The sequence below is a fragment of the Apostichopus japonicus genome, chromosome 5 (assembly GCF_037975245.1).
Source record: "Apostichopus japonicus isolate 1M-3 chromosome 5, ASM3797524v1, whole genome shotgun sequence".
Lineage (NCBI taxonomy): Eukaryota > Metazoa > Echinodermata > Holothuroidea > Aspidochirotida > Stichopodidae > Apostichopus > Apostichopus japonicus.
Window position 1 is genome coordinate 23595378 of NC_092565.1, and position 72089 is coordinate 23667466.

The 72089-nt window shown below is 37.8% G+C and overlaps 1 long non-coding RNA gene and 1 pseudogene across 1 annotated transcript; one reads left to right on the forward strand and one right to left on the reverse strand.

The window, feature by feature from the left end:
• Positions 1–11471: 11471 nt before the first annotated feature.
• LOC139968252 (U2 spliceosomal RNA) lies at positions 11472–11688 on the reverse strand (annotated as a pseudogene).
• Positions 11689–22490: 10802 nt separating this feature from the next.
• Positions 22491–53871, forward strand: LOC139968132 (uncharacterized). The gene is made up of 3 exons (XR_011793226.1): positions 22491–23270; positions 47000–47104; positions 52951–53871. It is a non-coding gene; the product is annotated as an uncharacterized lncRNA (long non-coding RNA).
• The last annotated feature ends 18218 nt before the right edge of the window (positions 53872–72089 follow it).

A 72089-nucleotide genomic window follows, 5' to 3' on the forward strand; every position in this document is an offset into this window, starting at 1 on the left:
GTTGTTGAATTTTGTGATACGCAGAATTTTTATGCATAGGATCAAACGGTAGAATAAATCGATATTTATGAGTATTCAAACTACTGTAACCACTCATATGTCTAAGTTATAATGAGGGAATAGTAGGGAAAAGAGGGTGCGTGGGGTGGGGATGAGCAAATCATAAATTCCTTCGACATTAGGTAATGGCATGAACCTTTGTGAATGGGCGTCCTGGGTCCGGACGGAGAGGTTCTAATTCTTTCATGACTGACTGAATATTTTCTCGAGTTAACGTGTTACCCCTGACTTACGATATAGATGGATGGCCAACATCCTCATGCAGTTCCCCTTTATACGTACGGCTACTGACGAAGTGACGAGAGAAATCCTCTTATGCATGGACATGATACTGCCTGGCAAAAAGTTACAACCTAACGCAGAGCTATAAAAGCTGCATTTATCCTACTATAGTCATTTTAAAGCATAACTATACAATTTATGATGACATCAGGCTTTGAACGATAAAAAGTTGTCCAATTTGAAGTTTATTTTTACAAGATCACGATGATGCAGATTTATTATTTTCATATCACTTGACTATCATTAAAAACTTCACAAATTTTCTTGTTCTCTTTATTTTTACACCGATTTCTATATCAAATCGACACATTAAAAGAAGTTCCTTACGGTTTATTGTTTTGCTATGGTTTGTACCTCGTAAATTACAAGAAGCGGTCTCTATCAACCTTTGAGTGAACGGAAAACCACCAATAACCGTTGGAGATCTTAAGTACAAATATACAGATCTTCGTAAGACCGTAATTATTAGCTTAAGGTTTTTTTTTTTCTCAGTTTGTAACAACTAGAACATCCATTGTAATCCGTCTGGTCGATGAACTTAAAATGAGCACGTACGTTTTTACTCAAATTTATCTTTCTTCTTCTTCTTCTCTATACCTGTGTTCAAACATAGGTAGACGTCGATTGTTTCATATAGGGTTTCTGGCTTGGAACTGGTGTGCCACAGTGTTAGAGTCGCCAGAGGCGGCGCCGCCAAGTTCCAAAGCTATCGATTTTCTCTCTTGTTCGTGCGTGAACGATGTTATACTTTCATCCGAAGCGTCCAAAATGCGCCGATTCCCACTCACCCCGTGCACATTTCCTCTGGTATTATCACTGAATCCAAGGGCGGCGGAAGCACTTTTAATCTGGGGGGGGGGGCACCGACATCAAAGGGCACTTTGCAGAAATTCGATTGGACTGATGCAGCCTTATATTTAGTACCCTTTATAACTCTTATTGTATTATCTTATTTGCGTATACACATCACTCCATCAACGCCCCCCCCCCCACCCTCAAGGAAAATATGCATACTAGCACTGCAATATCCAATGTGCAAATTGGGAAACAAGAAACAAGTTTTCTTTTGAGACAAAATGAGGTGAAATCATGCTAGTTGCTAATGTAGGAATCTTCCGAATTAGAGTTTATTTCTTGTCAATATCTTAACAAATTTTTTCCATTCGAAGTAGCTTTGAGTTTGACCCACAGAAATTCATTAAAAGTCAGGGGCGTCGCCAGGATTTGCAAAGTTGTATGCACGACTATCTGAGCGGAGCGCCACCATCGGTTGGCGCGGAGCGTACAAGAAAATTTTTTGGTTTTACAAACCCTTCAGATGGCTGGAAACGGCCCTTCCCGAGTGTTCATTCTGGTTTTCTGGCCTCTTGCTAACTTGAGACACCTCAATTTTTATGTAGAAAAAGGGCACATTTTTAACCTGAGGAAAAGTGGGGGGGGGGGAACGTGCCCCCTGTGCCCCCCCGGTTCCGCCGCCCTTGACTGAATCGGTAGTAAATTTGTGCACATATAGATATATATGTATATAGTTATCCAAATACAGGTACTTGCTGTTACTTTCGATTGGTCAATTTCACCAAACTTCACTAAAGAGTAAGTAAATACAGATTCCAACTGGAACTTCATTTGCCCGCAAATACGCAGTATTGTAGTGTGCGTGGAGTGCTTGCAGTATTAGGGACAGCTTTTTCGGCTGTTCATGATGATATTTTTGGGCGGACAACACACCAGTCAGATTGTAGGTACCTACAAAGTGACAGGCTCAGAATAAGTTGGCTACGCAGCTAGTCTTTGAAACTGCATATCTACAGAGACTAAATGAAACTTTAAATTTCAACGTACAGTCATTGAGGTATCGTGCACTTGTCCAGTAATGCCAATAATTGTAGCGCTCACGCACGAGCACTACAATAATTCGAATCGGAAAACTCAAAAATAATTTTTCTTGCGCAACAGTATCAGATGAAGTCTAAAGGCCTGTTGCGTAGACTTCTGCCCCAGACATCGCTGTGTAGTGTTCCCGATATATGAGGCAAGCTATTCTTATTAAAGAGCTATTAGAATTGAAAAAAAAAAGTTGAAAGAAGAAGATGTAACTGAATTCATAAAAAATGAAAAAAATGAAAAAAAAAAAATAAAGATGGAGGTGCATAAAGATATTATTCGCGCAAGTCATAACTTTCTGTTAAAAGGTTTAATGATCACATAAATCAAACTAGTCTAACGTATTCATCCACTATACGCGTAACGTTATTGTGCCCGCAAACCCATGCAAGTATACTACCCTACATGCACTATACAACAAATGGACTTATTCATTCTCGTTTATCATTTAAAGTATTATTATTATCATTATGTTTATTTTCTTATATCCAAACCAACGATAGAACACGTATAGGCAACGAACTATTAATATCAACTTCTTCAACGTATCAAGTAACTTTCATTCTTAATTTGTTTTCTAACTGAACGTTTTGTTTTGTATTTTTTGTACGGTGCCAATGAATTATTTTGCTCATGTGTTCATCTGTGATATTTCCCCCTATTTCAAGGTCTTGACACGTTATCATACGTCACGATAGAGTGATCCAGTGTTTAAAGGTCATTCTATATTAATTATTCTAATAAAACATACTTTACACAAGCTACGGGAGCTAACAAAATATGGTCGTAATACAATTTCATTTTACAAAAGTTTGCTGCATTGGGGTCAGGTATCTGATGCTGAAGCGATTAATATCTCTAAGGGTATGCAAAACAGTGGCGTGCGCAACGGAGGGGGGGGGGGGGAGAGGTGGTGAGCGGTCTAACCCCCATTTCGGTCACACGGGTATTCTTTTTACGTGATCCAACACCGGACCCCATATATTTATATATATTTATAAATATATATATATATGTATGTGTATATTTATAAATATATATATATATATATGTATGTATGTATATATATATATATATATATATATATATATATATATTGTGTGTGTGTGTGGGTGTGTGTGTATGTGTAAAGGCCTTTTAGGCTCACTATTTTTTCAAACTTATAGACTGTCCCGTCTACTCCGAGGCGTCATACAAGTCTGATTCCAATTTCGAAGTCGAAATCAGCGTGGTTTTACACCCATGGAGAGTAGTTGAACAAGAATGAATGATTAAACGCCGTGTGAGGACAAGAAATATCTGTACAGGTGCAGCTTCCGGCGGCTTAATCCGCTGTACCCCCAGCAGGAATGAGTCTGAGGTACATTCCAAAGCAACTTCAGTGCAGTTTTTCTTTCTGACCGATATATATATATATTTATATTTTGCATGAAATCCTCTGCGAGAGAATATATACGAAATATCTAAAAATGGCACAGACACAAGCACAGATTCCACAAGAGACCCCCAGCAGGGCTTTGATCTACATTCCAAGGCAATTGTAGAATATCTCTCTGACTTTGTAGTGTTGTGCTTGGTTATATCTACAAACCTGCAAGTTTTATCTGCCAAAGCTGCACCATTGGGAGAGGGGGGGGGGGCTTTGTCTGGGCTTTAAGCACTCTCAATACACCCTCCCTGTGTATATAACCTAGTATTACAGTTGTAAGAATAAAACAATCGCTGTGTGTTCAGTAGATAGAACATTCTTTATTAATCATCGATTTCATGGTCCTTCCTTCTCATAACATTGCTCGATCAGTCCCTGCAGTTGTTTTCTACTGACAAAGCTATATAGTCGGTCTCAAAATCGATCTAGCCCGGCCCCACCATCCTCCGATGATCGCAGGCCCAACTTTGATTTGCATAGTTTAGTATACGGGTATTATACGATGCCATTTTCGGGCGCTCTGTGCACAACGTTGTGAAGATAAAAGGGCATTCTTTGCACTGAGTCATGAGAATTTAATTTGAAAAAGAAGAAGAAGAAGCGATTAACAAGGCCATTAAAACAAAATAAAAGATCGGTTTCATTATATATAGACATTTCTTCACTGCGCAAGTAATGGAAGATTCCAGATGTATATGTTTTAAATAGTTGAGAAATACTTGACAAAATCTTCAATAAATATTCTACCTATATAGAGTTAACCTTAAAGGAATGTACTTCAATGGAATAGCTGCAATGGCATCGCTCAGACAACATATAGTTTACGGTAAAAGTTGATGAAAATATGAGCAGACGAACATAATTAAATTGAAGGTCCTCATGTTTTAACTTTACATAAATCCCATCTCGGAATGGATCATTCCCAAAGGGGATGTGCAAGAAACATTCATTAAACTATAAACAGCATCAGAGAACATCAAACCCTGCAGCTTGCATGCATGTTATGAAGAGAAAACAAGGGAAATTCTTTCCTTCATCTTACATTATTATACACCTTACCACCCCCCCCCCTTCTTCTGATTAAATCAGAAAGTTAACCTTCTATATTTATCATATTTGTTTATAAAACTTTGTAGCTTCGGGGAAGTTATGACATCACGTGATTGAAACGTTTCAAACCAAAGCACCAAATAAAATCGCGATAATTTGATCCTACCCTTGCAGTCACATAAATTGTTTAATTAATGCAGACGTGAAATAGCAAGGTTTCTATCTATAACACTTAAAAAAGAAGACATAATCACCCCAGCTATTATTAACTTATTCTTTTATGACAGGTATCTTTGTATATAAAGAACAACTCCTAAAAAACAGTCAAGGAAAATCTTGTTCCGTTTGGGAGAGTTTAGTTTAGGAGTTGTGTCTGGGAGCTGTCATTTTGTAATCAGTGATGTCATAGAGACAGTATGGATCTGAAACCCTTTTACTAGCTCTTTGTTTTTCTTTTTATATTTTCAATGTAAAATGTTAACTGTTTTGACACTGAAATCACTGTCATCATTTTGAGGTCGTGTTAAGAACTTCAATATTTTATATTCAGCAGTTGCAAAATCCATCTCCATTACAGACAATCAACAAATTTATAAATAAAGATAAACATAAGAAAAATCAGACTTGTGGCTCGATGACGTCACATTTGGACTTGATCAAGTCTTCAGTCATATGGATTTAGATTTTGTTAAGCTGTTTTGGGTTAGCTGTTTATTTTGTACATGACTTTAATCTTTATAACATAAACCAAATTAATGATGGTATAAGGTTTGTGTCTCCTGTGAGGCAGCTTATGTTTCATTAGTTTGTGCAACAATTTTAACCGAACTATACTAAATGTTACTGAACATTAGATTACAATTTATCAAACTAAGACACCTTCCTAGGATTTTTTTAAAGCAATCGACAGTTAACCAGCAAGTAACCGGTTATCCCAAGTGGTAAACAGCTTTTCATATCAAATGATGCATAGTTTATCCCTATAGTAACAAGTACAACGATCTATTGCATTAAATAAGTTCGTGACAGTATTTCCAGTTTGAAGGAATACAACTTTTTCCCCGTCTGCCAAGAGGACGCATATGGCACTGGAATAAGGAGATTGGAGGAAAGGAAACGACACCGTTATCCCGTCTATGTCTTATAGTTTCGCACAAAATAAATGAATAAACTGCTCAGAAATATTAGCAATCAAAACAAATTTATAAATAGAAGCTAAGTTGAGCATCTGCAGCGTTGCTGCTGTTTTTTCTCGCTCTTTTTTAAATTGACTTTTACCTCTTGAATCAAACTAGACTACTGTAGATCTGGTTATAGTTTATACTTTTTATATTCTTATTATTATACTTATTATAATACTTCTAATATACTGAGTATCATGATTAACATGTTAAACTCGTAATTATGAACGAATTGCGAGACGTGTACTTCATATATATATATAACTTTATATATATAACTTTATATATATATATATATATATATATATATATATATATATATATATATATAAATATATATATTATATATAAATATTATATATTTATATATATATATATATATATATATATATATATATATATATATATATATATATATATATATATATACACATATATAGCGATCGTTTGCAAACACGATATATGAACACAATTCAGTAAAATCATCGAGGAAACATGATCTCGTATGATTTTAAATAGTGGAAGGTTAGTAACCTTCCTTCAGAATTGTTGGTAAAGATTATGTTATTGGAAAAAATGTACTTTCTGAGAAGTAACAGAATGAAGGCGAAAATATGGAAGTTATATGATCAAGACATAAAAGACTATCAGTAAGGACGAGAGAGAGAAAGAGGGGGGGGGGTGGGGTGGGGGAGATGATAAGAATATTAGAGGGAGTCAATTAACACAAACCTGCCACGGTCACAAAGTCTTGACTAGCTGGCCGGTTAGAATATTTCCATCTTCGGTGCATAAGTGTCACGTTGGGGGAGGGGGTGGGGTGGGTTGTTGTGTTTATCAATTTCTCTTAAAAGAAATCTGTATATGTTGATTTATTAAAGCACATTATAAAAAAAGGATATCAGTCTGTCAGTGCAATCTTCTAGGTTTTGAGAAATTAGCTTTTATTAAGCATGAAAGGTTCATCGATCATGCCAGGAGGATGGAATGCTTATATTTAAGAACGAAAGGCCACCAAGTCAGTTATCCTTAAGCAACACAAAAAGAAAACAAGATTTTTGTTATCTCGAAATAAAATGTAAATATTTTTCTATAAATAAGATGATAAAGTTGGTCCGGAAGCAAATATCTGTTACGTTAGTTTGCAAATCATGGCTCAAGGAACGCCGTGACATTGGGCAAAACTGTCAAAGGTTTGCTGATGATAGAGATTAAAAGCATTAAATGAATTCGTGGGACACAAAAATTATCTTATTTATTCAATGGTTGATAACTCGATGTTTTTGGAAAGCGGAATGGCTGTAACGGTATGAACTCTTTTAGTTAAGACTCAGTAGACTACTGCATGTACTATATTGCTTAATATTAGATGATTTGGTCAGAATTATGCAAAGTTAACACAAAATGTAGTTTTTTAAAGGATTAGTCCACATAATTAGAATACCCTCAAAAATCAAACTACAAATGATCAAATATTGATATAGACGGTTGATCTGTATATTAAATTGCTATATTGTGTTACCTATATACATGCATAACCAACAATCGGTTTTGATTCATTGCCGGATGCAGAATTAATCTATGCGATGGTGATGGAATGTGTGTGTATGTATGTGACACTTGCTTGTAAACGCCGTAAATCAAAATGTTAATGGTGGATTAACTTCATATTTGATAGGTGGATCCATCATTACAAGAACCCTTTTGTCGTCTGCGAAGTTCAATGGTCGATTCGGGTCAACGGCGTTCAAAGTCTGAAAACATTGTAAACACGGTAACTCAAAAAGTACATGTTTGTTGAACTTCATATACATGGTATACAGATCCAGCTTGATGAGTACAAGATCCTTATTGAAATTGGTGGAGGTCAAAGGTCATTTACAGTCAACATGCACGTTAAAGTCTGAAAATCTTGTGAACCTGATAACTCAAGAAGTGACCGTAGGCCTACATCTTTCTTGAATTTCATACTTAGTATGTAGATCCAGCTTGGCGAGTGCAAGACTCTTATTGAAATTGGTAGGGGTCAAATGTTACATGAGGTCAACAGGTGTCAAAGTCTGAAAACCTTTTAATCATATCTCCAAAATTAAAACTACAATAAATCTGCGAATTCTCCAATGCTATGATTATCGTTTGGTGAACATAGGTTGGTCAAATTCAGGTCAGTTTATGTTTTGTGAATGGGCCTCTATTGGTCTTCAACAAAACATAAAGCCATCCAGGAAATGAAATCTGCACCAAAGAATTCATTTGATTTAAACACGCTCAATCGGGCCCTTATCAGTTTTCGCCCTCTGAGCTACAATGTGACAATATTTCACAGTGTATAAACAATGTCATGTAGAGGTCTCATTCATTAATATAACAATTATTAAATGGATGGTTGGTGGCAGAGCTGATTTGCTAGCTCAAAATTAGTAAAAGAATATGTCTATGTGTCTATCTTTCACATAGGAAGACTGTTCTTTCTGGATATTGAAACATTTGAATAAACATTCTATACTGCAAAATCCTTACCAGTGGATTAAATGGTTCATGCCCACAAGTGAGTGCTACAAATAAGAGCTGAAAATCTCTGATGTTTTCTGGTTCTCACTTTATTCTCGGACAATTTTAACCCTCTTGCTCTACATTAGTCAGGTTGTTATTTGGACTTTTGAGCAAATTGTGTGGCAAGGAATCACAAAGCCAACTGGCTTTCTGATTTTACTGCCCAGTAAAGTGTCGTGTGGTGATCCTGGTCAAATAAGTAACATGCATTGCTTAACTTTGTTATTAACACATATTTTATCCTTACGTCATTCAAGCAACTCCCTCCGGCAAAAATCGTCAAAGTCATTATTGCAGCCAATTAGCCATTTGTTACGAGTATAAATATATATCTTTTAACGTAGGTATATTGCTTGTGCGATAGATGATAAATGATATAGCACATTAACACGAAACCCCGTTAAAGTCTTTATCATTTCACACATATTCCTACTATTGTATTTAAACAGATTATTTGCATGAAGTTATTATGTTTGCAGAACTCACAAGACTTTTGACTCTGGGAGGGCAAGGTCGCAAGTTCGAGAGAGTTACTTTAGTTTTAACATGATTTTCAGAGGTTTACGTCACCAGGACGCATGCGCGTCTTGACCATTTAAGGAGCATACATGAGAAACGAACAAACCATACTCATTGACATGGAAATGGTATAAATAGGCCTATTATGTTGCGAACAAACTTCTACAAAACAGCTTAAAAAAGTTTTTTATTTTTTGTTTATATTATTATTTCGAAGGTCGTTCATATAGGCCTAGCCTACATGTCTACAAGACTGACGAATCTGAAAATTACATTTTTGATACAAACTGTGCTTGATTAATGTTCACTTTGTTTTCTCTATTAGTTAAACTGCTTCTTTGAAAGAAGTATTATTTGCAAATGTTGATGTTATTCCACTCAGCGACAACCCTGTTTACTAATTTCACCATGAACATATGAAAGATCTGAAAATAAAAACAAGTTGTACCTCCTGTTAGCCTCATGAACTAACACATTAATAACAGTAATAATGATTTCTAAACGTTGCCTTAACCAGTGGGGGCGGGGGGGGGGGTGCTAGTCCCACTAAATATCTGTTCGCCCAGCCCCCTCAACGACATTTTTAATACATTTTCTGGCTAACGTATGAAGTTAACCACACCTCACAACACACGTTTTTGCCTTTATATGGTAAAATTAATCCCGATAACCGATACCGATAACCTGACGATTTATATTAACATCGCCAATGGCAGTCAAGTAGAAATAGAACGTGTATAGGTGTTAGTATCATATAGTGACTATGAACCGATAAGGGTTAATGGTGAAATTAAATCACTAAACGATAATATTGCATACTAGATACAGTACGTTTACAAATTTGATATCATGTAAAAGTAAAGTGCTTTTCAGAGTCTTTAACTCCCTTGATAAGCATTAAAAAATGATCTCAAGGGACCGCAGAGTTCGTTTTTTTCTTTAAGAACTTGTGTTTTATGAGGAAGGTAGTTGGTAAATGCCACAAAGTATGCAGGAAAACAGCTGCTTTGGTCGACAATTTTATCAAATGTTCTGCGAATATTACAATAATTTAGTTTTAGGTTGTAACTGCGTGATGCACGCTCTCTCGCCATATGTTAATTTTTTTTTCTATCGAAGTAGATGCTAATTAGCTCGTGGTTACAAAAAGAAGAAGAAAACGGTTATATCTGTTCAAGGTGGTACAGCAGCAGCACAAGTCAGCAAATCCAGCAGGTAACGAGGGCGTCTATAGGCAATGGTGGGCTTGTCCAGAACGGAGAATGGATCATTGATCTGAGATGTGCAGGATGTGATAATGGTTGTTAGTAGTTGGCGAAGAGGAGGCAGATTGGGATGGAAATGTGACAACAAGAGGACTCTGCACGCTGTTTTCAGTTCTCTTGGGCTTCTCTTCAAGGAGGGTGGGTCTAGGCAGGGAGAGAGATCTTTGAATGGTTTGCTGAACTCTCATGACACTGTACCACCCCCCCCCACCCTGGTAATCCGACTCTGCTACAGGTTATATGCATGCTGAAGAACAGTAGAATTATTCGAGCTAATTTGGCGAACGCGAGGAGTTTGACTGAAGTCAATACCATTCTGACAGTGGTGTGGATGGCAGAATTGTCGCATGTTGGCAACGTCCTACTAAACAGTAAACACCACCAAGTAAATGTCCCACCCCCCTTATCGTTCACCCTTTCCTCCACCCGGCCCCGTAGTGCATCCCCCCACCCTGACACACTCTCTTATATCACATTGCATCAGAGTGAGTGAGAAAGTACCAATATCAAACAAAGCAATACATAAATTGTTCTGGTAATTTCATCATACAAGAGGATCTCTGATAGTGTTCTCTCACGGTTGGGAATTCGCCGACTAAATTGCGCAATCTCACGTGCCCATGACATGCTAGAACCCCGGAAGCTGTATACTTCCACCTTTCGGAATCAGAATTGAGGTTATCATTCAATATATCCAGGTCCCTTGTAATACCTGCCCTGGAATGACTCGTCAACTAGCAGTGATCTATGTCATGTTTCGTTTAGCTCTATTAAAATCAGTCTTTCTGCAAGGGTGTCGTGAAAATAAATTGTCTTGAAATAATAAATTATACTGATGCAGACCACAAAAGTAAATGTTCCCATCGCCGGTGCACCTGTAACATAAAGGGGGGTTTTGAATTGTGATTTACGGGAAGACTTTAATCCTAGAATAAGGTCAGCCCTTTGTGGTTTCGCCTCTGAGAAACATCGATGCTTGATTCCAGTTTGATAGTGATTTTCAGCCTCTTACAAAACGATAAGAACAGTTAAATAAGCTATCATGCGTAGTTCGATATAGAATCAACCGTTGATTTCCCTTTGGTTGCGCAAATAGTTCCCACTAACCTCTCCCCCCCCCCTCCCTGGATACAGGATACCAATGTATTTTTTATGAGCATTTAGGCCTACAATATTATACCTTACAACGTAACTAGGGTCGACCCAGGTAGGGGGGCTACAATGGGACTAATCTTCTGAGAGTATTTGTAAAAATTCCCTCAAAACAAGGTACTTTTCAAGAAAAAGTCGCCCAGGAAAGAACCTGGGCACGAAAACCAAACTACCGAACGACTGATCCGCTCTCGACCCCAGTCCCCTTGCATCGGGACTGTGACTGTGTGATCATCGTCGGGTGTGCATCACCATTCCCCTCGAAAGGGAACAGATACTACACATGATCTTAGCCAAAAGGCCGAGAAGCGAGATACACTTTTGGAACAGCGAGCACGCTTCGGCAGACCGGGCATTCTTCAGTATCTGCTTAATGTTGTCTTGTGAACAACTCTATTCCGTAGTGATGTTGGTCTTTACTTATATAGTTATCTCAAGGGCCCTCTCTTTCGAGAAATCCTGGCATCCGCCAAAGTAAACGCCTTTTAAATTGAATTGCTACAAATCAGATTCGATCTGGACCTATAACGATGTATATTATATATGCACTGAAACAAGGCAAAGAAACGGTATGCTTTGGTACACAATAATGACGTCATCATGTAAAATCATGGCAAGTTATCCCTGCAGGAAGATATAGCATATAGCATCTTTAACTTGTGTACAACTTACCGTACTTTATTACTGTTGTCAGCTTCTTGGTATATTACTAGGGTTGCATAAATCTTGATTATGTTTGATTCATATAATTCCTGGTCTGATTAAACATTTTGAACAGCAACTGGAGTGACGTCATGCGTCGTTCGCCGAACAGCTGGAAGAATTGCGAAATTAGTCACTGAACTGCCCCCCCCCCAATACATTTTCAGCATGTAATGCTAAACAGAAGCATATTGCGACAAACTGCGTATGCGACACATGCAGGCTGCAGGTATGCAAGCAAGGACGAGGGGTATTTTAACCCCCTCCCTCCCTCCCCAATGATGAAACACTGATTTCATCATTTGTGACAAGGAATTCTGTTGTGTAAATTTAGCACACGTTTTACTAGTTTTAGCATCTTTCTCAATGTAATTTTGTCTATTTTCTCTTGAAAAAAAATACAAAACATTATTACGAGAAGGAATTTCTGTTCGCCGTGGGCATGAAATTAATACAAATGCACTTTAACTCACAGGATGCATCCGTTGCCTTGTGTCAGAACGTGACAAATACATTTTGCTGAATAGTATATGCTAACTTTCACTTTTAACAATTCCGAAATATTTCAGGTATGCGATAAAATAATCTTATCATAGAACAAGTTTCAGTCCCTAATCACATATTAAAGGTGGAAGAAGGCCAGGTAAATGGGATATGGTATTAGAACCTCCTCATTGTATACCAGGTATATATGTTAAATAATTCCATTGGGCCCAAATTCGATCCCAAACTATAGTAACAAAGGTTTTCATGAAATGGTAAACTTTTTGACAGGTGAAGATCGTGGATAAGTTGTTTACTTGGTCGCTACTTTGCGTCATCCAGACCGAGCCTTCTGTATTATACACCGTGTAAATGTTCGCACTAGCTAAACGCTTCGCCTTATTAGGATAGTTAACACATAGCTGACACGTTGACCATTTACGACTCTGGCCAGCCATATGGGGAAAACACTGCATAATATATCCGCGGATTAATACGAATATATACGAGTATATATTCATATTAATACGCGGATATATTATGTGGTGTTTGTCCCACATGGCTTGCCATACACGACCCCTTCAATGTTGTGTATCATGACCATGGTAGATGTTTAGCTATGAGAGCTCATAAGTTTTCGTTACTTGTAAACTAGCATCATTATATACTCACCAGTGGTCTATATTTGCCTCGATTTCCCGATTCTTTGCGCCTCTTTTACTTCCATCCATGTCTGCCCTTCAACATCCAAGCCACCCCACCGCACCCGCCTCTTGACCCCCCCCCCCAAAAAAAAAGAAAGTTTGATAACAATTTCGAAGGAGATGTTGTTCTGACGCTTTCCGGCACTTTTCCTGCAAGAGAACACTTAGACGGGGATTCACATAGTCTATTGTTTATACCACCATCCATTATATTCTCACACATAATAAGGATACTAATTATTCTACGTCGTTACAAATTTATTTCTCCAAATTATCGATATTATTATTATTGTTTAATATATACACAGAAGAATCGATATGAAACAAAACTGTGATGTAATGCCTTCTTTTTTCCAAGGCCTTTGTAAGACTTCTATATAAGACATTATTTCAGGGTTCCCGACACGAGGGGACGGCGGGGGGAGGGGGATAAAATATCCATTTTTTCACAGCAATGATTTTCGTACAGCCATATACGCAGCAATTTCAATGCCACTGAACATTGATCTTATACCTGCCCCCTCCGCTCCCTCCCCCTCTCCTCGCCTTTCCTCCCCCTCCCTTCCCCAATTTGAAGTCTGTATTGTGGTCCTGGTTGATTGATTGGTTCAAAGTGGTGGGCATAGGGAATAGAGGGGCGAGATGGGAACAGAAGGGAACAGTGCATAGTAACAATGAAGTGTGTGACTACTGCAAAACCAGACGTCTATCTATACTATATACGTCTTTGTAAACCTCCATGAATGCGTATACGGTTAGTAATTAGATTCACCTAAAAAATAGTGTCTGTTGGCACAGGGAGGGGGGGGGGGTATATGTAGGTCACTAAGTGTCCAGTTTCGATCTCAAGCAACTCGGAAGCATTTCGGAAAATAAGACATAAAATGTCCACTTGGGTTACAAATTAATTGACCTAAAACCACTTGAAAGTAGACAGAAAGGAGATGTTATCACTCAGGACTAATTTTTGGTTAATTTATTACGATTTGCGGAATTTACTGGTCAAACTTGAGGTCAAGAAAGTTGGCAATGGTGTCCTTCTTTGTTGACATTTTCTTGTAATGTTTATGATCATCTTATATTCTGTATAATATTGCCGAGCAGTTTCATAAACCATGATGATGATGCTAAACATAAAACGATATCCGCCAAAGTGGATTATAGGAACACGATTTGGTCGAGGAGGGGGAGTGGGGGAGTGAGGAGGGGGAGTGAGGGGAAGGGTTTGATCAGGCATTATTTCTGAGGTAGCAGAGTGCAACGTTAAAGTTCATTATCATATGATGTAACGTTCCATATACGAGGTTACATTGCCTCTCTCGGCGAACGTGTAGCACGTGCAGAACGTGTAATTCGTGTTACACATGTCATAAGAAAAGACATAATGTTCGAAGCATGCTGCACTAGTTAAAATCATAATCGTCATGTTACAAGCAATGAATTTAAAGTTTATATATCAGCATGTCAGGTTTTGAAGGGTCTTATACTTTCCTATTATAACCTTGTTTATTTGTCCGTCCAGTATATGATACGTTGCTTAGCTGTCAATCTACTCTGAATCCACCTCGAAGAGACAAATTGTCAGTATTGCAAAACGTCTTCCGTATTCGCCTCATCTTCAAAATTTTGTCTCTGAATGATAAATGATGCTATAAACCCAGTGCTGTTAACATTTATCTAAATTCATCATGTGACGTACCTATAAGCCGTACTGCTTTACATTCAATAGTGACTGAAAGTTTATCACAAAATCGAGCGATACCTTTGGCACAAATACAACGATTTTTGGGGGGTGGGGTGTCACGTGACTGGGACTGTAACAAACAACGTATAAAGGTACTCTCAGTGATCTCGACCGGCCATGCCGGAGACTTCAAACAAGCGTCGCACCAGTAATTCGCGAAACTTGCACCCGGCCTTTCGCCAGCAAGAGAAAACCGCCGCCTTCGGCACCTCGCTAAACTGGGGGCGCATTCAGCGCCTCGGACCCAACGGCGAACCGGTTCTGAGCCAGCTATATAAGCCGGTTGGAGAATCCGTCCCAAGTCATCATGACTTAAAGGTTATCAGCTTTTGGACATTTTGAGTTTTTACCAGACATTAAGGTAGTTCAGTAAGATGGTTTCACATCACAATAAGGTATTAATACTTTCAAGGTGGTAAAATGTTTGTAGGAGGTTACTGAACCTGAACATTACTTGACTTTCTAGCATACTTGGGGACAATAATTTAAGCCATCGTGGCATCACTTCTTCTTGCGACAACACCGGTACATTTCATTTAAAAGATACATCTGCGACGTAACGGTGTCCTAAGGTTTGTCACATTATCACAGCGTATTTACTTGGACTACTAGTTAGAGGGGTTACTTGGGGACTCAGAACGCTAAAGGATTAAACTTTTGTCCGTCCCCTCCTCCTTATGATCTGAAACTAATAGCATGCTAAAACTAAATTGGTTATCCCTTCCCTTGACGAAACGTGACTCCCACCCCTCCCCTCTATTATCCACTCTAACCACTTCGCGCCAGTACCTGGTAAACGTATTGGTTGTAGATTTTTAAAACATCACATTGTCTGAGTTATGATAACGGGAAAAGATAAGCATCCGGGATTTTATGCAAATAATGTAAAACGGTCAATCCCACTGGGTGCCTCACTCGAAAAGTCAGCGGTTTTTCGCGACACAAAATGCGGGTTTTACTCGTAAAATAAACCCATTATATCGACCTATATTGATATGTTATAATAATAAGACAACGATACAGTGACCTTCCTATCCGGGAAATACCCCGTGTCGTGACCACTTGTCAACATGGCTTTTAAACTTGATTTAGGGGGCAGTCGACAAGATGTCTGCAACCATGTTGCCTTAACCAACAGTAAAACACTAACTTACTTATTGAATTCTGAGGCAACAAGAAACTCATTACCTCGTCCCAGCGGATAGTAACGGCGTCGGGCTCGAGGTATGGTCGTGGTCTGTGGCTTTCACATAAGTCTCCTAACATTGTGGCCGAAATAGCACGTTCTCACAACAAACTGTTGCCTTGTGGCGTACGAAGAGACCAGTCTTCCTTTTTACGCCAAACGTATACATGCATGTGAAGAAAAAAAATGATAAAACTAGGCCACAAAAGAAAACCCATGGAAAGTTGCTTCAAAGTTTCATAATACACAAAAGGATTGAAAACATTTTATAATTCTGTACATTTTAGGCGATACTTGGGCATGAAAGATAATTGGGGTGCATGCGTTACCATCATGTGAAACCTATTGCAACGTTATAGATCCATCATAACTCCAGTGACGTTTGTTCGAAGTCTGGTGTAATGGACATTGGCAGACTGAACGCGCAAAGCAATGAAAGAGACATTTAAAATCGTGTGATTTTGCAAGTTTGTATAATAAAAATATTCTAATTGGAAACGGTTAGACTGTTGTAAAAGGTTGCACATGGGGAGAAAGGAGGGGTAAAGGAAGAAGGTGCCGCAAATGTCCCCTTTCAAGTCTAGATTTACCGGTAATTGTTTAGAACGTACATGCCCCATTGCTGTCAAAGTTACATTCAATATAGGTCATGGCTTACATTCAGGCACGTGCAGAAAATCACCTTTTTGCACTTTTTGGTGCAAAATACTTCTTTCCCCCCTTCAAAACGTGAATACCTGAAACAGACGTCCTTCTTACGTCATAAGGTGCGTGATATGTGACATAACTGATGATATGGTTACACTTTGAAAGCAATTGCAAAAAATTAATGGATTATGATATGAAATATTGTAATTCTGTTCCCGTCCAAATCGCATGAAGTATATCCCAGACTTTCCCCTTACCTCATTACATTGTAATATAGAAGGATGCAAGTATTATCACTTCCTGACTTCTTCGAAAAAGAACCTCTTTTCTTAATAAAAATACGGGCTTATCCACAATAACGCGATACCTACGGCGGAAATTGTTGTTTATGTCGTGTGGATTATATATACACTTGACGTTGGAATGTTAATCTTGTTCGAATGACTTAATCAAGACATACACTATTGGAATTACGAAATTGGGGGCGCTTTGCCTGGCAAAAGTATACTAGTGCGAGGGGTATTGGTACTACGTAACCCTCTGAAATTGTGAAAGGGAAAGGGATAGTACGGGTACAACAAGCTAAATATATACAAGTATATGAGTGCGAGAAAGGGGACAAGTCTCAGAGCCACGATTGCGGAGTTGATAACGTTGCACTATAGTAACCGAGTACGCCGAGTGCGTTGTGTACAAGATGGCGAGTAGATTACTAGTACACGGACTCACTACAGATCTGGTAAATGGTACCAAATCGAGAAGATAAAATATGAGAGTAAAAAACAAACAAACAAACAAACAAGGTTATATAATGATTCCAAATAAGGGTTCTAAATACTATAATCATATAATACGAATCACAGACTAAAAGAAAGGGTAAAAATGTCAAAATTTAAGGTAAATAGCTGATTTCGTTTACTATCTACAATGCATGCAGTCATCTGCAACCGAATGTTATCTCTGTAGGCGTATATCTTTCGTATATTCATGTTGAATTGTGATTTTGTGCGGTACGTGTGTGTCAGGGAACCCAAATATGCTCTGAATGAGGATTGTATAGTTACTTCATCTGATCATATACTGTAATATGACTCCTAATGTGGGTGTACCTCACGCTTGATGGCAGAGCCCTATAACTATACGGCGGCTCTGATTAGTGGTAAGTTCGAGTACCACATGAATGATATAACGTTCAGTGCGGGTTAGGTATAGGAGCGGCGTTGGGGAGTGGGGAAGTGACGGATATCATGGGAATAATGATTTATTAAACTTATAGCATGATGTTCAATGAATAGTATATCCTTAGCCGGTAAAGCGTCAATTTACTATAACTTATACAACATTTACCCTAATTTATTTCGCGGATGAATATACATGTGAATTTGCTAACAATCGTGTACTGTAGGCAGTCTTTGTTTGGGATTGTCAATTCTTATTCGATGTTTTTTTACTTGAAGGATAGCAGTGTCTTGGAAGTTCCACGGATGCGGTTAAGGCTTTCGTGTGTACCGCTGTGACGAAACGCGTGAGTATAGAAAGACAAATTTCGAAACCCATTTACGTCATCTTTTGGAGAGAAATGTCCACAATAATATAAATATTGATTAAATTAAACTGATTGACACTCTGGGACAAAAATGAAACGCAAGAAAGAAATGATACGGTACCGTTTCCAGCTATTCCTTCCAATGAAATTTCCTGTTTTTAGACCACCCGTTAGACAAAGTGTTTTTTTTTTACCTGTTGGTGTAAAGAGAAATGTTTGTTCGCGGTTAAGTATTGCCAAATTTATTTGTGCTTTTTTTCCGCATCTGGAAAAGAGACGGAAATTAAACGTCCGGAGAGCAATCATTCTTATACCAGGGAGCTGTCATTGAGAATAAAGCACTAACCTTACCGCTGGTGCATATCGACTTAAAACCAACATTTATTACCAAAATTCATTAACTTAATTTCTTAAGCTTGAAGAAACAAGCCTGCACAATGAATGTGAACTTTTATGACTTGCGTTTTTTTTTTATGTTATTAACACAAAAAATTGAAAAATGCATGTGGGAGATGATGTTTTTATAGAACTGAAAAGAATGAATATTTATTAATTAAATCAATTTTTTTTCCACAAAAAAAAAAATTGCACGCTACTGACCTACACTGAAAAATAAAGCAGTATAGTCCAATTAAGATTATAAAACTTGGTCCAAAACACGAAAGACTCTTATAGATATATTTGTTTCACACCAAAAAGAATGTTAATGAGCAAGAAAAAACATGACTTCGACTCGATACCTAACATTTCGTCTCACCCTTCTATAGTATGTTAATTATCGACGCAAAACGGATAGTGATATGTATTTGAGACGTAGGGCGCATATCTCTTTGCTGGCGTAAGCTGTCTTAACAACTGCGCATGTGTGAAACAGATGGACACCGAGGCGTTGCTTATACCGACGGTATATAGGTCGATGACCTATATTGTAATTCATGTGTGTTGATGGGTACGTAAAGATGTCGTCAAATGGGTCTTATATATTTTTTATTATATTTTTTATATTTCCAACATAAACTCAGCACGAGAACTAGTAGGAGTGGATATCCACGAGGGTATGTTGGAGTTTATTTAATTATACTAGAATAGGACTAGTACGAGTATACATGGACTCACTATACCCACTGTACCTTCAGTATCATTGGTACTCGTTAGGCTGCATGCATAACTAATCCGACTCACTGATGGTTTTATGTATCACATGGAAATGACCCTCTCTTCGAACCCCCAGTCTTTTCCATTTGAATGTACTTATGTTAGTATTGTGCAAGTTTGGAATCTATTCGCAAAAGTAAACAAAACAAACAAAAACCAAAAAAATGAGCGGGGTACATGTTTGGTGGAAGAGAAAAAAAGAGTTGAGGAATAGAAAAAAAATACTGAGATACCAACATACAGGAAAGTATATGGTTTTTATTAAAACAACTCCTTCTTCGTGCCTTATATTAGGCATGACATCGGCGAGCTGGGGGGGGGGGGGGTTCAGCGTCTACGGCCTGTGGCCCCTTGGGTCAATAAAGAGGCCCGGTGAAGGAATACTGTATTCTCATTTTCATAATATATTAAAGGAAAAGTGAATACTTAAAAATCGGGACCCGGGGATATCATTGTCTCTTTGACCAGAAGTCGCTCTCATTCAACGGTACTGTCTCTAGTATACCATGAGTATACCAACAGTAGTTGCGTTCGAATGTTTTCTGGTAATTGTAAATCCGTCCGCGAATTTCAAGCCTGTCTATGTAGGTCATACCTGAACATCTATCTTTGTGATTACATAAACTCTGCCAGGTTTGTGAACTGACGGTTTGCCTTGACCCCGTGACCCTCTCGCTATTTGCGTGAGTACCTCTCTTTTTCTGTTATTATTATTATTATGATCAATGTTTGTTATTATTATTTTCATTATCGTAGAACCGATGTGCATATGTGAGTATGTATTGAAATACATAGCTACAAGGACGTAGGAGGCCATCAAAGGCGCCTTTGCAACTGAACCCCACTAAATAAACCTGTAATGATTACAATACCCCCTAACGTTCTGTACGAGAATGTTAACACTAGATGAGCCCGGCGCCAAGGCCTCTACCTCTCTCTCCGCTACTAGCAGTCAATATCCATTTGATGTATCAAAAGAGGACTGGAACAGAATGTAATTCTCGGAAAAAAATTAAGAGCAAAAAGCTATGACTTAATTGAAAGACAGGTGCAAAGGCGCAGTGATACTGATTAACGTTATAGACTATTGTCCATGGTTCGAAACTAGAGAAGTTGGAACCATTCGGAGCACCATAGGTGGGTGTCGTGCTGGTGCCATACATGGGCCAATAAACAAGCGTATAACCGGCAGGGCAACGAACCTTTATACCGCCGCGTATGTATGAATATGGGTTGAATGTTGTATCACTCATCTCTATGGATGCTTGGATCATGGAATTAAGACGAAGCAAGTCAAACTGTGGGATACACGTTATGTTATGTTATGAAAACATGCGATTAAAAACAACTTTGCGTGTAGACCAAGTTGTAGACCTAATTGTGCACCATTTGACGTCTTAAATTGTATTTATTTCTGGCGGAGGAATTTCCAAGACCTCTTACATGCATGGGCTTCAACGGCAGGGCCCCATCCCTCCTTTATAATGTCCTGGATTCACCCCTGAGAAGTAGTAACTTGTTCTACACTGAAGAGGTTTGTTATCAACCCTTACATGGTTCACACTTATTGATTGATTGGCTGACTGGTTGATTGATTGATTGTTTCTGCAACAAACGAGACCCCGCCTTATGCATACGAGGGGAGAGGTCGGTAGGATTTCGATGCCGTCAGAGAAAATACGGTACCTAGTATTCATATAGAACATTGTATACAGCTGCTACATGATATGACTAGTGCCGAGGAGAGGATGTGGGGGTGGGGGGGGGGGGGTTGGCGGTGGGAAGAGGACGGTGAGGGTGCTTTAAGAGAAAACAATAGGCATGAGCATGGAGTCATGTATTTTAAGGATGTCATAATTTATCCTCGATACAAACACTGACCTACCCCCCCCCCCCGCCCCCGATCCATTCGGCCTTGATCACCGGTTTAAAGCCTGGTTACATCAGTGCCAGCCTATAGGGCCGTATTTCTACCATAGCTTCTTCACCATACCGTATACCATCCCATTAAGTATCATACTATACCTCGGTCATACTTTGTCTTGTCTTTTAACGTAACACTGTATGTGCGGCAGTGCGATATAACTTCATGCAAATCGGTAACAAAATATCCAATTTCTGTGAAAGCTGCATGTCGTCGTCGTTAATCAGCCGTGACTTGCATTTTTTTTATGGGACGGGGTAACATCATGGCATTGGCGTGTTCCTGGCGGTGGGACAAGGTCCCCATCCAATAACCAGTCGGAGGGCCATGGTTCATCCTAGTCGGGGTAATTATAGACCTCATTTATACCCTAACTATGCCTCCGTCAGAACCACAGAGCCATTGAAAACACAAAATCGTTGATGCTCCTCTGACGGCCCTTCCATAATGGTTCACTACCCAGTCAAATTCAGTCGGGGCATCTACAACCCTCCCTGTATTTGAATTCTCGTGCAATTAACCCCTTGTATCAGGGATTCTAAGGTTGGTGCCAGTTTAAAAGATGGAGCATGAATCAATCCAACGTGACCACTCCTGACTGGAACACTAACTACATGTATAATTCAGACGGTGCTGGTGCGGTGAAGCTGCATGCACTCTGTGGAGGAGGGGCAGGGAGGGGCGGGGAGGGGCGGGAAGGGAAGGGGGATGGATGGATGGGAGATTGGAGATCTGATCACCTAAGACGTACGACACTATGTAAACCTTTCGAACACGTGGATGTGACTTGACTACACGTTCGCATTTAACTAAGCCTTCGTAACACTGTACTGTCTTAACTTGAAAAGTCACAATTAATTATTATGCAAAAACAAATAAATAAAAGATCATCAAGCTTGTCTTGAGTATCCATTGTGTCTGTTCAGTCTGTATCAAGTGGAGCCCCCCTCCCTCTACCCCTGTCCCCCTCCTTGTCTGATTCACCCCATGCTAATGCTTGGTAATGTTGCTTGCACGGATAGCCTTTCTTCGTCATTGGTCACTGGTCTTGAAGTGAGTTAAGTCAGTCACATGACCGATAGATCCTTAGTTTTATAAAGTCAAACCTTGTCGGGTCACTAGGCTAAGCTTTGAACCTTTTATCGATTTCCAAGTACAGCCTAGATATGGACGCGGGGCTACCGGCACTCAACACGGGAATAGCGGTCTTCCACAAGGGTTCCCTGTCTGTCGATATCTCTATCACCATGACTCACCGTGTCTATGCTATCATAATCATGGGATATTAAGTGGCTGGCGATATGATTGCAAACTGTTCTTTTCAACTTTGTTATTATCTCTTCTTGGAAAAGAAACGTCAAAGCAATCGCTCGAGGCGTCATCGGCAGACAATCAAATTTCACGTGAAATAAATAAACTTGTCGGAAAGATCGGTTCATATATCATGGTCGGGAGATGCCGACAAATAAACATTGTTCTTGCGACTAGGGATAACACCCTCAGCTCCTGCGGGGATTGTTGCCAGGCACCTATACGTGATGACGCGTGACAATACCTCGTTCTGTTCAGACACACCATCACAAAGACCCTGACCACCTCTTCCAGGAAAAGGTAAAATTGTTCCAGGGTATTCCCATGACGTCATCGAACAACACCGACGGTACAGAACGCATGCTGATTTGAAGCTTGGACACATGCATGAACAGAGAGAAAAGCACCTCGCTGCTTACCTGGGAATACATCTTGTTCGGTGATTTTAACCTTTATTTCAACCCGGTTGTTCGTGTCCTTTCCTCTATAAAGGTAAGCATGTGCTTGATACCACAATAACGAACCAATTGAACAAATGTTGTCGTGGATTTGAGCAGACGGCTCAATTGTTCGGGAAAAATAAACCGTGGAAGTCGTCTGCTCACCTAGGCTTGTATTTTGGCCTACTTTGGCTTAGAAACGGGGCATAACAGTTAGGCTAGTATGACTCATTCATTATTGATACCTGCCACTTGTCATTTATTAGGCTCGACTAGTGATATAGACTTGCGTGGGATGTAGGGGACAAAAGAAATTGAGATGAGTCAGTAAATTGAAGAACTCCTTGACATCAGCTTGGTGTTTTCTTTAATTTAAAGCCGTAAGGATGAGGACCAGTTGTCAAGGACTAACTTAGGGCCTAACTAGTAGTTACTTGAACTAGTAGTAGTAGGATGGTGACTTCGAAGTTCGGCCACTTAAGACTTAAAACACCCCAAAACTAAATCTTCTGGTATAAATCATTTGAAAATATACTTCATATGGTGGGAGAATTTTGTTATAGTACGATACACGGCCAAACTTTCTTTCCTGCAAACTGTTTTCACGTTGTTTTCCAAGAAGATTCTTCGTGATTGTGGAACTGGTATTTCTTGCTAGAGTATTGCGAAGTTCGGACACGCAACCCACAGTGTGGCGCCGGTAAAAATTGGTGGCGCTGTTGCTCTTTCAGTAATTATAACAGACTTCATAGATCTTCGTCATTTTATTGACAAATATGTAAGTAATTTCTTGCACACGGGTCATTTTGGAGAGAAAATAACTGTAGCTTCGTACTTTTTGGTGAAATTTGGCTCTTCCTGTAGGTTTTCATGGTGAAAATCGTGTTTTTCTTAGGGTGCCCGAACTTCGCAGTATGGCGAACTTCGCAATACTGACTATACTGTAGTAGATGTAGTACAATGGCCTAACCTGTAAGTCTTTTGCTGTAATCGAGCAATAGATTATAAGGGAATATCATTAGTGGGAGGGAGGAGGGAATTACATCAAGTCGAAGAAGAAATAGACCACTCTTTACATTAAGACCTAGTTATAGACTTAAATTATGTATCTTTAGGCATTTAAGATTCATGCACCTACCCCCCCCCCCCCCCCCCCCCCTTACCCCCTCCCATGTGTATACTGTGCATGTCACTGATATCAAGATTTCCCAAGTAGTAGAGTTAATCTTGTAAGCAATGTTATCCATCCTAACTACACATTTTACAGTGGGTAACAGTCATGACAGATAGCAGTCTTAATTTCTGTTATGATGATAACAGCCTACTTATATTGTATACTCAGCTCACTTCAGTTTGTAGAGATTGTGGCAGGGTTTCCAATGCTGGGTTGGAGGGTGGGATGGGGGGAGGGATGGGGCATACTTGTCGCAATAATTATTTGTTTAGCTATATATTGGTGAATTTACTCACTGATAATAGAAATGAGTTATTTGGCTTCAGGACTACAAACTTTCAAAATGCTTGCAGGTGGTATGTATTCTAAGTCATCATTTATTCACAAACTCATCAAAACAATGATGTTTAATTTTGGCATCTTTTACCTGGTGTGAATGAGTTGGCAACTTATGATATTTACTTAACATTGACCCCAATAAAAAAATAAAAAAACTATGGCAAATTTTGATGACAATATATTGTATACCAAGGTTGTCATTTCTGTACATAAGTACACGTACCAGTAACAGATCTTCACAATGATATATATGGACAAAGATTATTAGAGCTTGCCGATCAGAGGTAGTATATATAGCCTTGGCTATATATCTATTAAAAAGAGTATTAAAGTTTCATTGCTGGATGATTCATGATTGCGACCCAAACTGTCTCTTTCATTCTATTCCTATTAATAAGATGGATTGTAGTCCAAGGTTTACAAGATTAATGTCATTCTGAAAATGGAAGCCAAACTTTGAGAGTGAAAACAGGACCACTTTCTGATTAAAGCTTGACATAATTGTCCAAAAAATGTCATAAACTTTCTCTAACTTCATTGGATTTAAATTGATGATCTTCACTACTGTATTTTTCATGATGTGATGTTAGCCGACTACTCTAGACTTTGCTCACTCCTTCAGTAAGGCCAACTTTTTTTTTTCTCTCTCTCAGTCAAAATATGATCCTTTGTTTTAGCACCATGTTACAATTTTTTGGGGAAAGTATGATAATAAATCTTCATTTTTTCCCCATTTTTTTTTTAATGAATGACATATGGTATGGATGCCCTCCAATTCAACTGAAAATTTGTTATGTTTCCATTCCTTCATGCCTGCCAATGTTTGTAACAATGTAATGTCCACCCCTGTATAAGCATATATATTTATGGGTGTATATGACTGCATCATTTGCAAAATTGTCATGACCTGGCATGCATTTAATATACATGTGATTGGAAGATTGGCTAGAGGTAAATGGATTCATGATTTTCGACTTACCTGTAACAACAGCTGTGAGTTGCTTAATGGTGCATACCAGTGACAAAATGTGTTTATATCACGTTGGCATTTATACTAAATACTTTGACACTGAACAGTAACAATAATAATAACAATTTTATTTTGAATAATAATAACCAGCAGTTAATTTACGACGCTTAAGGGACCACAATTACAGTCAGGGTAGCAGGGTTTGGAGATAGAGGTGGGGGTGGGACACATGGGAAAGATACCATAGTCTTTGAAACTCATGAAAAGTAACCTTTCCTTAAGTTAATGTACACCCCTCCCCCTCAGTTAATATATTGCACCCCACCCCTCCCTCCCCAATTCTTTGATAAACCTGGAAATTATCATTTCCCATTTCAAGTAAAGTTGGAATTCTATCCAATCCAAGGTTAAAAGAATCAAGTGAAAGAAAAATACAGAGAATCAGGCTGCTTAGTTGAGTTTGTTCTTCTTTCATTAAGTCAATAGAATGTTTCCTCTTTACCTTCCTTTTAATTCTGGCAAGTTTGATTTTATACCCTAATTTACTTCACATTGACTCGACTCCCACCTATTCCACTCAAATGATGCACTTTCCTATCTAACCTCAAATTTGGCAACAATTGGTAACTTTCAACACTGGGGAATATTTAACAGACTCCCAATTATTTGATTAGTTGATTTATTATAAGATAATTTGGTTTGGATATTTTCCAAAATCAAGTCTAGATCGCAGATTGATAGTTTATTCCAAAAGGCAGTGTACCCATGGATGTGCTACGTGTATGTGTTCAGCTTCCTGGTTCTCACCAAATTGGCTTTGATCTGCTATTCACCTTTGAAATTAACCTTTAACTTTTGGGAAAAATCATTGAGTTGTGAGAATATTAAAAAAAAAAATGATGGTAAATTTGAAGAATGTTTAAAGACCCCATGATGTGACATAATTTAAGTTATCTTTGTAAAAATTCTTCAACCAGCATATTTTGAGCAAGTTCAAATATATATATATATATATATTTGAAGATAAGTTTCATAATTTACCGCAGAGTTCTAAATGTAGGCCCGAAGACACCTACCAGGAGTTAAGTTTTCATATAATCATGGAAAAGTTAGAAGAGCTTCATAATAAAGGAATATGCACGGTTTGATTTTGACCTTATTAACATGGCAGTTTTTTGCATTTGAATTTTTCATTTCTGGCAATGTTTATATAAATGAATATTTAAAGAATGAATTTGCAATTCATAACTACTTGATAAACTGTTAAATAAATATTTACACCAGGTGAATGTTAATTGGTTAGAAACTAATCCTTCCATTTTTTAATCAAAACTGTTTGTCAACTAGACAAGTTTCCATTTTGGAAGTTTGAAATTTCAATCACTTTATTGCATGTATAGGGTTTGATCCTCTTCTTTGGATAACCTTGAAACTTTTTTTTTCACTCTGTATATCAGTGGAATTAATCATGAATGTTAACAGAATTATAGACATATCTTTCATTTCAACCTCAAAGTTCCCATATTAAAATCAAATAAAATCTTGTAACATTTTGCCGAACTTGCTCTGACTTTGTCCAAGCTTAAAAATCCAAGCTATTACTATGATACTATGACAACAGGATACATGACTTCAAGTTCCAAGTTTTTTTTTAATGTTTTTTCCACCTTCCAATCTTGATATTCCTTAAATTTGGCTCCCATGTCTCTAATCTCTAGCTGTGATTTATAGTGGCATTTAGTCTTGCCTTTGGTGGTGTTAAATTTTGCTTGAAACTAGGTTAATATTTATAGTCAATTTCTATGTTCATGATGATTAAAGATGTATGTATACAGCCAAAAGATAGCCAAAAATAAAGTACAATCTGGGTGGCTATCTATTCTAGTCTATCCAAACAGATGACTTGTTTTGTCAAGTTGAACTGCATGAACTGTTGTATAAACAAGAAAGGCAAAAAATCTGGGGAAAAGGAAACTCTAATGATAATAATTAGCTGTTTTATTACAGCCAACTGGCCTTTTGCTAACCTTCCAATATTGAGAGACTTCCTGCTTACACTGATAACTATGGTACATAAATCTCTGAATCTAATTCACAATCCACTGGTAGGTCAAACCTAGGTTCATCTTCTTCCTGGTTAGTAGGCTCCTTCTAGGCTCCTTCTAGGCTCCCATGTTTATCATATATATATTCAAGGTCACTGACACGTTACACTTTATCCTCAAGAGACTATTAAGTTGTATTTTCATATCCAAAATTGGAATCAATCATAGACTCTTCATATTTTTTTTAAAATCTTTTTGGTATTTTCACTTCTCTGTATGGTCATGACACACTAATAGCCAACCAGTGGGACAGGAAAATTAAAGTCACATGATTAAATGAACTACTACTTTAGTTGACTTTAAAGCAGCTGTAAATGAATATTCAATCTAGGACTTTTCTCACCGGAGTAACAGATATGGATATGTTGTAGACATGGTTTGTTGGTACAATGACCATGGGGTAAAATATTTCCTCTTGGCTGGTAAGTTTGGTTCAACTATTTACCTTATCCTCCTCTCCCTTGAACTTGTGAAGAAAATGTCTTTGAAAAACAGAAAAGTGTTAATCTTAAATTGTTTCATTGACAGGAATCCAGGCAAACCTTGAAGCTCACAAATGCCCAGGTCTGTCTAAGTGATTATTTTCTGTAGACCTTGACATGCCTCTGGTTTAATATGTATGATTAGGTCAGAATATCGGTTTATATTTGATCCACCACTGTGAAACATTTCTGGATGATATGGATGTTAGTTTGACTTCATTTCATGATTATGCTTAATTTCAGGACGTGGCTCCTGTTGCGTTTTAAGGTTACAAAAGGTGTTTGAAAGAACTAACATCATCATTAGCTTTTACCAAAATATAGTCCAGGTGAACATGATGTTTCTAAAGGTCATTTCTAAGTTATGTGTAATTACAGTGATCCCAGGTGGTCATATGTTTGGAGACATTTCAGCATGTTCCACATATAACACTACAAACCACTCAACAATACCATTAACTATGGAAAAAATAAGGTGCCATCATAATAATAGAATGTTCATTTGCAAGGAGAAATTTTTAAATTATTATGATAATAATTATTTAATTTTTAAATCAGTTTAGCCTTGACAGACATTGTCATCTGTTACATCAAGTCCAGTGCAACTACAGCATGCGTCCGCTGAATGTTACAGTACAGGTACATTGTTTATGTACACATAGTCACAACAGCCTGTGCTTCCAATTCAAATCTTAGGTAGCGGGATCAAAAGATTTTTCCCGATGTCTGTTCTAGGGGAGGGGCCTAAGTGGACAGCTGTTGAGAAAATGAGGACATCAACTTCATACATGAACAATATAAAAAAAATAGTCCCATTCAAGAATTTAAAGGAAAAACTTGGTCAAAAGCATAATACTTACCAAATTTTGTAGAGACAACCCTATTTAATGAAGTGTTTGTTATTTAGACTGAAGGGTATGTGATAACATGTGCTATAATGTATATGACCTCACTTTGTCAAGGTGTCATAACGAGTTCAACCTGGTAAGCCCTCGCTTGGTTTATACCCAGAAAAAACTTTTACTGATACCTGGAAAATCACTGTTTTTTCCCCGGGTATATATCAAGCGAGGGCTGACTCGGTTAAACTTGTTATGGTTGCCAGAGGATCAACAAAACATACACAAAAATTGACTTTATAGCATCCATTATAATGAGTGAGTTGCTGCAGTGCTAAATTTCAGAAAGTGGTTTGTTGATATTTGATGAAGGTCTTTTCTTTATATTTTTAAGATGGTTACTTTTTAACTTTTAAGAAACCCTTTCAGTATTTAATTTGAATTGATAGAGAAGTTTTATTAGCTGTAAACTGATCATTTGTTATGAATTATACTTAACCTTGAGAGCCTTGTTTAGTGTTCTCCTTAACATGTAATGTATTTGTCTGTCTTGTTGAAATCTTAGGGGAAAAAACTATAATTTTCTCTTTTTTTTTAAGACTTAATTACAAACATAATTGTAGGAAAGTCATTTCTGTAAACATTTCAGGGAATTTGTCAAACTCTTTCCATTAAGGCTACGTGCAGAATCGATTTATGAATGAAAGAAAGATACCTGCCAAAAAATATGATCAAGGAATTTGAGAGCAACTAATGTCTAATTGCTTGGATTATAAAACTTTTCACTGAGTTGTTTGGGGTCTTTCTACAGTTATTAAAAACGTTGCTAGTACGAGTAACGTTAGATGAGTATTGTTTAGAAATCAGATACTATACTTTCAATTTAGTAAACATTCTGTTTACGATGAACCAAATATTTACAAACATTTTAGTGCATTAAAAAAAAAGTATCATCACTTTATACTTTGAGCAGTTAATTCCATCTATTGCTCGATTAAAAGTTCATACATTGAAGATTGAAGTTAGTGTTCTTTTTGTGGAAGCTGTTGAAGGCTAAAAGTAAGTTTCTTTATAAGGACTTCTTATATAAGTGTTGTCAAGTTTATTTTTCCTCTTTGATTTTCATTTTGGTAAATTAATTTGAGCTAAGAGCTGTATATTGAGGTTGAAAAATTAGATACTTTTGAATGACATTATGTCAGTTTGGGGATCAAACCTCTGATTTTGCTCAAAAGTCATGTTGAATGTGAGATTAAATTGAACAAATTAACCGAATTTTTTGAGTACTCTGAAAACAATTAGTATTTTAGTAGTTTTCTTCTTTTCAAAAACTTGTAATGTTTGAACTTCTGAAAGTTGAGAGCAACATTTTGGTGCATGGAGTGGGAAGCCATGTTGGTATGGGGTTCAGGGTCCTTTCATAGGGCCCTGGTGGGGTCGAGGGGGGTATATCCCCCCGAAAATATCCTGTATTAATTATCCCACCGATATTTTTTGTGACCCCCTTGTGATTCGCTCCCCATAGTTTACTGACCTTTGTGCCAATGTGTGCTGCTAGTTACTGTAGTTTTTAAAATATGGTCCACTTATATTGTTTTGTTAGGCCAAGTCACCCACCTGAATTTAAGTGCATTGCTTGGTGCAAGTGGCTCACTGTCCATTACAGGGTGCTGCTGCTGTATGCCATTATTTCACGTTTCACTGAAAGGTGCTGCCAATGTCATCCATTTTGCATTGTTCGGAGCATATGGTTTGTGGTTCTTCTACAGTGTGTTGCAATGATAATACAACATGGCTTGCCTTTGTCAGGGGTCTCAAACAACAGGGGGCACATGTGCCAAATCTGTTCTCAAGTTTGGACATATTTCAAAGATTGGTCTAATGCCATGTAACAAGTCTTTTGGTGGAAGTCAAAGGTCATTTAAAGGTCACAGAGGTCAAAACCTTCAAAAAGGGGACACAAAACCGATGATCTTTTTCTCTTTGTTTTGCTTTTCATGTTTTCAAAGGGAAAGTTTAAGAATATTAACTGTGAAACCAATACTATCACTAGGTCATGGAACCACCATCAATATTTAAGAATCAACATTTGCAAAACCCATCTCCATGATTATAGAAAATAAACATAGCAGAGAATAAAAGGAGAAAATTTATGTCCGAGGGAGGGGGAGGGGGATGGGGGTGGGGGAGAGAACCGAATATAATGAAATACGGTTTTCTTATATTGGGGCGATGGAATGGAACGATCTCCCCAGCAATGTTAAGTGAGAGTGGTGCAAACATAAACCGTTTAAGTTTTGATTAATGATAATATATGACTCTTTTTATCTTGTTTTTCTTGTTCTTACTTTATGTTTTGTTCCTTTTTCAGTCAACTTTTGTAAGCTTTCAGTTTTCTTTTGTATGTATACTGCTCGTTTACTGCCGTGATACTTACAACCGTTTTATGGTTTATACATTTTGTAACCGAGGGACTCGGAGAAGATTAGTACCCGGTCCCCGCTAACCTAGTTGCCCTCTTCTCTGCAAAACTTCAAAATAGAAAAATTAAAACATTCAAAAGACATAAAAAATTGAAGAATATTTGGTTGGATGATGTCATATTTTGACTTGATCAAGTCTCTAGCCTTACATGTGAAGAAACATTAAATCTGTGATATCTCAAAATGGAATAAGATTTTTCTTAGCTGTTCGGGACGTTGTTCATGGTTGTTACCTCTATCTCATAGACAGGGGCAGACTGGGTCTTAAAACCAGCCCAGGCACTTTTCACCTAGACCGGCCCATTATTCATTGATATGTTACAAAGTGATCGCCGTCCTGGGGGAGATTTTTTTAAGTTAAGAAATGCCTAGGTGCAAAATGCTGCTATATTTCTCAACTTTGTACCTAGTTACAATAAGTTACCTAAGTTTTGGGCACTCTGATTGCAACTACAGTATCATGTGTTATCATTTGCATTCTTCATACATAATACTCTAACCTCTGGTTGCACTTTAATCTTTACATTTAAGTAAACCACAACTATTTCTCCCTTTGTACAATATCATACATACATACTGCACCTTTGTATACTTTTGCAGAGCACCTTATTTCAACTCTTTTTATCATCACACTTTTGTAGACCGTATCCAAATATTAGTAGAGCTACAAAAATGAATTAATTATAGAGAAATGATTACAATGGATTTCTTTCTTCATTACATTTGGGTCATCTAAAATACCTGTGGTTTGTGGTAATTTACAGCTTAAATATAGGGAACGGAACTTCCTTCACCAATTGAAAAGGACCGTGTGTGTTCACTTTATCCTTCTTCAAACAAACTTGGATTTATACAGGATGCAATGCTGATACCCTTGAATAATCTTTTGTTGAAACTATTTTCCTTCCTAGCCCATGCATTTATTCAAATCATAAGTTCTGATAAGATGAATTCAAGTCTTACCTAGCTAAAATGGTTCAGATAACTGATAGAATCTAGTGCACACACAAAAGTTGTTTCATTTGGAAAACTGGTGGATTTTGCCAGAAAATATAAACGGCAGGTTCATTATTCTCTCAAAAGTTAGATATTTTATGCCTGCTTCTCCATGGAGAAGAAGGACTGAGGATTCATGGTTTTCTAGACCACAATGTTTGATCTCGTAGCCCGCTAGTGCTGATAGTCAAAATTGATTAATCGCCAGTAGTCGTGATTACACTTTGGAAGTTCGAATAATCGCACTCAAAACCTAAGTTGCAATTACTCTACTACAAGCTAGCACTAAACATGATCTGCTTTCGAATAATAGCCTAACCTATCAAAAACCACACTAAAGCAGTTTGTCAGCAAATATCGCAAAAGTACAGGTTCTCACTAGAACTCTGCTGTGTGAAAAATCGGCAAGCACCTGCTCCGGTTAGATTCATGCGTTTACCTGTCAGTAATAGGCTTGTTCTGCAGTGCAACATTCATTCCTAGCAATGTTTGATCATTTCGCATAATCGCAAATTTGTAAGTTATTCATCTTTTACGATTGCCAAAGTATCACATCTTCAAACATCTTTACAATTCATTACTGACCTGGTTCACATTTATCGGATGTCTGATCAAGTGTGTATATTGCGGTGTAGTTTAAATTCGAATATGTGCCTGCTATCACGCTAGGCTAGAGCCTAGCCTAGAAGGTTGAACGTCCTTCTACAGAAAACTCATGCATACTAATCATCATACCGCTAAAAGGTGTTACATCGTATGGCTTTCATTGTTTGCATGTTTGCTTTTTATTAGTGCTAGTAGTTGTAGTAGCCTCGCAAACTCATTCAAAAGTTTTTGATTTACTATGAAGGATTTTAAGAAATGTTGCAGATTGATAATTGTTCACAGTTTTTATTTGCTAGATGTTTTAACATGAACTAGACACCACACGTTAAGACATGAAAAAACAAATAAAGACAGTGCACCATGGAGAAAGATTTGTTTTGGCTATATTTCTGCACTGTAAAAATGACAATGATGACATCATAATTGTAACCGAATAATCACAGTAATCGCTAGAAGACCTATGCGATTAATCGACTACAAAAGAAAGAGTCAACTATCAGCGGGGGTGGGTGGGGGTGGCATTGCATTTTGTATTCATCAGGCATCTTGAAAGACCTGCCTAAACTTTCCGCAAGAACGATTGTTGAGAACCCCTTTGAAAAAGGGGGTCAGGTGAAAATGAGTTTCCTTGGGGCCTTGTTCTGGGAAGTTTTAATAAATGTATGGCACAGTATTGTGTATCAGGATTTTTATGGTGGGTGGAAGTGCCTGACCTAGTCCATTTGTACCCATATCACAAGCCCCTTAACTGACCCCAGGCTCATGACTATAGCCCCTGACCACTCCCATCCATAGGCGTAGGAGCCTCATTTGATTTGGGGGGGCTGTAACGACTTGCCCGAAAAATATAACCAAAATTTTTTCGCGCGCTCCGCGCGCATTCCACATGTCAATGTGCATATCATATAGGCATCCATCAGTTATTACATCACCTGCCAATAACATAAAATCATTTTCTGTGTTATTACCCTTCCATATTGGTTAGAATTATTGGGGAAGTCATTACAACAATAATGATAATAATAATATAAGTTTAACCATTGAAAAACACATTACAAATTCTTCATCTTTCACTAGGTGCCAGTGGCGGAGCTAAGGGGTATTGGTCAGGGGGAGGGGGAGAGAATGGTCTGTAGGGGCGCTTTTGACACTATCTGAGCGGAGTGCCACCACAGGTTGGCGCGGATCGTACAGGAATTTTTTGAGTAAAGTTACTCCCTAGATCGCCGGAAATGACCCTTGCCGGGCCTTGCTAATTTGCAGATAAACGAAGAATAAATAGGTGTCATCGCCATTTGTCAGAAATTTGCACCAACAAAATGTGACAAATGTCAATAGGTATTTGAGAGCGCAATAAAAAAGTCAATAATCGCGAATAAGTAAAAAGTGGTAAAAAGCTGAAAGGGCGCCAGCAGTCCATTTGAGTCCGTCAGGGGGGCATCCGCCCCTTTGACTGTATGGACGCTCCGCCACTGGTAGGTGCACGCAAAATTCTCAGCATATTGCCCAAATGTTCACCCATAAAAATTGGAAAAAAAATGCAAATTATTATTCTTTCAGTAGGTGCCCGAAAAAATTCTCAGCATATTGCCCGAATTTTCACCAAAATATTGAAAAACACATTGCAAATTATTATTCTTTCAGTAGATGCCCGAATAATTCTCAGCATATTGCCGAATTTTCACCAAAATATTGAAAACACATTGCAAATTATTATTCTTCCAGTAGGTGCCCGAAAAATTCTAAGCATATTGCCCGAATTTTCACCAAAAGAATTGGTTGGGGGGGCTGCAGCCCCCCCAGCCCCCCCGCCTCCTATGCCTATGCTCCCATCCCCTTCCTTTTCCCTCGCATCAGACCTGGGCAAGTTGCTAATTGGTGCAAGGAGAGGTACACACTTTCCAGAACATTCCCCATATGCAAATAAGGGGTTAATCAACGGTCTAGCGTGCATTACTCACAGGATTAATGCACGATCGGGGGATAATGCAAGCGATGCACAAGGGCGGAGCTCGAGTGCATCCAGCGGTAGCATTAACACCCGGAGTGCATTAATCATGTGAGTAACGCACGCTAGACCGTTGATTAACCCCGTTCATTCATACACTACCATTTGTGTGGGGGAAAAATCATAAAACAAAACATTTTTGGTTACATATAACCAAAGATTTATTAAAGTGATGCCCCGTAATTTTACCGTGCGTTACTCACAGGATTAACCACGGTCAGGTAACCTGAATGGACCAATAGGATTTAGGAATCTTTACTAAGTATGAATGAACAAATGTTTAAGATAACCAAACTAAGATTGAACTGACTCTGCCAGTTGAATAAAATGTGACCAAGTGAATTTAAAGTTGTATAGTCTATGACAAGGTGATATTTCTCTATACCTTTACACTGAAGATATCCCATTTATCAGTCCAGTGTGTCAACAAAATTGGAATAACAAAAGCAAACAGACAAAAGAGGGAGGGGGGGGGGGGGAAGAGAGAAAGAAGTCAAATCCATATAGATTGTGCTATAATATACACTTCAAACTATAATGAAAGGTCATAGAGGTATTATGTAAACAAATGTGATTTAGGTGTCATCCTATGAGATAATAGTGATGTGTGCAACAGAAATTCCAAGTTGCCTGATCATTTGGGTTGAATTTATGATTGTAAACTTTCAGATTATTACCTCCCAAAGAGAGATCTATATGGTGTGTATGACCTACCTCTTGCTAATCTTAGCAATTACAAACCCTTTCCTTTCACTGGCTATAATTTACAATCTATTTGGTGGATTTGGTAAATGGAGGTTGATGACTTCCTTGGCAACACCTTGGTGATCACCCAATGTGGGGGCACTCTTTCATGTATTTGTTGTATAAAATTCGGTCATTGTTACTCATATGACCTCTTCCACTTGTCTATTCTTTAGTTTGTGTAACTATGACATAAGTTTTTGAAGAACAATACCTTTACAATAAATGGTGAGGTCTAGAGGTTTTGCTGGGTTCCTGGAGGACCCTGGGGTTTACTTGTTACTAAGGAAGTGCTTCTGTGAGCACTGTTTTAGAAAGCCTGGATAAGTGATGCAATAAATTGGTAGATGATGAAAGCAGCCTCAGTGTTTTAGACAGCTAAAGTTTGGTGGCAATACTGATGACCTTCAAAGACAGATACCCCTGCAAACAGATTGTTCAGGCAGGTGTATGGTATGAAACCATCCACTGTGTCCGATTTAGTCCCAATACATGTCTGAATAGGTCAGGGCATCCACCTTAAAGGGCTATTTCTGGTGACAAACAATGTGAAACATTCATTACTTTCAATATCATATCCCTAACTTGAGATATGTTTGATTGAATGTAACCTATTTTGATTGGCTAAACCTTTTGTCATCTGGGCAAATTCTCTCAAAACTATTTACTTTGGATATTATAATCTTCTTGGATTAATCTTTGAAACAAGATACATTTGATATGTTTGCATAGCTGTCAAAGCTCTTTGTACTTAGAATTTCATCAAATGTATCTTTTTTGTAGAAATATATATTTTTTTATAAAGCAAGACAAAGACATTTTCAGCTGAATTGCCCTGATGACATCATCCATTCTACTGTTGCCAGATGCATTCACAAAATATCACTACATTTTAAAACTTCATATCTTCGCGATACAAAATGCTATGAGGATGTGGTTTATCGCACTTAGATTCAGAAAATTATCATCAATTTTGTTCAGCAATCAACTTCAGCCACCAGAAAATCCTTATAAGATCTCATGTGCGACGTTATCACCACAGGAAAATAAAAATGTGCTTGTATGGACAAATACCAAGTTAGAAGTGGAATCAAAACACTGGCTTTATATGCTAAAGCACAAACTCAAACAAAGTTGTTGGAAGTCATTTGTATCTTATTAGCCAGTTACTCCTCCGGTTGAAATGTATAAAAGTGCACAATTTTCAAGGAGACCTACTGCTGTTAGTAATACAAAAAAAGCAAAATACAATAAAAAAAAATTAAATTATAAAAAATTAAAATATTTTTTCCCTATACTAAAATGTCAAGTTATGGTCATAAATTGTACTAAGTATGCTACAGCCTCCATGAACTTCCTTAATTGCTAACTACGTAGAGAATTTGCTAGTGTTCAATTTTTGTCTTGCATTTTTTTTTTTTTTTTTAAGTCTCTGACTTTTGTGTCTTATCAAGTATGTTGGTTCCTGTGCACAAAAACTGCCAAACATCTGCATTTATATAGCCTATATTTGCCTATATTTTATATCATTTTCTTATGCAATCCTGGATAAGTTATTCCCTGCTAAGAACATATTAGTTGTCTAAAATAACACCCATAATAGCATGGAAATAATTTCCAAGGCTCAGAATCTACAGGAAAGGTATATGAGGTATAATAAATACAGATGACCTTTGAAGAACCAACCATAGCCTTAACGTTATTGACACCTGGTGGCTGCATACAATCAAGAGCAACAAGGTATCTATTAACCATAATTCTTTATTATTATTATTATTATTATAAATATAGTATTAATATTATTGTTATTGTTGTTATTATTATTAAACCTGTGAAATCATCCAAAACAATCCCACCATTTCCATCCCCAAATTTCATATTTTTTTTTTTTGGTGTGTGTGTGACTTATTCTAAGGTAGGAAATCTCCAGGGTAACTCTTGTCAGAGAGGTCATATGCAGGAGTCAGATTGTAACCTTCAGTACCTGGTCATGTGCTTCTCAGTTTTAAGTGCTTTTTACCATTTTAGGCTATTAGGAGTACTTATTGCATTTTGTGTGGTCTCCTATAACAAAATGTGTGAAAGTCTTTACTAGTTAGATAGCCTAGATGCATTTACTCTCCATGTCAGGCTGGTGGTGGTAGCTTAAAGAGGCACCCTCATCTTAAATCTTTTCTTATGAATATTAACACACTGATTCTTTTTCAAAAGCTGCATGTAACCTTCTGCAAATGATTGTGTCATAGAAGAGTACAATCACTTTAACACTGAATGCTGCGTTCGACATTACTTGACCTTTTTACCTACACTTTGCCTAAGTTGCATACCATGAAGATATCAGAAAAAGAAAGAAAGATTGAGGTTATATATTTCTTCTGGTTGTTAATCATTTTCTTGGGCAATGAACACATAGGCTGCTATCGTTACCCAGGATTCCAATCATGTGGCGACTGGGTACCTACGAATGAAAACGAAGATTGCGATGGTATAATTTGATTAACACAACAAGTAATAAGTCATATGTTTGACGCTGTTATGGTTAATGATGCGAATGATGTCGAACATGTTTATCCTTTAAACATCTAAGTGGATAGCCGTACGATTACAGTCTAATCATTTTTTTCTCATAGTTGGTAGTCGTCAGAATGATTAGGTAGGACACTTGTTTGAAGGGATCATACTGCTTGGTACTCGGCTCTCTGTTGGACCTGATAAGATGCAGGTGTCCAAGACACAGATACCGCTTAACTGTCAGCTAGCTACAAAAACAGCTTGCCGCTGAGAAAATTGGACTTGTGAAAGAATATTGATTACCCTCATACTATGGACAAATTATTTGCGGTCCCCCCTTTTTTTTCTATTTTTTTTCTGATGTTTAACTTCTTCTCACAAACAGTTCACAGGGCTTGGAATGCCTAAAAGTTGGTTCCATTCCAAATCCTTTACCTTTGCCAGAATAAAAAAGCGAAAAACCCAGAATAAGACTTACAGATATGAGGTTCTCAGCTGACAGAGCAAAGTATTTGATGTCAGGAACTTGAATTAGAAACTATTTTTGATATGACTTTGAACATTAAACTTAGTTCATGACATGCACTTCAAGATGCGGGTTATTCACATTGCTTGGGGTGGGGTGGGGGTGGGTTGGGTTGAGGAGGAATGCATGTGAAGATGTAGGTGGGGTCTGGGAAAACCAATTTGTTGGTAACTGCATATATTGTGTGCAAAATGTTCAGGATTTACTTAATTTCAAGTCTTTTAAGTTTATGCTAATAAAGACTCATAGTCACTCATAGTTTTAGTGTGTTGCCACCATATGTGGCAACTGATATGTACAAGTAAGGAGGGGCAATGGACCCTGGGAAGGGAATCAGAAAGACAAGTTTCTTGGACACTGCAAATAGAACCCTGTTCCCACCCAACTTCCCTCCTCTCCCTCTTCCCCTACCCCCCTCCTCCTCCCTGAACCCCCCACAATAACTCCAACAGAGCTCACACCATTGTTTGATACCAAGTTTATGTATTTCAAGGGTGAAACAGTTTTTATAATTTAAAGGTGTGGCAATATCTAAACGAGTGCTGTTATCCATCTATTTTTTTCTTCAAAGAAAACATTTATTTGGAATTGATACGAGATCAGATCTTGGGTAAAACTGTGTGCTAATAGCTGTCTAGAGAGTTATTCTTTTGATGGTAATACAAACATTTATCTCAATGTGTCCTGATGTATATAGGTTGATTGAGAATTTGAGATTAATTTTGGAAATTATTCACTACTATAATGGCAAAAAGACTCAGTTCATAAGCTTTACTAGATAAGTTTTATATTTGAAATAGTAAAAAAAAAACTAATTTAAATTCTTTGAGCATCAGATTTAAATCCATGACTGAAAAATGCTTTCCTACTGTAGTTTTGACCAGATTTCCATTAACTAACTATACATTCAAGTGTAAGACCTTCACAGGTTTGACACAGGAATCAAAATAATGACAGTACTTAAAGTTTTGCTATACTTCTGGTGGTTACACGCCACCCTCTGTCAGGGCCTTCATAGGTTTGATCCAGGGATCAAACTAATGAAAGTACTTTGAAGTGTTTATATTCCACTGGTGGTTACACGCCACCCTCTGTCAGGGCCTTCATAGGTTTGATCCAGGGATGAAACTAATGAAAGTAATTAAAGTGTTGCTATTCCACTGGTGGTTACATAGCACCCTCTGTTAGGGCCTTCATAGGTTTGATCCAGGGATCAAACTAATGAAAGTACTTTGAAGTATTTATATTCCACTGGTGGTTACATGCCACCCTCTGTCAGGGCCTTCATAGGTTTGATCCAGGGATGAAACTAATGAAAGTAATTAAAGTGTTGCTATTCCACTGGTGGTTACATAGCACCCTCTGTTAGGGCCTTCATAGGTTTGATCCAGGGATCAAACTAATGAAAGTACTTTGAAGTGTTTATATTCCACTGGTGGTTACACGCCACCCTCTGTCAGGGCCTTCATAGGTTTGATCCAGGGATGAAACTAATGAAAGTACTTAAAGTGTTGCTATTCCACTGGTGGTTACAGAGCACCCTCTGTTAGGGCCTTCATAGGTTTGATCCAGTGATCAAACTAATGACAATACTTAAAGTGTTGCTATTCCACTGGTGGTTACATAGCGCCCTCTGTTAGGGCCTTCATTGGTTTGATCCAGGGATCAAACCAATGAGGGTACTTTAAAGTGTTGCTATTCCACTGGTGGTTACATAGCACCCTCTGTTAGGGCCTTCATAGGTTTGATCCAGGGATCAAACCAATGAGAGTGCTGTAAAGTGTTGCTATTCCACTGGTGGTTAGTTTCATTGGTTTGATCCAGTGATCAAACTAATGATAGTACTTAAAGTGTTGATACTTCTGGTGGTTACAGAGCACCCTCTGTTAGGGCCTTCATAGGTTTGATCCAGGGATCAAACTAATGACAGTAGTTAAAGTGTTACTATTCCACTGGTGGTTACATAGCACCCTCTGTTAGGGCCTTCATAGGTTTGATCCAGGGATCAAACTAATGACAGTAGTTAAAGTGTTACTATTCCACTGGTGGTTACATAGCACCCTCTGTTAGGGCCTTCATAGGTTTGATCCAGGGATCAAACCAATGACAGTACTTTAAAATGTTGCTATTCCACTGGTGGTTACATAGCACCCTCTATTATCTCTAGAGTTCCTGGAGCTCTTTCTCTCTGTTACACTAAGCAAATTTTAGAAGACCTTGCCAAGAACTTCTTTATAACAATCGTCTGGCCTTGCATATAAGAAATTAAAGTCGATTTTAGATAAGTCTTCTGAGCAGCAAATAGGGTGAAAGACCCGTAGTGGCTAGTTCATTGACTTCTAGAGTTGTAGCAATACCTCTTCTCTGCCATCCCTACGCCCTCTATCACTCCCTGTTGCTTTATCTCTGATATATATATATTCTCCTCTGATAATCAATTTACAACCTGTTCAATCAATTGGAATGGCAGTGATTCTATTTTACCAATCTCGTTATAATCACTAAGTGGCTTATTGTATTTGGTACCTTGCCAGGAAGTACAGATAGATGACCTTTGACCTATATTCTTGGAAGATTTCATTTTGACTTAAGTGATATTACATAAACAATATTTACTACCTGGTTTGGTTGGGGGGGGGGGGTGGTTTCCTCCACCAGTAGTAAATCTCCCACAGAGTTCAAGGTTCAACCATAGGCCATTCCCAGGCCATCAATAATATTTGGCAAGAAGCCCACTTGAACTTTTAACTGTCTTTTTATTCTAACCATATTTAAACACAATCACACATGGTAATTTCTGTTTCCAATATCCAAGATCACATGATTGCAGTAGAAATCACAGGCTGTTTTTTTGTTTAAATATAATCACCATGCTCATTGGAAGCAATTTCATTGAATATCATATTTTTTGCAATGTTCTTGACAACTTTTGTCAATGGCTAGGGCAATTTGTCATTGACATATACATCAACTTTCATACCAAATAAGAATTAAAGGAATATTTTCTGTGTCTCATTCGGATGTGACGATGGAACCACATCCAGGACAGATCAATGATCATGTATGGATAGCAGATCTGCATGAAAAAAACCTGAATATATTAAAAGTTGCAGACATTTGGTGACGTGCTATCAGCATCAAATCGAGACTTGGACATGCGTTTTAATGAGACAACTTATATCACCACTGAGTATCAAAGAAAATAATTATAATAGAAATAAAAGAAAAACAAATAAGGAGAAGATTGAGTAGAACAATATTGTGTTTCATGGCTTACTTTGTATTGTATTACTTTGTATTACTTTGTATGTCATTCAGTCTCATAGCAGAGAGATGAATTTACAACCATTCCTGCTTCCACATGCACTTAACTCTTCTATATCCTGCTTAAATGTTCAGTCAGAATACACTTAAATGTGTTAACTAGGTCCTCAGAGAGAAGAATGTACAACTATTCCTGCTTCCACATGCACTTAACTCTACTACATCAGTCAGAATACACTTAAAAGTGTTAACTAGGTCCTGCATTAGAAGAATGTACAACTATTCCTGCTTACACATGCACTTAACTCTTCTATATCCTGCTTAAATGTTCAGTCAGAATACACTTAAAAGTGTTAACTAGGTCCTGCAGCAGAAGAATGTACAACCATTCCTGCTTACACATGCACTTAACTCTACTACATCAGTCAGAATACACTTAAAAGTGTTAACTAGGCCCTGCATTAGAAGAATGTACAACCATTCCTGCTTACACATGCACTTAACTCTATTATATCCTGCTGAAATGTTCAGTCAGAATACACTTAAAGTGTAAACTAGGTCCTGCAGGAGAAGAATGAGAGAACCTGTATCCTGCTCCACTTGTATATAACCTTCTTTTGTAAATAACTAAAATATTTAGAAGGTGTCATAAAATATACTGTAATAATATACAGTAGCAGTCTGTACCAGTGGACGTGCAAGGTCACTTCCATAACAATATAGAACTGTTTTACTCCAGCGCCTGTCCACACAACTGGAACCATTATTCCCCTCTTTTTGATTTCGCTGTAAACCAGTTTAAAATGCTTGTTTTCAAACAAAGATAGCTATTATCAGACAAGTGGTGATTGTTTCTCTATTGACAATAGCATTGATTTTCTTTCCTGATAAAAGGAAGCTGAAATAGTCAACATCAGTTGCTGTGGAGGGGGGTGCCAAAATATTTGACTCATCAGTAAACTGACAAAAACAAGTCTTTTGTATACTTTAGAAGGAAGGATTCCGAGGAAACCCTGAAATGTCTTCTATCATCACACACCATTGCAGTTTTTTTAGTCATGGATGACTAATAATTTCCTTTATGTTGGCTTTCCAGAAGAAGAATAAGAATGATGTGAAGTGTTAAGTGTATATTGCCTATTTTAAGTGGTGTTAAAAAGCCTGGTAGTCACCTTTGCTAAATTTAAACGAAAGAAATTTCCTCCTCCAAAAAGACACACAAAGGTCGATGGTTCAAGTTTCCATGCTTAGGTTGGTAGAAACTACATGATTCAAGACTTTCAGTTCAGTGGTATATAAGTCTCTCTGTTACATTATTTAACACTTGTGATCTTATATATATGCTGTTCTCACATTATCAGAGCCACATGGTAGCAGCATGTAACATGGACAGATTGTATGTTTTGGCTTTGAGTTAAAAACTCACAGCTTCTGTCAGGGGCTGGGCCATAGGCACTGAAGGTGCCACCAGTTAGAGAAACCCAAGGCCCAGATTCTTCCCTCGGAGGTGAAAAGGGCTCGTTTCATTCAAGGTTTCAAATGCGCTTCTTGTTTCGGGGTCCCAGTGCTACCGGTCGGAACACTGAGCCAGCATTAATTTATGCCCCAGTCTACCCCTGGTGGCTGGTGTTGACATTCATGTCTCACCAAAACGTGTGGATCTTGCGGTTTTAAACATTGTGAATTTGTGGTCACCAACAGCGGTGGATAATTTATCACTGCTCTAAAAAGCAGAGTAGTGTAGGAGTTAAAATAAGTTATTTTAACCTGTTACCATGGAAATGTATTTTATCATTTAGTTTTATGCCATGGTATGAGGAGAGGCTCACGGTTAATAAATGGCAGGGTAATTGTGTTGCTATTCCACTGGTGGTTACAGAGCACCCTCTGTTAGGGCCTTCATTGGAATAACCACTGTAATGCAAGATTCCATAGCTTCCTGGCTTCTCCAGCAACTAGCTGAAGAAATTTGACAGTATGATTGAGGATATGGATGAGGAAGGGGAGGGGAGAGAGGCTTGATGATTGGGTGATCCAATAAACTATACTTAAGTATTTTCCTATAAAACACTTTGATAGTGATATAGTGATATAATGAAAAGAAGTAAAGAATTAACTTTACCAGTTAACATATATTTTGGCATGGTAGGACATTTATAGATATAAAGATATAAATGGAATGTAGAGTGAACTGTAAAAACTAACATTGACATTAGGATTCTAAGTTGGAATACCGATTGAAGCAGAGTTGGGTCAGGAACCAGCTAAAACTTTCACATTTTTCTTGGGATCAGTTAGTGAGCTTGAAATTGCAGACTTGCAATCAGATAATAGGCTTTCAATTGGGCCTACAGAAGTCATGGTGGAAGTAGGACAAAAGCTCACAGTTTCACGTCAGGAGGTGAGTTATTAAATATTAGTCGCATCAGAATTGTTTATACTTGTTGTTGTCATTTTGGACTAATAATGGGATCAACCCCTGGCTTACAAAATGTCCCCTTTTTCATGGCTCTCTTTATTTTTTTCATAAATCAAAGCTATAAAAAGATTTTTACTATCCCAGGCATGTCATTCTCTGTCCTCGGAAAGGGTGGATCTGATTTGAAGCTCTTCTGATCAGGAAAGTCTTTTTGGGGTCAGAGGTTATTACTGTAGTGTAAATGCAATTAAGTTCCAGAAATGGTTCTTCTGTTTTATTCTTCCCATGCAAGTATGGCCTTCAGCCATATAGTTCTTTTCCTCAGGAATTCATGTGATATATTGTCACATGGTTTCCTCTGTAACTGACATCATGTTTATTCAATTTAAAATCCTCTCACAACAATGGATAATCCTCCCCCTGATTTGACTTCCTCTTGTTTTGCAACTCTTCTTCCTTATAATCTCATTAACATATTTGGCTACAACAGTCATATCTTTCTGCCTGGTTACTAGTAGCTTCCAACCTTTCTTTGACCTTTGTTGTTGAAACATACCAGTGGGTGTTAATCATCCCATCTATACTTGTTTACTGAGCTATTAAAAGAAAAAGCCACAGGTTTAAGGTTTGAAGGGTAGGCATTCCTCACACCTAGCGAGCAGCACCTTAGATGTCCCAGCTGTGACCTTGTTATGTAAATGACACAGAAGAGAGAGCATTCCTTTACTGAATCACTCTTTTGAAGAGTAAACCTATAAAACCACTTCAATCTATGATTACAAACATTCAGGAAATCAACAAATCTATCTTTGTAGTATGATGTAATCCTTAAACTATTCCCTTTGTCTTTTAATGATCACAGGTAACAAGTAGACATTCTTTCATTGAAGCATCTTATAAACAAATATCACCCAGGAGTCCCCCCTTGAAAAGATCATTGACCTGATCCTTTGTTATTGATATGAGATAACTTCCTGGTCATAACTTCATGGTTGGGGGTAAACAAGAGGTGGGAGTTGCCACAATGGTTATCTGCCCCATTGACCACAACACATGAGGTAGGTCTTCCATAATTGAGTGTGGTTTTATTTAGATTCACATCAAAACCTGACTTTTGAGTAACAGTGTCAAGGTGACAGGTTGTAGTAGTATTATATAGAATGATGAACAGGTCTGAGACAGGATCATTAGGAAGTTTAGTGTAATGTCAATGACCATGTAGTAAAGGCATATTCAACAATGCGAATACCAGGGCTTAGTTGGTGGCAGGTGGTGGAGAGCAGGGGGGGGGGGGGTATGGGGTAGGAGGGAGGGAGGGAAAGAGTTGGTCTAGTTCTTCTTGCCAACCATGACGCCTGTTGTCTTACAGAATCAACCATCTCCAGAAAGTCTTCTTCATTTTCCGGTTTGGTTTTCCTGCCAGTGCCAGTATTTATTGTTTCGTTTCTTCTTATGATCCTCGGTGGATAATGTGGATCTCTGTATCTCTATATAAGCCCTTTTTGCAAAACAAATATTTTCAAAAGGGGAAGGGACATCCCCCTCCCCTTATCCCCCTACCTCAGGGCCGCGATCCACCGCTATGTGCCTGGAAATGGGGACAGAAATTTGACTTTGCCGCCCCCCCACACACCAAAAGGCTGGCTATGCCCCTGCTCGGTGGATAATGTGGATCTGTTTCATGTCTGATCAAAGTATGAGAGGAACCTTAAAGGTGTGGCAGACCATTTGTTTGGCGAAATGTTAATGTTCTTAGCACTTTATCAACTCATCATGGAAAAACCCTGTCAGGTTAATATTTCCATGGTCAACCATCTAAGCTATCTATAGTCACAGTTCATCCACTGAGCTTGGTCTTCATGCAGAATTGTGTTTGTGTATCATGGTAGGAAATGTCCTAATGTACATTCCAAACATAACTTAACTAGCATAGCTCAAGACCATTGGGCAACAGATTGGAAGATTCTCCTTCTCTTGAACCCTCTCTGTTTATTTTTGGGCACCATTTAATTGCATTTATTAGAGGTCAGCCAAAGTACCATCTTGTGACACTTTTGGATGGTGACCAGTAGAATATGACCAGTGAGTGCGACAAGGTCTTACGAACGGTCATCTTCCAGAGTTCAGTTTGATCCGTGTTTGATCCGTGAATCTAAATAACAAATCTAACATGTGTTTAGAAACCACTTTGTTGCTGGCAATTAGTGAGTTAATTACTATAACCATTTAATTCTGTACAGAAAACTTTGTGTGTCAAAAAAATGAATAAAGGATATTGTTTTATTGTCTATACTAATTGAATCATTTACACACAGAGGAAAACAGAAACTTTACAACAACACAAAAAGGTGCATTTAGATGAAGATGATTGGCAGCTTGGCAAACATTCCAAATGTATCAAGAGTCGTAAGTTGCAAGAGGTAATCAATGCGATATAATAGTCTTAAAGTATGGCTTTTGAAGAGCATGTGCCCAGATAACAGACCACCCCCTACTGTGATCCACTTACTGAAGTAAACTTGAAGGTTTAGCCAGTCAACAAAGGTAACATTCAATGAAACCTGGAATTATGGACAGCAGTCTGTATAAAGAGGGGGTTTTCAGTTAACAGAACTCGTGGAGCTTATCTCTCTTCGATATAAGTCTTACATTGATCTGCCACTGAAATGTCCCTTTAATGGTGTAGTATATAATTCACCAATAATATTGTGTAGCAAATACCACACAGAATTTTCAATTTCATGTAGGTTCTAGTAACATGTATTGTAATATTCAGAAATATTTTTAGAATATTGTGAAGCTTCAAACTGCCTAGTAACTGCCAGATACTGAATCTAGTAGAATAAGTAAAAAGTATTTTACCATACAGATGAATAGATATTGTGCATTTTAAAATTGCTACAATCTACAACATTTCCGACATTGAATTTAAAAAAATGGGTCATAATTTGTTAATTCGAGTATAGTTTTAGTTAGATTGAGAGGTATTGTGGTATGTGTGACTATCGGGTAGATTAGGTCCTCTTGCTAATAATTAGCTGTTTTTTGTTGAAATAGCTAGGAATGTGGGAAGTTTGATTCATTGCAGTTGCATTGTTTCAACAACAAAAATAATAATTCAAGTGTAGTGCTTGAAAGGATTTTATTACCTTATTTAGTGCTTGACACGTCAATCTTACTGGCCAGAACTAAAACAGATGAATACTTCCAAAGCGTTTTCTTGATTAAATTTAATTTGAAATAAAAACCTTGATCAGCTAAACCTTTGGTGCATATCATTGAACAATGGAATGGATGAATTGTAGGAATTTCATGAGCAGCCTTCTTTCAGTTCGGGTTCACACACATTGCATACTTGAGGATTTATGGCATACCAGAGTGATGTAGTAATCCTCACTGCCACGGTTTCACCCTATAGCTGCTACATTACAATCTAGGTATTAGGTTTAAATAGTGATGCCAGTAGAGGGAGATATTAACCTTTATTATTTGTTTTTGGGAATCTTGTAATAATAATGTTAACCTGGGAGATGATGCTAGAGTATCTGCCTTCCTTTGGAAGAGTATTACTTAAAAAGTGATGTACATAACAAAAGGTTGTAAAAGAGAGGATGTAGGGTAAGGGTGGGTGGGTGGGTGGGTGGGGGGGGGTATGGTTTGCAGTTGGTAGATCATTGCTTCACCAGTATTTTCCTCACATATCTAAAGCTATAGCTTAGTAAGTCAAGTAAGTCAAAGCTTAGTAAGTCAAAGAAAGTCATTCGTCATATAACTCATTCTGAATATCGTGAACACAACAGCTCACTTTTCAAATTGCTCAACTTATTAAAATTTAGCGATATTGTGAGGCTGAATGAGGCCACATTCTTTTACAAGGCTTGGAATGGCTTACTTCCTGCAGCCTTTCATGACTTCTTTACCTTCCATAGTCACCGCACTAGAATTGCCAGTCAAGCACACCACAACTTATGTAATACAACATTCGGTACGTTAAGTTTAAAGAATCGTGCTATGAGGACATTGAACTCTCTAAATGCTACTATAAAATCTAAACCATCTAAAGTAGCATTTGGAAAAACGCTAAAAAAGAAGTAATTTTTCAGTATTGATACATCGTTTATATTGTATGTTATTAATTATTCCTCATTAAGACATTAATTATATTTACATTTATGTACATATGTATTTTTTTTCTTTCTTTCTTGGGAGTTCTTTACCTTGTTAAGCCTGAATTGGCTTTTTAGAGGACTTCCCTCCACATGTATATATTTATTATCTGTGGAAAATCAAATAAATAAATCAAATCAAATCAAATATTACAACCCTACAAAGTCACCTTCACCTCCCTTCACTGTACCATACATGTTATAAGGAATCTTAGGTTTTTCAACCACAGTACTAGTCCCACATTACCACATGTTGAATCTATGTATGCCGTCTCTATGCAAATGTGTTTTTCATGCATGTTTATAGACAGGAAACATTTATTTATCAAGCACAATATCGAATGTATGTGTATCTTACTGCATTCTCAGAGTTACATGCAAGGGGTGGTGGAGGGAGGCATCGGTGATCATTTGTTAGTCCAACAAACTTTTGTAGATATCAACTTTCTAACAAGGTTTCTAAAAGTAAATGGTTAAACCATAAGAACAGGTTGAGGAGAAGTTTCTCTGTGTGTTGAGCATGTGGCAGTTTATGCTTGAAAATTACAATTGTGTACTCAGAGGTACATAGGAGGAGGTTACTTCTGATTGGCTGGGGAATCATACACCAGGATGTATCAAATTAGGCTTTTCTTAAACAATAATTAAAAGAAAATTTAAATAAAAAGAAATGGACTTTGAAGTGTTGTAACTTTGCAGATTTCTTCATTTGATTCAGAGGTATCTAACAAATGTGGTAAAGAGGCAGCAGAATCTGGCAAAGTTACAACCACAGATAAAACACAACTTTTGAGACATTATGTTTTAAGTGTACGCAAACCTGGTTTTTGATAATATACTAGTTTTGTTTATATCAAACAAGAATTAAATTAATCATCTGGCAACAATTATTAGACATGTTTCTTACAGTACATCACATTTGTAACTACTGTGCCCATCTAGTAGTCATTCATTGAATTGAAGCCATGTTTTTAAAAAGTGTAGAAGTCTCTATATTCACATGTACCAGGTTCTAGTTTTGTATTAATCATATAGCAACAATCATTATATTCTTTTGATTATTTGATCTCTTATGGACTTTTAAGCCACATTTTAAACATACAAATCTTAGTATTAACAACTAGTTTTATATTAATCATATAGCCACATCATTATATTTTCATTACTATCGGCCTACTGATGGAATTTTAAGCCACTTTTCAAAACATACAAATCTTACTATTAAAATTACTAGTTTTAAGTTAATCATCTGGCACCAATTATTATATTTATTAACACATATACTTTACAATGTGAACCACTATGCCCAATGATCTACTGATTGGATGGACCTCAGGTCACTTGAGGAGACTAGAGATCAGGTCTGCTGGATATTACCTCATCCAGCTCTACTTCCGTTGTATTGTCTGATGGTGACTCAAAACCCCTTGTCTGTTTCAGTAACTGTCCAGGTTATACACGGTCAGCAACCCCTGCTGATTGTAGCTTTCAAAGATCTCTTTCTTCTACCCTGCTTCTTGACGTCATACTTGATCAAGCCCTTCTCCACGTTACACAAAGCCCACCCAAATTGTCACTTGCTAACACAATACAGCTCCTTTATTCCATCATTCAGTTGTCTTGAAATCTTATTCTTTCATACACACTTCTTTCTCTTTCTCTCTTATGTTTCTTTTTCTTCTTTTCCTTCTTCGGTAAATTGACAAAGTTGTCTGGTTGGCCTGATCTCAATAACACCTCACCTTGTGATCTTTATTCTTCTTTCTTGCACAATATCTCATCCAAGTTGTGTAAATCTTACAAAAGTTTCAACAAGCTCTTTTTGTTCTTTTCTGTTAACACCAAGTCTATTGAAAAGTGAAAGTCATCCAACTAAAGAAAAAAAGAAAAGTGAAGCAATATGAATTCTTATTCTCAATTATTTCATACAGAATGGTGCTAGATAATTGGTTGCATTACTGTTACATTACTGTACAATGTTGTATCTCCTGCCACATGGCTGTTAAATGTCTCCATGTTTTATTATACTGCTGAAAATGTTCATAGAATGTGTGACTGAAAATCATGTCAGTTTGAATGTAACATCAGATTTTAACATTGAGCTCCTGTCATAGGTAATGTTGTCAACTTTGACAAGCTATTATATCTTGTGATATCACACCATACCAGTTTTCTTAATTTTTTCTTTACAACAGAGACCCTGGCATAGGTGTGAGATATGGAGGGGGTGGGGGGAGGGTAGGGAGGAGGGAGGAGGGAGGGCAGTAGTCAGGCCACTTTCAGTTATGTTGAAGTTGCCACCTTTCACAGTGCCAGTATAAGCATGAAAATCTTTGCTGTTAAAATTTTGGGGGTATTCTCCTTCCTCCTGCTCTGGTGGGGTGGGCCTTATCAGGTGATTCTTGCCGATTCAGTCTCTACTTTAATCTTGCACTCGCAAAAGGAGATCTAAGTTGCGCATATTGCTTGCAGGAGATCGAAAGTAATTTTCCATGGTGGTGATTATTAGTATTGTTATAATTAAGAACCATGCATTTTGATGTAATGAAATCTCAAGAATGAAAAATATGGGATAGGACCCAGCTTGTGTTTGTACTTCATCCTAGACGCTGCAAAAAGGAAACAGGGAGGAGACGACTAAACCCTTACCTCAATTTATTACCTCAATAATCAGGAAAATTAATTTCAGTAAATAGCAAACGTTGATTGTCTACCATATCTAGGGAATGAGAGTGAAGAAGGTCACAACAGGAGAGGTTTGACTTATTGTAACACTGTTTAAAACTCAACAAAAAGGTATTTCAACAGCAGAGAATGTTTTCTCAATTCTCTTCCCTAATCCCTACTGCTTGGGAGAGGGGGTGGGGTGGGGTTGGATTTGAAGGCGAGGCCAAAGGTTGCAAGAGGTCAGAAGTGGAATGGGTTGTGCCAAATAGTGACAATGCACTAAGTTTAATAATAACATAGGATTCAACCAAACATTGAAATGTTAAGAAAAGTACACTTGATTGAAGGAGTATTTCACACAGTGCAAAGCTAAGGGGGAGGGGGAGCATAAGGGGCATGACGGGAAATTCCCCCAGATTTTCCCCTTGCCCCCCCCCTTCCAAGATTGCCTAGGCTGGTGCATTTCACACCATTTGGGGTTGTGCTAGACATGAAGGAGTGTAGCGAACTGAAGAAGAACTTTCTGCAATCAAAGTGATGAAATATTATCCTCTAATACCAAACAGCAGTCTTGCAGCTGTTTAAATGTGTTTCATCAATTTCATGCTTGAGACTAGTAGGAAAACTTGACCACAGGGCAACCAAATATTCTCTCCATTTTTGGAGTAACATTACATACCACAAGCCCCAAATGTGAAATTAAAATTCTAGTCTAAAGCTCCCCTCCTGGGGTCCTCCCCCATAGTCTACTGAATGATTTCCATGGGGAAAGTATTTACAGAAATTCTCACAGTTTATTGAAGTTTTCTTGAAAAACCCCAAATAAAATTAAATGTTTCAATGAAGCCAAACAGACCCTGTTGTTACCCCTGCATTTACATGCTTTATAGGTAACTGGGTCACAACAGCTGAGCGATAATGAATAAAACCTCCTTTTATCCACTTTAAACAATTGAACAACCAACAGAGTTTAAAATGATATATGTATAATTTATCTGCACAAACACATGATTTTTGTAGTAGATAAGTCTTTTTAACAATTCTTTTTTTTTTCTCCTTCAAAAATCATTACATAGCATTTTAGTGTTTTAATTTTCCCACTAAAGATATATTAACTAGCCTTGGAAAACAGACAGACAGCATGTTGTCATCCAGCATAAGATAAGCCAAATTGTGCAAAGACATGGTTATCGAAGAAATCTATTTAAGACCCAACCCATTCTTCAACTCAATCATCTCATTCATCTGGTGAGAACATTCTGGTTGCTTTTTTTAATCAAATCCCAAATCATGCATTGCCAGAAAATGGGTGCCTTCAATTGCCATATATATTTTATAATGACACGGCATTTTTGGGGGGGGGGGGGAGGGAGGGGCTTCCTGTCTCTTTTAAGGCTTAAGATTTTAATCTTTTTCTTTCTTTTTCTTTCTAGATGGATTTAAAGGCAGTTATGCATCCTTGGGATCTTCCTTTGTGTTTTTTTTTTTAACAATATGCTATTGTTTGCCACCTTCACTTTTACAAATAATACAAGTCCTTTGTAAATCTTCAAATCTTTCTCTTCAATACTTGAATTCTACCAATGGATTCTATTGTTATCCAATCACTCCTAACCGGTTTTTTTTCCCCCTTTGTGTAACATAAAAAGTTCTAAAGTAATCAAATTCAATCTGTCTACTAGAATAATCTAAAACTCCACGATTTAAGGGAGACAATTCCTAGTCCTCCTCAAGTTCTTCCGGTTTATACAATCGTTGAGAGTTCATCTGACTGAAGCCACCCAGGTAGCAACAGATTGTCAATCTTTTCTTCCTTTGGTTGACTTTTAGAAACCACAGACGAGAAAAGAAAAGACAGAAAGTTTTGAACCTTTTACTTACAGTTAAACTAGTTCTCGAAAGTATGTTGCAATGTTTCAAATTTACCCCCTACCTATGTAGTTAATTCCGATAGGTATATTAGGTGGTTGCCCTTACATTTGAAATACATGAGATTGAGAGGTGGAGAGAGATGATAAAAATTATAGTATTAAAATCTTTGGAAGCTACAGCTTTTTTATTTATTTATTTATTTTTACAACCAGACAAGTCTGTGGTAATATTGCCCCTGTATTTCATAATAGTCTGGTCCTTATCAGAATTATGAGAAAAATGCTAAATACAAAACAGTAGCACGCTGAAGCAGAAGAAGCAAAGATGAAGAAAAAGAAGAAACAATGGTTTGGATTAGGAAGATTAAGCGTGTATCGGATTAACACAGTTAAAGAAGAGATAAATACAAACATGACCTTAAATAAATTAATGTTTTATCTTTATTCATTACTTCTTTTGTTTTCTCTGATTAATGTTTCCTTTGTAAAGGTTGCTGTTAATATTTAGAGGATTTGTCAAGAGCACCTATTCCGCCTCATACTGGCTAAAGTTTTTCGTCAGAAACGATGATGTCTACCTTCACCAATCATGAAACTGAAGGTATCTCCTCTAGCTACTGGAGGTCGCACTACCCCATCCACAAACATCACTCAAAATGGTGGCAACAGTGGCACTATTCCTATCAAGATTCTTCATGCATTGCAGAATTAAATGCTAATTAAGGCATGTCAATTTACACAGAATGGAACACCCTTTAGTCTTACTTAGAGGGTAATGGAACACCCTTTAGTCTTATTTAGAGGGTAATGGAACACCATTTAGTCTTACTGAGAGGGTAATGGAACACCCTTGAGTTTTACTGAGAGGGTTAATGGAACACCCTTTAGTTTTCTTGAGAGGGTAATGTGGTTATTAAACAGCCATTTAAATTCTCCGGTCATGAGTGGTTCATAGACGGCCGTGTGATCCAATGTCTGATAATGTTGTCCCACAAATTTAATGTATAATATCTTAAGTAATTGATTACATTTTGTGGTACCTTATCTTTCCCTTAATATTCTAGATGGATGGTGGGAGTCAAGGGCGGCGGAAGCACTTTTAATCTGGGGGGGCAGCAATGTCGAAGGGCACTTTGCAGAAATTCGATTGGACTGATGCAGCCTGATATTTAGTACCCTTTATAACTATTATTGTATTATCTTATTTGCGTATACACATCACTCCATCAACGCCCCCCCCCCTTCCAAGGAAAAAATAAATGGCTTCTGCTTATTATAAAATGTAATATAGCAATGCATTTTTGGAAATGCTTTAGGATTTTTTTGGCAAATTGAATATGCATAATGGCACTCAACAGATTGTTAGAAGCCTTGTGGTAGTAAATATAGGTGTAGGAGGCGGTGGGGCTGGGGGCTGCAGCCCCCCCCCAACCAAAAATTGTTGTGAAAATTCGTGAAATATGCTGAGAATTTTCGGGCACCTACTGAAAGGAAAATTATTTGCTATGTGCTTTTCAATGAATAAACTGATATTATTATGATCATTATTATTGTAACGACTTTCCCAATAATTATAACCAATATGGAAGGGTAATAACACGGCAAAATGATTGCGATGTAATATCCGACGCATGCCTATATGATATGCACTTTAACGTGTTGAACGCGCGCGGAGCGCGCGAAAAATTTTGCTAATATTTTTTCGGGCAAGTCGTTACAGCCCCCTCAAACCAAATTTTTTTGCTTTGTAAACTCTTTTTTATTTAGAAAGTTTTATGTAGAAAAAGGGCACATTTTTCACCTGAGGAAAAGTGGGGGGGGGGGCACGTGCCCCCCCCCGGTTCAGCCGCCCTTGGTGGAAGTGCAGGGAGGGGATGGGAATGGATTGGAGAAGGGCCCTGAAGGGGAGGGGAGGGGATAGGAAGGGCAGGGCAGGGAAGGGGATGAGGCTGGAGTGGAGGGAGACAAGGCAACAAAGCTAAATGTACATATTGTGGTTTATTCAATTGTAGAAGACTTGCTGTGTACTTTTTTTCAATGCAAAATAATGTAAAATTTATCTTACCTGGTAGGTGAAATCTCAAGTCTATGTTTAAGGAACTTCCATTAACTTTGGTTTGCTACTACCTCTATTCCCTTAGCATATTGATTTTTCGTTTACTTGTATTTCCTTGTATCAATTAACCTCCATTTATGCAACTTGACACATTGAGGATGTAGCTAGCATGGCACCCAGTGGAGGGTTGAATGGGGGGGAGGTAGGGAGTTTAGGGAGAGGTCCTTGTGTTCTTTTGATAAACATGGTTCAAGTTTTAAAATATTCCCTTATGGAATCAATTTTCTCTCTTTCTTCCAAATCCATTATCTTCTTCATACTTACTTTTGTTTCTTAACATTTGTACAACTATCATTTTAATAAGGAGTATGTAAGAACGGAAAGTTACATTACTTATGCATTTCTCTTAAATGAAATATGTAATCAATTCTGCTTTTTGAGATGTTCTGACAACAAATTTCAAACATTCTGCAAATGTACTGGAAAATATATAATATGAAATGGTTCACAGTTTGGGTGGAAAGAGCAAAACAATTTAGATTAAAAGAATGTAACCAATTGCAACGAGTCTGTATTCGTTAAAGGCAGACACTAACATGCGTTGGACGTGATACAACAGAGAAACAGCGGCCCAGGTTGGCCCAGATTGGCTTCGGTCAGCTTGCGAGTCTATAAGCCTCCATGGCTTCTTTCGCGAGTTCCTGCTTGCGGGAAGATCACATATACATACATACATACATACAGGTGGTTAAAAAGAAAGATTCAAAAGATTTTAGTGAGCGAGGGCATGAAGTGAGGGCGCTATGTATAATCAGTTGAGACAAATTGGTAACTTGACCAATGACGAAAAACGCTTTAGAGGCGATCCTGCACAATTTTGGGTTTGGTTTCACCAAATCCCAAAAATTTAACCAAAAAGTATGCATTTATTACTCATAATCGGTAAGAGAGCCCACAATGTAGTTGCATCATACGTAATTACGTAGTTAATGATCCACTTATGAATAATTAATTATCTGCACGAGTCTTGCAGTTCTGAAGAGGGAAGCTTTAAGATTTCTTAAGTTAATGCTTCATCCATGGACGGATGAAGCATTAATCGGACGCATGTATTTGAGAAAAAAGTGCATTATGATCGTGTGATAGTTTACTACACAATAGTATCAAAAACGATTCTAGAGCACCGAGCATCGGTTTGAAGTTCGTGTTTTTTAATGGAATGAAAACTGATGGGGCTCTAATGCCGAGGCATGCTGCAGAATATGTTGCAGCACTCTGATGAATAACATGCAATATGTATATTGAGCTGGGACATAACGGACAAATGCGTAGGATATGTCGCTGCCGTTTATAGCTGTGTGGGGATTTCCCCTTCGCGATGAGCTTGTCGATCGCTGCTATGCGGATTTCAATTCTTGTGCGACCTACGTTTCCTCATTTCAGTTCTTAAATTAATGGCAGGAGAGGGAAAGCCATTACCGGAGAGGAATGCAGGTTATTTTTGTTGGACGATCGTGGTAGGGCTAAATTCGGACAGACAACATTACTGTAAAGGGACTTTGTAAATTCTACGTTAGTGTCAATCGTTAGTCCCATGTATATAGGCCTGCGTCATTTTGATTGCTCAAGGGACATTACCCAATAGCTCAAATATGTGTCAAAGCAAACGAGGAATCTCACTGTGAATATCCAGATGACATTTAATGACAAGTTTAATTATTTCTTAATTAGACCTGGGAGATGAACATTATGTCTTGTTTTAAGCTCTCTGCATGATAAAACACAAACTGTGTAGTGAATAGACTATATAAACACCGTATGTATAGTCAAGAGCGTACAAACATAAGTAGATCTCCTTCCCCGCCCTTCCCATTTCATCCTCTCCACCCTCTCCACACCAGCAAATATATATCAGAATAACTTTTATAGTGATATTAATTAAAGTCGGTTGAGGCGTTCCATGCGCCTATTTTCCCCTTCCCCAACCCATACGGTCCTCACCTCACCTACCCCCATACATTTATTTGCCAAGTTTGTTTTATTTGAACCAGCACATCTGTATCTGAAATACGCTAATTAGATACCGTATGCATTGCTTCGTGACATGGTGAATTCTAAAATCTCATTTTTTTTAATACATATTTTGTTGTATTTTTGACTGATTCACAGGTCGTCCGCTCTACAATGGATTAAATATTTATTGACCATGCTTGGTTGACAGCTGCAGTCCTAATCAACTGTAAGGAATACGTTATTTCCTACTGCACTAACTTTTGATTAAAATCTATGGTTTCTAATGACTTTCCTGTTTCTTTCTTTATTATTGTATCTTTCCTCCCTCGTATACGGTGTGGTCAATGTTTCAGTTAGATATCCATTAGCACTAGTGTCAAATTGGCGTATTAGTTTCGATCTCCGGAATGCTTCGATTAGTAATTTGAAGTCGCCCACGCGCTTGTTGTAATATCATTTATTCACGTTGTCTTTTGACTTATTAAGCTGTTGGAATGCATTTAACTATTAACATATTTTAGCGGTTACGTCTATATAGACCCCCGTACATGCAAGCATGCATGCAGTAGTCACTTTATATCGGCCCAAACAAGTCCGTGTGCATTTTTCTGATTTTATTGTAGTGATGTCATTGCTGACCTAATTAATCGCAGATTTTTAAACGGTTTCTCTCATATTTATCAGATCATCAGATTTACTTTCACAGTCCTCGAGTGGTTAGATTTTACGCTAAATATTTCTCAGAATAGTTTTTTTCTTGTCCTGCTTACGTTTGCCACGCTCCGTTTAACTCAATAAAAGTCTCAAGCCCACTCTACACAGGCAAGAGTTTTGGAAATACTTGTAATCAAAAACAAAAACCCGATATCTTTTCCCCCCAAGGGATTTTTAAATGGCATCGTTTAAAATGATTGAGAAACAAGAGAATTTCACGATATTTCTTGTGATGTTTTTTTATTTTATGATTTTAATTGACTGTGCAAATGGAATTTAAAGTTAAAAATGTGGTATGGAAATGCCAGTAAATAACATACACACGCAACTAGAGCTATAAGTGCCCCACACTATGGCCATAATTGCGTTATATGCTTGTGGCTAACAACATACCTGAATGAATTACTAATTCAAGTCGTTTTCCTCCTTTGGGAGGCCGTATATTCCTCTATTGTAGTCTGTATAACCAGTGTCGTAAAATCGGCTCAATCAGCTTTGTTTATATCCCTACATTTCTACGACCGACCATCGCTTACGCTGACAATTTGTCCGCTGTTCTTTAGCGCATCACACCTGCCATTGTAAACCGGTCGCAACGCAAGCGGCAGCATGCAGAGAAGACGGATGCATACTTTATTAGAGGACGATTCGCATGGTTCCGCGAATTATGTTGCACGAAATTATCTATAAACAATAAATACCTTCTCTTTTTTGATGGGGGTGGTGAGTTGTGGAGGGGTGACGTGTTGGGAACTGGAACGGTGGTGTTGGGGAGGGGTGAGTATGGAAGAGGGGGAGAGTATGGAAGAGGGAAGCTTTAAGATCGTGGAGTTTTAAGTGTTGTTGACAGATGAGGCGCAGGTCATGCAGAACTGGAGGGGGCTGGGAAACTGAGAAGGTAACCCCCCACCCCACAGGTGCTATAACATAGGCCTATTCATGTAACTGAAATCACCCTTATGACGCACACAGCACCATATTCACTTTTGTTGGTGTTTTGCAATATTGTGACTATAACTGCCGACTTTTATTCACGAAGTTTGAAATTTACCAAGAGCAAATAAACCCCAAGTGACCGTCAGCTGATCAGAAAGATCTGCTAAATATGCTGTATTCATTCACCTTCTAAACACATTTTGTACATTTAACCTTATGTCAGACGAAGGTCATATGCATAAGTTTCATCTTAATTTTAACCGTTTTTAGGAGTTTATCCTTTTAACAATCATCACGTGTGTATTGATATCGCCATAATTAAGGTTTGAATAAACAATGATAACATCAACGAAAGTAAAACCTCGCTTTGGTACAGTGGATTCGCGAGGAATTCACTATAAGGTCGCATCCTGTATGAATCACCAGTGACATCTACTCTAATGATTATTCATAAGGTGACGCTATTGATTTCATTCATTCTCAAAATCGTCGCATTAAATGAGCCGTTCCGTATAGAAAGGCTTCAAGAAATTTATCTGGTTTCAGTGTTTACGAAATTGATTAAATCTTTACTAATTCATGAGATATTGGGAATATATAATTCGAAATCCTTCCTACTAAAAAATCGATAAACTACCAAGAACCGAAAAAAAGAAACTGAAATCAAATTGTCTGCGTGAATTTCGTAGTTATAGCCTACTGTATGTCCATTTTAGCACCAATGTGTGTTTTATAAACTGCATGTGAACTACAAAGCGAACACAAAGGCTTCGAGAGACCGGAAATGGCCCGCCGGAGACAATTATGTCACATAGCCCCTGTTTTCTTGAGGACCACATTTTCCCTTAAGAATAGTATGCAAGTAAGAATACATTATTATCGTCCAATATTTCCGTGGCCCTCCAATGGACCCCGAACTGTACCCCAGACTGACCTCTGTCTCGTCCGGCATATGCGAACATGAACCATTGAAAATATGATATAACTTATTTCTTTCATATTTTCGTTCCCTTTTAAGGAGGGAAATGTGTTAACCCCATGTATATTTAATGACCCCGTGCAACGATATCGTTGCCCCTCCCCAACTCCCTCACCCAACCCAAGCCCTTTTCTGGTATAGCACATTTAAATAAATGTACGCCACCAGATAAAGGAAATGTTCAGTTTTCCTTAAAGAATGACTTCCTTTTCGGAGGGCAGCCCGCAAAGATTCCTCAGTACACTCGCTCACCAATCAGAGCGAACGCTTTCATGACGTCAGACGCTGCGAAATAACTTCTTAAAATGGTGGCGTGCGTTATGATTATATTGGTTCACCCCATCGAAACCATTTAGACGCTTTTTATTTCGGTGAATCATAAAATGACCACGTATAGCGTTTTGCTTACCCATTCTTTCTGCCGAAGTTGATAAAAATTGGAGGAAAAATAACTGAATGTTACGTGCCAAGGGTTTGAAATTATCCACTGTGTGACGTAAGCATCTTTAATTCAAATGAAAACGCGACTCGGGCTTTGTTTTACATCCGGCGTTAATAGGTTAGCTACGTTGCTCTCTTTGTGGAATTCTATGCATCTCCATAAAGACGACTATGTACCCAATATCATATAAACCCGAATCTGTACACAGTATCATATAAACCCGACTCTGTATACAGTATCATATAAACCCGACTCTGTACACAGTATCATATAAACCCGACTCTGTACACGGTATCATATAAACCCGACTCTGTACACATATAAACCCGACTATGTACGCAATATCATATAAACCCGACTTTGTACACAGTATCATATAAACCCGACTGTACACAGTATCATATAAACCCGAATTTGTACACAGTATCATATAAACCCGACTCTGTATACAGTATCATATAAACCCGACTCTGTACACAGTATCATATAAACCCGACTCTGTACACGGTATCATATAAACCCGACTCTGTACACATATAAACCCGACTATGTACGCAATATCATATAAACCCGACTTTGTACACAGTATCATATAAACCCGACTATGTACGCAATATCATATAAACCCGACTTTGTACACAGTATCATATAAACCCGACTCTGTACACGGTATCATATAAACCCGACTCTGTACACAGTATCATATAAACCCGACTCTGTACACAGTATCATATAAATCCGACTGTACACAGTATCATATAAACCCGACTGTACACATATAAACCCGAGTATGTACGCAATATCATATAAACCCGACTCTGTACACGGTATCATATAAACCCGACTGTACACATCATATAAACCCGAGTATGTACGCAATATCATATAAACCCGACTTTGTACACAGTATCATATAAACCCGACTGTACACAGTATCATATAAACCCGACTGTACGCAGTATCATATAAACCCGACTCTGTACACAGTATCATATAAACCCGACTCTGTACACGGTATCATATAAACCCGACTCTGTACACATATAAACCCGACTATGTACGCAATATCATATAAACCCGACTTTGTACACAGTATCATATAAACCCGACTGTACACAGTATCATATAAACCCGACTGTATACAGTATCATATAAACCCGACTCTGTACACAGTATCATATAAACCCGACTATGCACACAGTATCATATAAACCCGACTCTGTACACAGTATCATATAAACCCGACTATGTATACAGTATCATATAAACCCGACTATGTACGCAATATCATATAAACCCGACTCTGTACACAGTATCATATAAATCCGACTGTACACAGTATCATATAAACCCGACTGTATACAGTATCATATAAACCCGACTATGCACACAGTATCATATAAACCCGACTGTACACAGTATCATATAAACCCGACTATGCACACAGTATCATATAAACCCGACTATGTACGCAGTATCACATAAACCCGACTACGTACACAGTATCATTTAAACCCGACTGTACACAGTATCATATAAATCCGACTGTACACAGTATCATATAAACCCGACTGTATACAGTATCATATAAACCCGACTCTGTACACAGTATCATATAAACCCGACTATGCACACAGTATCATATAAACCCGACTTTGTACACAGTATCATATAAACCCGACTATGCACACAGTATCATATAAACCCGACTATGTACGCAATATCATATAAACCCGACTCTGTACACAGTATCATATAAACCCGACTGTACACAGTATCATATAAACCCGACTCTGTACACAGTATCATATAAACCCGACTATGCACACAGTATCACATAAACCCGACTACGTACACAGTATCATTTAAACCCGACTACGTACGCAATATCATATTAACCAATAAAGTTAGTACGACAACTGGTAACACAAGCTGCGTTAATTTGATGTGTGAAATTATATGCATATTCGAGAAATTGCAAGATGAGATGATCTTTCATTAACCCGTAGCACACATCGTAGAAAGTGTTAAACTATATCAAGACAGTTGCGTAGTTACATGTGCAGCATAGATCTCCTTAGAGAGTGCAGGAACCGATTTGTTCTGAAGAGAGTATAAGCTACTCGGCCATTTTCCCAAGATCACGTGATCATTTGTAAACAGCCTTTACACAGTGGACCAGTCACCAACCTTTAACCAGATCACGTGTACTGTATATTTCCCTTCCAAGGGACTCGTGCTACGCGCTTCGTAACATCATCATGTATGTATCATCAATGTATGGGGACCGGGATTGAGAGTGGATCAAGTTGTTTTTAGTCTTCATACTGAGCTAAGTATCTTATAGCTATCTCAATAGAGGTGACACTTGTGACCTACATATCCTTTTCAATTTACGTCAGCTGATTGCGGGACTTATTTTTGTTTTGGAACTAAATTATCGGCAATGCCTTATTGTCGTTAAAATGTACTGCCATTAAAAGTGCGTTTACATGAATTAAGTCGTCCATGCCTCAATATTTATAAATTGTGTGCCCGAAAAGTCAAGTGTTGTCATTTATCAGAGTAATAAGGTAATAAGATAATGCTGACTCATAATCGCAGCTCAAAGGTCACCCGAAATCATTTTACTTTGACGTCAATAAGCGAGTTCAGAGTTTGCATTGCGCAATGGAGGTCAAGAGGTCAAATAAGAATACTCTCGTTGCGACGAGAGTTGTATGCTCGCGTACCCACGTTAACTTAATGAGCACTTACAGTAAACATTAGAAATCGCATAATTTACGTCTAAATTTACTCTGTTTTTTCGCTTTGGGATGGATATTCCTACAAGTTTGGAAGAGTTTAAACTTTGGAAAGTTGACAGACTGAAGGAATTTTTAAAGAAACGAAAGTTGAAGATGAATGGCCGGAAAGAAGAGTTGGTTGCTTTAGCGTATGCTGCCGTTCAGATGAACATTGCTGAAGTTAATAAAGCAGATGCGCGAAATGAAAAGGCAGATGACTACGCATCGGTACTTCAGGTTGAAGGAAAGACCATGCCCGATCCTCTTTTCGGATTTACCACTTGCATAGGAGGGCGAAATTGAAATGAAAAAATGGCCGCCTTGCATGTACATTGATATTGCGCATTATTTTACCAGTATTGATAACATTGAACTGAAGCAAAGATTGATGACGGACTATAAAGATGGTAAAGTCTTCAGCTATTTAGAGTCTGGGTGGCTCAGGGAAATATTTTACAATGTCATTTCTGCCGAGTCAAGGTTGTGCTCTCTAAAGGCAGAGTGTACACCATCGCAGCGTATTAATAATATTCCTTGGAATAACCCCTGGAAATCCCCCCACCCACTATTATTTTTTTATAATGTTCTTCGCCAAATAAAATAAATATTTTTATTTATTTTTTTCGAACAAATTGAACCCACCCTATAAGAGGACAAACAAAAACGAATGACCGAATGACAATTGACTTTGTACAAGGTTAATTATCATTCGCGAATGACAGCGAATGACAGCGAATGACAACGAATAACAACGAAGGACGGTGGTGAGTGGATATAAGAGGGATAAGAGAGAAGAGGTCCCACCTTTATGATCAGTCTGGGAAAAGAACCTCCGCCAGGGAGGCGACCGTCCCCTTGCCCTGGGGGGGGGGGTAATAAAAACAATAATTTTTATACAGCAATATTTTTTTTCAATTCCCCTAAGTTCACGGGGTAAAATCCCACAGGACAAGTCAAACATCTTGCTCAAGAATTTACCGAAAACACCGGTCACAGTCGCAAAATGTCAACTCGAATTTTTGCGATTTAAACCCCAATTTTCCGATTTTTTTGCGTGGCTTTAATATACCCACAAAGTCTGAACTGTGATATCCGGTTGAAGCAAATGTCTGTGCTGTCATTTACTTTCATTCGTTTTAGTCAACGCAATTTTTTAGTGTGTAGGCCTACAACATATCGTCATTCGTTATGTGTAACGCAATTGTCATTCGTTTTAGTAACACCCCCCTATAAGTAGTAGGAATATGCCAAGAATAAGACTAAGCTTATTTTAAATCACGCATAAAAATGAAGAGAACTAATATTTCTTAACATGAAAAACCATGTAGTTGCAACTACAAGATACCAATGCCTCTACTATGCAGTGTTCGTTGATGGACGTAAAAGCAACGAGTATGAGGATAGGTATATGTAGGCCTATTTAGATCTACAGTTCTGTCAGTGTCACTGTTAGTATTTTAGACTCGAGTTGCTTACGATATTCTCTAAAAAACAGTTCAGGCTCATAATGACAAACAAAAGGGCAAAATAGTTTGTTCCATGCTATATTTTAAATTCATTTCCGAAAATTATCAGTTAGAACTTCCGCGAAGCATTAAGACACCCGCAACCACGTAAGGTCGCGTAACCCATACGAAGGATACAGTCACATATACTCCTTTTTCCCGTTCGTAGGCCTATATCAGACTAACTATTTCACGTGCGATACGGACCTGTGTTCCATTATATTATTATGAAGTAGTTTCAGTCAATTTATACACGTTTTTAAGTCGTAAACACACCGAAATATGCACTAGAAATAAATTCCGAATGTCGCAGTAACCCATTCTTAGTGCGATTATCGTTATGAAAAGCTGTCATTGTTTACGTTTTCCGAGGATTCAATTCTCAGTTGACCTGACCCCAAGTGAGAATCGGGCATGCGCACTCGTAACTCTGAACTCGCTTATAGAACTGTTAAGGTCGCCAATACGTGAATCTTATCTAAAAAATCTTTTATAACGCTTGGTGACTTAAACATAATGCTGAACGTCTGTAAGTAATATGGAAATCGTTCGGGTAGGCAACTTCTTTGTTACTCCGTCACAAAAGAGAGTATGACGTCCCATGTTTATAGTAGCCGTTCGATGGCGAGCAATCACCATGGAGATCACCTTGACAGTGCGACACAGAAGACGTATAACCTACTCGGACCTGTGCCTGGTACAGAGTCACACAGTGTTGTATTTCATATAGTATAGTGACTTGGACAAGCTAATGCGCATAACGAGCTATGGGTGGATGGGAGAGAGTTAAAAAAAATTCACTGCTCATTTTTGTTACGAGGAGGTTCATTGGTCGCAAGAGTTACTGCATCATTCCAATGAGACGGAACAACATATTTTAGCAATTGGAAAGGGTCATATGAATGTATTATGTTTTCTCTCTGAATTTGAAGGATAGAAAATTATCCGTGTTAGCAATGTCCAATCCAGCTAACTTAAGTCCGGCATTCACCCCTCCCCCACCCCACCGCATCACCCCACTGCCTCACCCAACACACACATACTCTTGTTTATTCGGATTATTAGCAAATATGAAGTGCTTGTAGCATTTCTAGTTGCCTTCTGTAGCTGAACATGTCGTTGACCTATACACGTAATATTACATCTGATATATGCTTGACTTGTGATTTTCTCCCACGACTGCAATAGAATGGCAATTTGATTCGTCATTACCACCATGCTTCATTAATCTACAGACAGAAATAGCAAGGCAACAAAAAAAAAGAGAGAGAAAAAAAGGTATAATTAACATTTAAATCCATATCAAGCGTTTAAATCGTCGACGTCATTTCCGGAGATTAAGGCAATAATAAGGTTTGGAATGATAGAAAGTTTGAATTTTCTTTTATACAAAGAGGCTCAGGGAAGCATGGAAGGATTGTACATGCAGCATAAAATATAATGTAAACACATTTCTGCCTATATTAGTAATGAAGCATACACAACTATGGATCTGTCATTCGGGCTAAAAGATGGATTCGGTATTATAGATAACATAATGAATAACACATAAATCCGGTTTAACCGAAAACAACCAGGAAACACTCTATTCAACTTCAATTTTAAAAAGCCATGAGACAAGATGGTATAAGATTCACGTGATAATGGGAGCATGATACTATTAATATAGCCCTGAGGCACCAAGTCGATGTAAATAAAGTCACATATAGACTATATACACTCAATTTCCTTGACGTATTTCAGTTTGGTCGACCACGTTATCTCCTTTAAGAGTGTTATTTATTGATGTAGGCATGTGCTGAATTGCAATTGTCAATTGCAAATCTCATTTTGAGATATAGTACTCGGTAGGATTGGTAAAGTTGTTAAAAGATATATTGACCACGCACAGCACGATATTCTGAAAATGTTACACTTTTTTTGGCCTGGTAGGTTAAGCTGCTGTGTAAATATTGACATATGGCTATACATCATAATAAAAACATGTAAACGATCCATACCTCCTAAAAAATTTTTTTTTTTAGTATAGTTGGTTGCCTAGTTTAATGATTTAAGCTACGTCACTAAATTTTTATTTTCTGGGAAAGGCGATAAACATAGTTAAAATTAATTATCAGTAAAATAATACTTTATCTTTGAGCCTTCTTGTGGGACTCTGAGGATCGCATTTGCGTTTCTTTAATGGTTTCTAAAAGTCATTTTAATGTCACGAAGGACTTGTGCCGAGTAGATTAAGAGATTCGAACTTTGAAATTTCATCTTTCCCCTGACTTTGCCCTGATCCATTGACTTCGTAAAGAGTACCAGGCAATTATTAAATACTCAGTTTGAAATTTCATGCAAAAAACATCCGATAGTCTGACTATAAATTTGACAAGACTGCTAAAATTGCCTGCTTATATCGCATGTTAGCTTCCGAGTCGGCATGATAAACATTGACTATCCATAATGAAACTAGTTTTAATTATAAGAATTGACACATTTGAAGTAATGGATCCTTTCTCCTCGCCTTAAAGAACTAATAAAAATGGCATCATCAGATATTAAATGTTGCTATCCTGTAGATATTTTATTAGGCATGAAAGCAAAGTCCCTGTTGCATATCCACCTCTCTGGCTTCCTAGTGGCTTCGGTGATTTTTGAAGTGAAGTTAAAGTCATAGCTTAAAGAAACGAATCGTTTGTGTACCGACAGACCGAGGTTCCGATTTTATTTCCTGCTCACTCACATTTTCATCTTCTCATGTATTTAAACGAGACATAAACCCAACCATCATGATTGGTCTATGTGTGATAGAAACAACTGTCTAGAACAAAATTCTCCAAAAAGCTAAGAAAAATCTTACTCCATTTGGGAGATACAACATATTTCATGTTTCTCCACACACACAAGGCAGAAGACTTGATCAAGTCTAAGTATGACATCATCGAACCACATATGATTCAGGTTTTGGTTCCTTGCTGGAAGCAAAAGAACCTAGGCTATAGTGCAATTAGGTTGGCCAGTGTGTGTGTGTGTGCATCTATGTTACTTGCTTGGGTCCGCGATAACTCAACAACGGTTTGATGAACAGCTGTCATACTTGCACTGCAGACTATGTATTATAGTGAGTAGGTGTGCCCTATTGGTGCTGGCAGTGACCATATGAATATTAATGAAGTTATGGGGTCAATTATAAACATCTTTACATAACAGTAAAATTCGCAACCTGGAGTCGAATTGTAGCAAAATTTGGCATACTGTTGTTGGTTAACAGCTCGCATATGTAGGTTTATGTTTTTGGGCTCATCTGGGCCCCAAAAAATTCAGGGCCCATTTTGGATCGAGTGAGCGCAAGTGTTATTTCCATCTCCAATGCATTTTGGTTCACATTGTTTGGGCCCGATTTGTGGGACTCAATTTTTGGGGACCATTTGGGTCCACATGTTTGGGTTTACATTTTGGGGGGGGCAAACATTTTTGGGGTGGGGCCAAAAATATTGTTAGCCAGTTTGTTCGGGCCGAGTACTTTTGAGACCATTTAGGCGCTAATTTTTATCGGGCCCAACTTAACAGTTAGATCATTGAAAGTAATGGAAAAGTCAGGATATTTGGACCCTCAATTGTGTTCTGCGAAAACCATGACTATACCATGCAAATCATGACTGTATAATGTGCAAACCGTGACTATACTATGCAAACCATGACTGTATAATGTGCAAACCGTGACTATACTGTGCAAACCGTGACTATACTATGCAAACCATGACTATATTGTGCAAACAATGACTACGGTATACTGTGCAAACCATGACTGTATATTGTGCAAGCCATGACTATACTATGCAAACCACCCCAAATAGTTTTCAGTCAACATTTTGCTGGCTGAAGTTAGACATATAGCAATAACTTAACTATGCAGTGACAGCTTTGGAACCTGCCCATTTGTGTGAAGTTGATACTATGCATTCATTATATCAACTATGCTATTGGGTGATGACATGCAACACTACGCAAGGAACCCCATAGTGCTATTGTTGTTTGTTCTTTGTTACCATGCTTATTTTCTGTAATGGAGTTGGGTATCCTAAATATTGCACCAAGTAACATTAAAGACAATGGTTTAAGCGTCAACACTGGTAGCATTCTACCTTGACATATGAAGAAGAAAAAAAGTGAAAGGTTTTAGTTCCTAGTGACAGTATGACATCACCGATTTACAGAATGACAGCTGCCATATAAGACCTTCAAGATGTGATACGTCCCAAAGAGAGCAAGATATTTCTTTGCTGCTTTGGGGAGTTGTTCATCACATGCAAACGATTTCTTTCGTTATAAGCTAACGATGATAGTTTCATATGCGAATCATTTAAGTATGTTCTAACAACAGCCAAAATGTGCATAAAACGTGATATCAAATCTTTCATTTACTTGCAATGAAGGATAAATTTGTGAATCCAAACTGCGTTTACAAATGAAACATTTGCTCTATGGTTATCGAATTTGTAACTTTCAGAGATCAACAAATTTAAAATACAGCTGTTTGCTATCGGTCGCTGATTTCCATCAAAATGAGTTTCATTACTTACAATTCTCATGTTTAATATCACCCCGGTGGGTGATAGATAAACAAAAACGGTTACAGGCCTTGTCATCTACTGGAGATGAATAAACGTAACACAATCATTGGGGTTGGGGGTGAGTAGAGGGGTACTAGAGGCACAAGATAGTGGACCTCGTGGGCAGAGAGCAGTGAATTATTTTACACACAGTGTTGTATATAGTTGTGCGGAGAAAACTGTCTGGACAATGGGGTGTTGTTTCACTTCTGCGCATCACAGGACGAAGTACGCTAGCCAATGACAGTATCAAACAGGAACATATTTAGTGACGAAAATTTGGTCTGTAGGGACGATGGTTTGAGGTGGGATTTAAAGAAACTTTCATTTAAGGCAGGGGTTACCTAACTGGGGTGCATGATCCCCCAGGGGGTGCGTGAGTCAATCCCAGGGGGTTCGTGAGACGTTTCTGAAAGTCAAAACTAGAGTACTTTTTACTAAAATATGATATATCATATAATTTAGTAATGTACAAAAGTCGTACCTATCGACAAACTCTTTTCGCGTTCCATACGCAAAGTTGTGCCGTACCGTGCATGTGATACATAACTGAATTATGAAACAGACACAGGCTGTTATGCGTATTATAGTGTAATAATGACTCAGATCGTGTCTCAAAAAGTTGGGGCTCGTGGACAACTCTGACATCCACAGGAGGTTCGTGGGGGGGGGGGGGGGTAAAGTTAGGGGACCCTGATTTAAGACATTAATGTACGTAACTTTTACTGGAAATTGTTGCTAGGTCATGAAAAGTTCAAAAATGGGATAATTTTCGGCAGAATTCCCCTTTGTTTGAGTACAAGTGAAAAGTTCTAGGTCCCAGTACGAATACTCAAATAAATACCCTAATTAATACGCCTAAAGTAGGACTAGGGGTATACTAATCCACGAGTGATGGGAGTATATGAAATTATCATGTAAGACTATAGTACGAACTCAGTACAAGTCTGCTCTGAAGTAAGTAAAAAACAAAAATATTGAATATCACATAATATTGCATATTAGATTTTACGAATAATAATAATAATAATAATAATGATAATAATAATATTTTTTTTTTCATCTCCTTTATTGCAATCTTTAGTCTGCATCATACATATGAGAGGAAATATACAAATATTCGCTTAATATAAATAAAAACAAAACTGGCGAATAAACTGGTATTACGTTTAATTACGGTGTTTCAAAGAGAGTGCAACAAGTTCGGAATGCTGTATACATGTCCTCATAACTTATAATGTTACGGGCATTTGATTTTTCAATTCTTTTCTCTACTTGAAGCAGAAATTTGAATTTGTACATAAATTCGGTTAAATGTGGTACTTTGTCTTTCATCTTCTGGCTAAAAATATAATACTTCAGATGAAAGATAAGAAAGTTGTAAGGATGTTTTGGGATTAACTTATACCCAAACAAAATATCACGCTTACTGAAAACGAATTGAAACCCGAAAATACGCTGCTCTAAATCCAAAATAAAAGACGAAGTAATTTGGCAACCCCAAAATAGATGATCTAGAGTTTCTTCGAAACTTCCGCAAAAATTACACCTAGCATTATCAGTGAGCTTCATTTTATAACGTAGATAATTTGTTCCTAAAATACGGTGTAAGAAACGAAATTGGAAATACCGAATCTTGCTCTCTCTACAAGACAAAAATGGAATACGAAATATAGTTTGCCATTGTGAATCATCGAATGAGAATTCACCATTCCATTTTCTAATGGCAGTTGGAGGAGCAACTATGGTACTGATCAAAGAATTGTAGATATGGCGGGAACGCAACAAAGAAAGATCAATATTAATCATTTCCTCTTTTGTATTCACCAAGGCCGTATTGTCTTTCCAATGTCTCGGTATGGCGGAAATAATGCCATAATACGTAGTAAATGGCAGTATAAGTCTAAAGAGAACTTGTTTTTAAAAGCCAAAAAGGACAAAAAACAGCCATTATCATCTAACAAGTCGTCAACCTTCACCACACCTTTTTTATACATGGAATTATAAAAGAATGGACGATTGTCGACCTTAATAATAATAATAATAATGATGATAATGATAATAATAATAATAGTAGAAATGCGTCAAATTCGGGAAACTGGAAACTCTGCATCCTGTTTTACATCAAATAGTTTAATATTTAATAAAATAAATGTTCCACCGTTTCATATTTCACCTAAACATTTTTTGTTTTCATAAAGTTCCATGTTGATACGTCAGTAATGCGTGTTTTTTGCATTCATCTGCAACTCAGACACATTGTCTACCAAATTGCGTCATTTAATTTTCTAAAATGTTCTTGATTTTTTTTTTTTAAATTTGGAAAGTCACGTACTGAATAAGTAACTAACAGGAAATGGGGAATCGGGGGAAACAATTCCTAGGGGCAAAAACAGTTTAATAATTTACAAAAAAAAATACTCGTCTTTACCGATTTATTAATAAATTCTATAAAGTGGTTTACCTTCCTTTTTTCCCCCTACTTATCCATTATAGATAATCCTAATCAGACTGTTCGATGTGAAGATTGGCGATTAAGTTTGTGTCTCAAGTCGATTTGATCTTGTCTTTAGGGAGAAGCTTTTCCTGGAAGTGAAAAACAAACAAAATGAAAGCCAAAAAGGAATAAAATTGTTTTAACAGACTGAAATGGGAATTTTGAACGTTCGTCG